Source organism: Strix uralensis, chromosome 4 (assembly GCF_047716275.1).
Source record: "Strix uralensis isolate ZFMK-TIS-50842 chromosome 4, bStrUra1, whole genome shotgun sequence".
Taxonomy (NCBI): domain Eukaryota; kingdom Metazoa; phylum Chordata; class Aves; order Strigiformes; family Strigidae; genus Strix; species Strix uralensis.
The window spans coordinates 126,917,462-126,988,996 of NC_133975.1; the positions used below are offsets into that span (position 1 = coordinate 126,917,462).

Here is a 71,535-nt window from a genome sequence, read left to right on the forward strand (position 1 = left end):
GTGGCTCCCTCCCGGCAGCCGCAGCCAGGCCAAGCCCGGCTCCCCCCGCCCTCCTTCTGGCTGCTTTGGCGACAGCCGGCACGTAGCTGCAAGACCGGGAAAGCGACCGAGAAACGCTCGGCCGGCCTAAGTACTTGCAGATGTGCAGCAGCATCGAGCTGGAAGTCACAGCCGCGTTCAAAGCTCTCGTTTGTGGGTTTTTTTTTCCGCCCAGCAGAGCGGTTGGAGCTTTTGGGACTGCGGCTTCCTGAGGGGTGCGAAGCTTCACCCCCTCCCTTCGCCCCAAGGAAGCGGCTTCCCCGTCCTCTGACTCGGAGCCCTGGGGCTGGGAGGCCAGGCCCAAACAGGAAATGCCACAAGCTTTGCTAATGGAGTCATGAGGCCTGGCACCCCCCGCGGGGCGAGCACCGGGGGCAGGGGGGGAAGCAGCGGCGAGGGCGGGCCGGCAGCGGTTGGCGCCAGTGACTCCCCGGCCCTGAGGGAAGCGGCGCCCGACGGCAGCTAGCAGCCGGGCCCAGCGGGGGTGGCGGCGGCTATCGCCCCCCGCCACTCGCGGCTCCCCGTGCGCCCCGCGGGCTTGCAGCGGGGCCAGGTCTGAACCTGTTCCCGCCGGAGCCCGTGGCCGGGAGCCCAGCCGCGCCGTGGGCCCTTGGCTGCCGTTTGAAATCGGGGCTCCGCCTCGCCCCCCCGCCTCCGCCTCCCGCCAGCCTCTCAGGGCCGAGGGGAAGGGCTCGGTCGCCATGGCAACCGCGCAGCCTCCCGTGGGCGGTGCCTGGGGGCGGGAGAGGCCGGGCGCCACAGCAACGGCGCCACCAATCGCAGTGGCGAGCGGCGCCTGCGCGGTTCGGCGACAGCCAATAGCAGCCGCCGTTCCCTTGTAGGCGTGGCTACCGGGAAAGGCCCGCCCCCAGCGGGAAGGCGGGGGCGGGGGGAGGCAGCGAGTTCCTTTGTGGGCTTTGACAATAAGATGGCGGGCGGGGAGGGGCGGGGCCAACCGTAGAGAGCGGCCCCGCCCCGTCCTCCAAGCGCGGAGCGGTCGGTGAGGCGGGAGCGGGGGCTCCTGCGCTGGCAGGCGGTGGCGACAGCAGCCGCGGCGAGGTGGTGAGTATGGTAGGCTGGGCTGGGCTGGGCTGGGCCGGGCCGGGCGCGGCGCGGGGCCTGGGGCCCGCCCGCCTCCCCCGGGGCTCCGCGTGGGGACGGCGCGGGCGGGGAGCCGGTGCCGGTGGAGCCCGCGGAGGAGGGAGCTGATTCAAAATGGCGGCGGGCCGTTTGCCGGGAGCGCGGGACGATGAGTGACCGCCGCCCGGCGCCGTTCGCGGCCACGAGCGCGCTCCTGGAGTGGTGGAGGGGGGAGGCTAAGGGAGCCCCTTTCCCCGTCGGCGCCGGGCGCTCCTCTCCTCTCCTCCGCTCGGCGCCTTCCCCCATCGCCCGCCCCGCCACCCCCGGGCACCCATCCGGCGCCGCCGCACGCCGTGGCGCCGCTGCCCGCCGCCGTGCCGTGCCGTGCCGGGGGACCTCCCCCGGCTACCCCAGCGCACGCATCGCGGCTCAACCCCGCCTCGGCCCCCGCCGCGCTCCCTCCCCAGCCTGCGTACGCCGGGGCCCCCTCCCCGCCCCGGCCGCGCCCGCCGGTCACGCCTCTCTCCCCCTCCGGCTCTGGCGGGCCGCCCCCCTGCCCGCTCAGCCCCCCCGCTCCGCCCCCAGTCTCCGTCGTCTGCGTTTCCACGAGATTTCTGCTCCTCGGACCGTCTGCCCTGGGCGTGTGGCTGCCCCAGCTTCCCAGCCTGCCCCTCCTCGGAGCTAGAGCCCCTTCCCGAAGCCCTCGTGTCCTGGAGAGGTGCCTGCCCGCCCTCGACGCCCGGGGGGTGGACCAAACCCCAGTGCTTTATAGGTGCCTTTGTCCCAGTCCGAATAGGGATGTTTCTGGCCCTATCAGCCCTTTGCTGTGTCTGCAGCCCACCTTATAACTCAGCACCACCATACGCACACATATGGATGCCTAAAGAGCAGTACCTGGCTTTCCATCTTCTTTTCACATCACACATAGCTTTGATTTCTTCCCACAGTTGTTATAAAGGACAATTTTGGAGTGGGGGCGATTAGAGTGGTAGAGGGGAGATACAGTATCTTCTTACCCTCCCAAGCTAACCATCATCATTATACTTACCTCTGTACAAAAAGAAAAACACCCTGCTTATGTGAACCTCCAGCACTGGCCTGGGTAGTTCTTGTCTGCTTTTTTGTAAAGATGAACAGTGCTAAAATTCCCTATCTTCTGTGTTACCCCAACTCTTAGGAAGTGACTTTTTCCTTTAAGTAATTAAATCTTTGGCAGCATATTACTACATGAATCTGAATTGTTTTGAGTTGATGCTCTAGTAAGAATTAGATCAGATATCAAGCACCTTATTTATAAAGCAGACTGGGAATTTGTCAATCCCAAAAGCAAAACTTTTAATGACTTACATGCTGTGCTCCCTGTGCTACTATTAAAAAAAGAAAACAACACCAGAACCCACAAAAACTCTTTTTTTTTCCCTACTATATTATGCTGCAGATAGCTCATGTCTCCTTGACAGCTTTTTTTTGTACAGCTATTTTGAACGGTGGTTAAGTTTAACACTAAATTTGGGCTCTTGACACTCGGAGAGTAGTGGAAGGGAGATGATATAGCTAGTCTAGATATTGGCTCTAGGACAGAGACAGATGCTGCTTGAAATTATCATGGAATTTTGAACACCTTGACTAAAGCAGCAGCCGTCTTGCTGTCATGTACTAAGAGGTTTTACGCAATAGCTAATACCTTTTTGACTATGTTAATATGCAAATCAATAGAGAAACATACTTACATTTTAGTTAATTAGGTTTTGAATTCAGTATTCTCTTGAGATGAGTGCTTGTTGGAGATAGTGCAGGGAAGTCCAGGGAAGGTTGTTTATTTGCAAGGTTTTAATTACATCTGATAATACCTATGAAGTTATTTTTTTGTTTTTTACTGAGAATTTAGGTTCTGAGGCACTCTCGCATGCCAGTTAATAGAATCTGAAGAAATAATTGCTCTGATGGGCATATTCTTTTAAGTTTATGGTAACAGAGGTCCACATGGTTTGTTTATTGTTCTAGGGAAGAACCTGGAATCACATGCAGCAGGTCTTATGCATTTTATATTGCATCAGAAAACAGTTTCCTTCTTTAGTATGCTAATAGATTATAGACTGGAATGGTCTGCTGAGGTCCCCTATGTCTTTTCATCCGTGGAGGTGATAACTGGAGGTGGCAACGGCTCTTTTACCAAGAACTCCTGCCTTCCCATCAACAGTCCCCTCCTGTCTGCTATTTTGGGAGGCAAACGGCCAAAGCCTCTTTCTCTAAAATTGTCAGATATCCAAAATAGCACCAGAAAATATTTTCATTTGTTCTTCTCGTGACTGCATCATCTTTATCTGTAGTTGCGGGGTTTTTTGTGCATTTTTGTTTGGTTTGTGTTCTTTTTAAACAAAGTTTATGCCCTTGTCACCTACCCTAAACTAAAAGCATATCTAGTAGGAGTTTGGGGATTCAAATAGTTACCATATACAGGCTCTCAAACAGATTGCCCTTCATTTATAGAGTGTTTTGGAAGTATACCTGGGAGGAAAAACTTCTGAACTTTTATAGGACCATAAGGTGTTTGACAGAAATAAGAAATACTTTATTGACTTGATGTTACGGTGTTTCACTGGAGCTGTAGTTGCCTCATGACCCTGTATTGAATGTTTCTGTGAGCTCAGTCTGTAAAAGAGAATGAGACTATGAGTTGGTTGAAATACAGTTTCCATGACATAACAGCATTTTAGTCTGAATATTTTGGGATCAAGTTAAAAGATTTTGGCTTGAGAGTGTTTTAGGTGGGTTTCTTTGTTGTATTTTAACAAGTATGCAGCTTCTTGAGACAAACATGTTTTCTGTCTCCCACTCCCCAAGTCGTTTGTCAACCATCTCCTTCCCCCCCAATTTTGAGAGCAAGCACTCTTCAAAAATTTTTTATTGCCAGTCACAATAGAAAACAAAAATAGATGTCCATATGCATCCTCTTGTTTCTTTTCTAGGTATGTACTTCAGTTGCAGACACTGAACTGTCTTGCATTGTACAGACATGTCTAGAAAAGTATCTGAATTGTTTTCATATTTTATCATAAAAGTTTTTGTAGCTTGTTGAAACGGAGCATTCTTTTAGGTTTCAGTAATTAAAGGCATTGTTGCGTGTGTTTGGTAGTTGTATTTGGTATATCAAATCTTGTTTTGCCTTAAATGTGTTTTAAAAACTCAGCCTTTATAGTTAAAACAATTTAATTACTGTCATTACTTTCGTTATTGTCATCTTGCAAAGTACATCTTAGTCATAAACTTTCTGTGATGGTAAAGGAAAATTCTTCCCGGTTTTGCTGTGTTTCGGTTTTGTATTTGTGCGTGCTTGCTCTCTTTCTCTAGCTGCTGCAGAGATACATGATTTTGTACAACAAAGGTGAAAACTGTATAATTTTGTGATAAAAGTAATGAAGACTTGCTTTCAGCATGCTTTTGTGCGCATTTAAATTTTACAGATGATCACTGAAGGTTTTGTTTGCTCTTTAAATGGCAAAGGTGTGGGGATAAGGGAGAGGCTGGTCCAAAGGTCAGGGCAATAGCCTGAGACTTGGACTTCAATTGGCAGTTTCCTTCTCCTGCTGCAGATTTTGGGTGTATTGTTGGACAAATCACCTTTGTGCTCTAGCTGTAAATTGGGTTTAATAGTACTATTCAAGTTTGTAGGAGTGTTGCAAGGATAGAGATACTGAAGCAACTGACAAAATATTGAGGTGTGTGTCTGAAATGGGAAACTGTTTTGTTCTGCATCTCCCGTACGTGGCTGACATCTTGCTTCCCCGTACTTGGTAGGTGGTGCTCTAACTTTTACTGTATGGACTCTTGCTCAGTAGCATGGGAGAAGAGGAAGGACTACACCAAACACAATTACTGGTATGCAATTTTTTGCTTCTTAAATGAAACCGTACTCTAGTATTTTGTGCAGTTTCAGGAACCAGGTGACAAAGAACTGTTCTTAGATGTAAGCTACTAATTTTAAGTAAATTATAGGAAAAAAAAAATCCAATGAATGCTGTGAATGGTTTACCTTTAAGACACTATTAGAAACGTTTTTTCCTCTGCTTCTACACGCCTAAAGTGTGTGTGATATATTGTGGTTTTCATGTTTTCTGCTGCTTCTGTTCTGTTAGTGTGTCTTAGAATAGTAGATGTATGAAAACCAGGTTAACATTCAATTGAAGTTTTAATTATTCCTCACAAGAACATAAGTTGAAATAAAAGAAATTACAAACTCTGCACAAAGGGCTTAATGTTTGATGACATAATCATACACAGTTGATCAGTAGTCCCAAAAGATGTCTCTAAAGGTCAAATTGCACGTGGGATGTGTGTGTTTAGAAATTACTGTACATGGAACTTTGTAGGAAAAATTAAATGGGATATCCTCCAACAGGAAGTTTGAGGAATATCTAAAAAATCTGGGAAAGGCACTATCAAGCAAAAGCTTGGGTTGTATTTAATGGGAATAATACAAATATGTTAGGTTACAGGAGAAGATTTTAAAAGCAACTTCTAAAGCATTTAATATATTGGTAATCCATGGATAGCTTTTAAGAAGTCTATGAAGAATGACCATAAGACCAAGTTCATATATTCTACGTTGTAGTCTCTGTATATTATGATTTCTAAAGAGTTTTTTACTTTCAGTGGAAAGAAATCTTGTAAGAGTTGGCAAATCCCAAAAAAAGGTTAATTTATGGATATGTACAGCAATGTAAGAAATGTTGTACAGTCAGACCAAATGTTTATCTAGCTATTGTGCTATCCCCAGGTTTTCAGAGTAGATAACTATGTAATGTATTTTGAAAGGAACAACGTTGTTGCACTTCAGTGGATTTTTAGTGACTCTGAAAAAGCTGAGAGAGAGCTCTCTGAAAATATGTGGAATGTACCATAGCAACCAGAAAAGCAAGGCAGAGGTTAGGGCTTACCAGGAGAAACGGAAAATGATAAAGACACTGCAATAGTATTTTGGTTTTATCAACTTTTAGTTGAAAAACTGTTTTGTTTGGGTCACTATGTTAAAAAAATACCCAAATATTGGGCAAACAGGAATTCTAAGGACAGAAGACTTGGAAGGGACATAACCAATGTGCATAAATGTAAAGGTCAGATACTAGCTTTCATTTGCAGCCTAATTTTTGTAAGACTAAAAGAAGTGACATCTACTACATTTAGAAAAGAAAAGTTACTTTGTATTTCAAGAGATCAGCTGCAATATCTGCGTGGGGCACTGTTGTCAAAATTAGTGCAATTCAGAAGAAGATCTGGAGGCCAGTGGTTGAAAGTCAAACCTTGGAAAATTCAGCAAGTGATTTTTAGATGTAAATAATGAGAAGCCTGGATGCACATCATTTATTTTTAGCTGGTGAACCTAAACTAGGAATATGGGAATTCTGCTTTCTTAAAGTCATCTGGGAAAGAAGTACAGAAACCCATACAGAGGATGACTCTGCCTATCTTTATTGAAATTGCACAATTCACGTCGGAATTACACAGTTCATTTACTCACATGAGTAAGGGAACTGCATATGCACCTCAGATGAATGTCTCAAGTTATATGGAACAAATCTAGATCTTACTCTCCCCGTAACCAACATAAGCTAACCTTTTCAAGTATGCTGCCCATGGTGATTTTTCATGTTACTCTGTTAGCCATGTTGATGTTCTGGAGGGGTCAAACCTTTTAAAGATGGTGTGCCAGGTTGTATTTTTATTTCCAAAATTAGAGGTTAAGCATGCCAGTAGAAACTCGGGAGGAGCGAGGAGAAACTGCCTCTCCAATAGGTGAAATACAGCCGTTGAGATGTTTGCTTCTGTGCGAAGCAGCGGCTCCTGACTTCCATCAAGTGTGGAGCTTAATGGGAGCCAGGAGCTGGGAGCCCCTGACTCTCTTCGATGCCATGACTTGTGGACCTGCTCACCCCTGGTTCCCGAGTGCCGTCTTTGGGACCCAGTCCATATGTTCCTGACCCCTGTTGTACCACAATGGCCATTCTATAACCTGGTATGACAATTCTGATGTTTCTATCTTAAAAGAATTTGCTACTTAAGATTAAAGTTTTCTGTTTTGTTTTTTAGTCTTTTTTTTTTTTTACCTCCCTCTTGAGCTGTTTACATTGTACAAGGTTTTTTTTTTTTTTTTTAAACAGGACACAATGTTCGTGCGAGGATTAAAGAGAAAATGTTTTGATGGCGAAGAAGATATTGAAGGAACTCTGGCTGGTATTAAGGCTATTCCTTCATACAATATTCAGCGACAGTCACTTTTAGATATGTCCTTGGTTAAACTTCAGCTGTGTCACATGCTGGTTGAACCTAACCTTTGTCGTTCGGTACTTATAGCCAACACAGTACGGCAGATCCAAGAGGAAATGACTCAAGATGGGACTTGGCAGATGATAAATACACAGAGTACAGGGCAGGCATCCCTGGATCGTCTCGTTTCAACAGATATCCTCTGTCGTTCATCTAGGGAACAAGCTGAGGGAAAGCATGTTCCAGGCTATAGTACTTTCAATAAAGACTTTGAGGGTGACCAGGCACAAGATAGTTCAGAAACTATGTCAACAGCCTCTTCAGTGCAAGCTCCGAGAAACCTGCAGAGCAATGTGTGGGAAATGGAGAATCCACAAGAAAATAAAGGAAACTTTCAAAAATCATTAGATCAAATATTTGAGACACTGGAGAATAAAAGTCCTAATTCTGTTGAAGATCTGTTTTCAGAAGTTGACAATTCTTACTATGATCTTGATACTATGTTAACAGGCATGATGAGCAACACAAAAATGGGACACTGTGACGGGCTTGAAACGTTTTCTTCTCCAACAACTACAGCTTCTAACTCTAATTGTAAATCTGATCTTAATGAGCTTGATCATATTGTGGAAATCCTTGTTGAATCCTGAAACTCCTCGTGTAGGAGATAAAGGTCTGTTAATGGGAAGAAAAGACTCTAGAAGGTTATTTCCACAGTTTGTTCTATCAAATCTGCACGTGTATTTTACAAATATCTATATATTATATAGATATATATTAAAAAGCACTTCATATTGCAAAATAGTGTTAACTCTTAAAGTTAACCTGCAACTTGTAGTGTAATAATCTGATTTATTGTCCATTGAACTGTAAGTACATACGGTAATTGTTTTTAAGTTTGAGGTCCAAGGCTCTTGAAATTGGGTTCCTTTTACCAATTCGGTTTAGCCTTTGATGGAGGATATGCTCAGTGAGAGGGATTCTCTCATCTTTTTCTTATACTTCTCCCAGTAAAAATGGTAATAAACATAGAGAGAAGTTGGATAACTGGTTTCCTATTTTCCTCCGGTTTCCACTTTGTTACACCACAAAACTCACCGTATCTGCTGCTTCTATTCTAAGTCGCTACATGGCTCTTAAAGAGCAGTATGCAATAGTTCCTGTTATCCGAGCTAGCTTGTTCTTTTTTTTTTTGCCTACAATTTTTACTTCAAAAATAGTTTTAAAGTGTTTATTGGTGTTTAGATTTTTCCAGGTATTTTCCTAAAATATATTTTTACTACAGATGTTATGTCAGCTGCTAACTTAGTAACTTTTGATCATATCTGCAGTTGATGTATTTTTTGAAAGATTTTCAAAAAGGGATGTTTTTTTTACCGTGAGCTACCCAATGTAGTTCAGTAAAGTGTATGTAAATGTAAATATACGATTTTATACTTTACATTAAAATGTAAGAGCTGTTTTCATGATTCTGTTTTATAGAGTAGTACTTTACTAAATTGAGAATTGTACAATTATACTTTTCATACCCCGTATACTTGAGTATCATTAGAGGAAGAGCTTTGATCCAGCTAGATACAATTACATTTAATTCATTTCAGACCATACTTTTTGTTAACTACAAACCTAAATTACGTAGGTTTTTATTTATGTGTATTTATATGTAAATGTCATCAAGTGAATTGTTTATCACTGAAGTCTACCATCAAATATTTGTTTATATGGGTTAACTCTCTTGCACTAATTACTACAAAAAGTGTTATTAGCGGCCTTTAAATATCAACTGGTATGTCATGATGTCTTGTCATAATTAATATGCTCCACTCTTACCAAGGGTTTCTTCTTGGCTTTTTTTAATAACAAAAGATAATACAACATGGGATGGTGTTCTTTTCTTCAAGTACTCACATTCGTTTTAGAGTGTATATAATTAAGCTTATTCCTATGAGATTTTTTCAGGGGAAAGGGATAGATCAAGTACAGTGTGGGATTTTGTTATAAAATGACAAATGTTTACCTTCACAAGCTGGTACTGGCAAAGAGCGCTGAACTAGCAGGGAGGTAGAGAAGAGGGAAAAGATTGATTGGTTTCTGGAATGTCTTAGCATGAGTTGTGCCAGGGGAAGACATCTGCCAGTAACTCAGTTGTTTTCTGTAGACCTGAACCAAGCAAGTTGCTAAACATGATGAGAGTACATGTCTGTGTCTGACAGACTCTGCCTTCCCACAAGTGACCTTACCTACTGCACGCTGTCTTTTTCAGATTCTCAAACCCCCAAAAACGGGAGGATGGGGGGGGGGGGGGGGGGGGAGTGTTACAGACATTCCAGTGTCACCTCCACAAAAGGAGACCACGGAGCTTATGATTTCAACAAGTGCTTTAGAAGCATCTAGTTTGGGGAAAAATGCTAAATTTTTCAAACTCAACAGCTGAATGCACATTAGCGCAGTCACATGAAACCATGCAGTTGGTGTGAGTCTTTAGTGAATTTGAAAATGTTTCTTGTATTAAACTTTGCAGGAGATAATCCGTAGTTGCTGTAGTAGTTAAACACTGCTTCCTCAGTTAAAGCTTGATTAATAACTTCATATTAAAGGATGAAGTATCATATAGACACTTGCAAGTTCAGTCCGTATGATATAGCTGGACCAAAGAAACAAGCCAATACTACATGTCTTAGTCAATAGAGAGATCACTTGTAACTGAAAGGTGTTGCAGTAGTACATCCCGCTTCAGGAGGATACAAATATTGATGTGAACTGCCATATCTCGCAGTGAAATAAGTCTGGTTTATTTGGCAGTGTTTGTTGTAGTATCAGAGATTGCTTCAAAATTATAAATCCACAGGAAATTTTCCTTCATGCTTTCCTCTGTGTGAATTGGTCCACTGAATTGCACAGCAGATGCCTTAGGGTAAAGCAGAAAGCCAGACAGTTTCAAAGTGTTATAAAGGGAACCTTAGCGTTGCGTTGAATAACTAAGTATCTTCTGTCCCTCTGGCAAAGTTCCCCAAAACTGCTCTGAACTGTGGTTGAAAACCCACAGGTTTGAACAACTGTAGGTGTTCCCCTCTGCCCCCCCTCACCCTCCATTTTTGTTAAATGGGCAAGTGCATGTTAAGATATTTTAAAAGATGCTCTCCCCCGCCTCCTTAGTGTGCATCAGTCTCTGTGTTACAGGTAGGAATTAATATAATTTGTTCATAACTCTTAAACTGTGTGTCAGATGCACGTGTGTGGTAACTGTGTATCTCACTGTTCAAAGCATCTAGCTGGGTGAGTTCCTTTACTGAGGAAGCTATGCCTCCTGAGAGCAATTTGTAGAGACTACTTGGCTTAACGGGAAAGGTATTCAGTTAGTATGCATGTATGTAGTTAAGCATTTAAACAGAAATATATATCCTGTTCAGATACCCTGTACAGATTTCCCTGTATCAATTCTGTTCTTAAAACATGCCAAATCTTCTGTGCTTTTACATGCCTGATATCTTGGCTTAGGTCTTCAGCAGATACAAGAATTTGTGTGGCTGAAACTTGCACAGTCACTGTACAGAACTGATGTGTGCCTAGAACTGGTCTGACCTTGCAAGGACCAGTCAGTGTAAAATCAGCTCGTCTCCCTACTGCTTTTTGGGGGTGTCTCAGTCTACTTCAGCTGCTCTTGCTGTGTAATGTCACTTTTGTTTAAAAAAAACAAAAGCGCTTTATCTTCTATCTCACATTGTCATTTCCTTGCTACTCCAAAGCATAGTTAAATATGCATCACTTAAAGGTTAATACAGTACATTTCCCCTCTGTGTATTCCTCTTAGTGAGAGACATCAGAAATGATAGGGTGCTTGTAAGACGGCGAATTTTAAATTACTTGTGAACTGTTATTACAAATGGCAAGAGATGATACTTGCTGATGGTGATTTTCTTAATTTCTACATATAAATGGAAAATAATTTAACTTCTGTTAAATTAGGCTTCTGTCAGATTCTGCTACCACTGCTAGCAGCCTTTTTTTTTTTTTTTTATGTACTCCTAGGGAAAAGAGTCCTGAAACTTGCACAGCAGTCGAACTAGGCTGTTGGTCTGAAGGACATAACTCAGCTGTAGACTTGCACGAAAGAAGTACTTTCAAGCAAATAGCTAACATCAAATCTGCTTCCTTCTCAGGTAACCTTGAATATCTGTCCCCTTCTGCCTCTTTGCCTGTGGTTTTATTTCTCCTCCCTTGCCTGAAAATCCAGAACACATGGAGCTTCTGGAGCTCAGGCATTCAGCAAAGGCAGGAAGTATGAGGATCCAAGTTGCATTAACAGTGGCTTGTGCACTTGTCTGCTTATTGCTTCCCTGTTTGTTTGGTGTTTGTTGGGTTTTTTTTTAATCCCCTCTCTCTGTCACAGTTCTGTGAGTTTATCTAGCAAAAGATGTTGCCTGTCTCCATGAATGTAGCCGTACTTGCCTAAAGGACAAATTTGGTAAATGAAGAGGGAATCGTTTTCTTTGGATGAAAAGCACCTTTCCAGACTGCCTCAGAGGCACAGCAGTGAGGGGTTTCAGCCTTGAGCAGGTTAGGGATTCACGTGCAAGTCTTCACACTCACCAGGAATTACCTGTTTTCAGAGCTGTCCTTACACTGTTTGAACTCTCAGGTATGTCTGGACTGCTTTAGTAGGCATTTTAAAAAGCATTATTGTAAATTGACCGATAGTATAGTTTTATATTGTAATTATCAGACCATTATGGATGTCCCGTGCCTCAGAATATTGATTTGAGTGTATGGCTGCTTTACAGTTCTGCAGCTTACTCCATATTCCCATATAACTAAACAAACTGTCAAAAGTTAGATAAAAAATATCCATTTATTTGCTGACATCTAGGATAAGACAAATAAAAATGCTTTCAAAAGTGGCTTTGTTCAAAGTGAAAGTATGTTTACGACTCAGGCCTAGGATGTATCGTCCCTTATGCAAAAAAACCATGACTGATCATGACAAATTCTGATTGCTCATCAATTCTTAAATGAGTGTGATTTCACACACTGACTAATACTAAAAGTACAAGAACACCAAGTTCCAAAGAAAAGAAATATACATCTTAGGAAAATATGTACTTTTGTCAATTTGGCTCGTTCAACTATAAGCTTTCACAAGGATTGTCTAAACCCCTTTTGGTGTCTCTTGCAAAGTTGACAGTTAAGATATATTTTCCTATTTTATCAAGGGAGTTCCACGAAGATATGAAATCCTGCTGAATAATTCAAGTTGTCAGGAAAGAGACTTACTTCAGATGTCTATAGTGACTTTGATTTTTTTTTTCCTTAAAGCCAGTGAAAAATACTGAAATTTTATTATCTGACATGATTTTCTTAAGTTTGTATGGTAGCTTTTTTTAAAAAATAATAACTCCTTTGTTTAACCAAGATTCCACCAAAATGAATGGTTTATGACCTAAAGAATTACTGTGGTAAATGTTGATGCACAACCAACATGTCAACAGGAAAATACAAAGCTAGAGGCAACTTTCCATTGCAGGGAAAACATTCAGTAATTTCAACTGTCATCTTTTTAGGGAAGAATAATTGAAGATACAGGTGATTACATGACTTCTTGCAAAAACAGAATTAAAATGAAATTGTATCCACATGTCTGCTGTATTTGGAAGTCCCCTAGGAGCATGTGGGAAGTGGCAAGTATGTACTGCAATAGTAAAATGCTACAACAAAGGAATAGTATGTCGTATTTTGTACGTGCCAATTACAGACAAGTTTTGGAGATCAAGAAAATGTAATGTAACTTCAACCTCGGGTTGTGCAAGCTTCCAAAACAGGACTTCTAAAGGGAAGAGCAGGTATGTTGCTAAAAACCAAAAGTTTAATACTCGGAGGAGAAAAACAGTACTTGTAGCACATTCACTTTTCTGTGATTGAGATCATTACTGAGAGAAAATGCTAGATATGGAAAGTGCTGGGTGTTGGGATTTTTTTTGTCCAGTGATCTGACTGAAGTTTAAGATAAAACTGTTGAATGGTTATTTATTTTAATTGAAGCCCAGTAATGTGGTTTGCTTTTCTGTGTCTCCTTTGTTTGAAAGGTATAGGGAGAAAGAGCTTTTTCTTGTAAATTGTGATCCTGTTGACAAGATAGAATAATAGCTTATTTAGTACTCTGACAAATATTCAATAATGTAGGGGGGGTTAAAAAAAATTGCCATCTTGAGTCATAGCTTTTTTTTTTTTAAACTTGAGTAAGTGTAGGATTAGTTAGTATTTCACAGAGGCTTTACCACCAAAAAGAGGTGGTAAAACTAACCAGGCTTTAGTGCAGTAGGCACTACCCTTTCTTACTTCCCTATGAAAGTGTGGCATACATGATTCTTCTGTCATTCGGCTTCAGAATAGCTAATTCATTTTAACCAAATCTGGCAGACCTCACAGTCACTACATTTTTAGATTTTTTTTTTTTTTTTTAAGCATGGAGGTGAAAGATCAGAAGAAAACTATGTTCTGTACTGATATCCAGTAATCCAGATAAGGGAGAGACATTTATAAGTTTCCAGGCATGAGACCAGCTTCAATTAGAGCTTGTACCTTAGAGGCAATTAATCACAGGCATAAATCTATAGGAAAGCAGTCTTCATTAGTTCCTGTGTTCCTGGAACTGTGTTTTTGAATAGATGCCTAGTACAAAGGTAAGTAGAAGTAGCAGACCTCCAGTAATCCTTTCAGATGAGTTATATAGAGACCCTGATTGGTTTTGGGGTTGGGGTTTTTTCTGGTTTGTGTGAAATTTGCTGCAAAAGCAAAAATGCTGTTTGTGAGAATGGTATCCTGGCCTGCTGCGGTGAGTATAGTCATACTGAAAGACCATGTTTAAATCATAAAATAATCATGTTGGAAGTCCTCTGTTTGCCTCAAGGGTAGTTTAAGGCAAAATGGGAGAACATTAAAGACTCCTAGAACGTGACCTCATTTGAGAAGGTGAGGGCCTTTCTTTTTAAAGAAAGTTTCTGTCAAGAAAGGCCTTATATGTGAGATCAGACCTCTGAATTCTTAAGCCTGTGGGAGAAGCATGGCTCCTCTAGCTTAAGCTGTGAGTTCCACAGGACATAAACATTGCTAAGCTGAACTAGGTTCCAGCTCTCTTACATGAATCCCACTGTTGACACAAGCGAAAAAGTGACAAAAACCTTTGCAAATAATCAGTGTATTTTGTGTAATTTCTATTAATTTCTCCAAATGTTAGGCTATAACTCCGAAGTTCTGATGTGTGTATTTAAACAACTACATGTTAATTTTTTTTCTGTAGATCTTGTCAGAGCATGTATGCAACAGAACTGACCTTTCTAGAAACGCCTGCTGTAGAAGGCACGCGCACCCTTTTCTGTTAAACAAAACAAAAACTGGTTACAAAACAGCTGACCACATTAGGTTAATAACTTAAGAAAGCGTGGGGAAAGCAGGGCGACCAGGGTTGGTGTCTTTCTGAGAGGTCTTCTGAACAGGAGGAGAATGGTAGGGTGGCTCAGGAATTGCATTAACTCGCTGTAGCTGTAGAGAGGAATGAATTGTCCACTGTACCAGTGCTATAGGATTGCCCGGAGAATATGTAGTTTTGACCAGCGGGGGTCAAGTCTAGAAAGCCTAATTTTTGCTCAAGTTACTAAAACACTTTGGTGGTGGTGCTGGTTAAATTGCCCCTTTATATGCTGCCTTAGACATAATAATTTCAGATCTGTTCCTTCTACACCGGCTACTTTTGTACGGCTATCCTCTATCTATTCCTTGGAGATAATCCCTAGCATATGGCAGGGGTCGGTCCTGGTGCGATACTCAGGGTTGTCCCTGGTTGACTTGAGCAGACAGAAGAATCCTGAACATTTTAAGTTACTCTTCCACTTAAACCACAGTGCGTGGTGGGAAGGGAAGGAATACAGGGGGGATATTTGTTTCACTCCTCCCCCTTAGCGCTGCCATCGGTCCCCTGCTTAGACTCAGTGCAGCAGATGGACCACGGGGGTCAGGGTGTCACCCCTCAGCCATTCGGGGCGGCATCTTCCTCTCCAGCACAGCCCCGGCAGCGTGTCAAAAAGGATTCATTAATGCTTCTCGCAGCAGCACTCGCTCCCCTTCTGTGCTCCCGACCCCCGGCAGCGAGGTCAGAGCACAGCTGTGGCCCAGAAATCGGTGGTGGCGGCACGCTGCGGGAGAAAGGCAGCCGGGGAGCCGGTCCCCTCGCCTCCAGCGATGGATCCTGGGGGGTCAGCCACGGCTTTCTGCCCTCCAGCCCTTCCCTTGGGTCACAGATGCCTGTCGGGAGACACAAGGGTTAAAATCTGTTGGACCCGAGGGGCTTCAGAAAAACATCAGTTTTCTTCAGCTGAATAATCACAAAAAGCAACTGATCTTTCATCAACGTTGTAGCTTATCCCCACCGGGCAACCGCAAGTGTGTCTGTAGTATTTATTAGACCAACAGAATCCGTGTGTGAATTTGGTCTGTGCTCACATTCGACGCAGGAAGAACCTGCCTGTACAAACGTGCCTGATTTTTATTTGCATTTACAGTGCTACGGATTAATCTAAACCCGTCTCTGAGGGAGCTGAGCAGCTTTTTAGGGATTCATCAGGTAACCCACGGCGGGTAGGGTCTGACAAAGGCTCAAAATCAATCTTTACAAATACTTGAATGTCACGATTTTGAAATCTGGTTTGCACAAACACTTGTGCCAATAGAACTCGATTACGCAAATGCCCGTGGAAAGCAAATATAAGAGGTTTGAGCATGGCTAAAACCACCTCATCTTTGAAGGAAAAAAAAAAAAAAAGATCAAGTGAATATTTATGGAAGAATTGTGCAATGTTTGATGTAGCTTTATCACTGGTTCAGAGACGTGTGCGCCTTGTTTCCGAACTGCCCTGGAAACGGGAGTTGTAGGAACGCTTTATGGCGGCCCTTGCGATTCCTCGTACTTAAATTTGGCAATTTCGGTCAGAAACTGACGGCGAGTTTAAACCAAAAAAAAAAAAAAGGAGGGGGCCGGGCTGGGGTCAGGGCTGCCGGGTGCCTCCGCGGGCGGTTTCAAGCCCCAACACGCGGCAGCAGCGCCTGCCCGGGCCGGGGAACGCCGCCGCGGGCCCCCCCCGCGCCGGTCCCGGGGCCTGGGGCGGGGCCGAGCCGTTCCCCGCCGGGCCCGCGGGCGGCGGCGCGTGCGGCCGTGCCGCGTGCCGCCCCGTGCCTGCCTGCCCGCGCGCTCCCGCCCCCGCCCCCGCCCCCGACGCCGTCGTCAGCGGCACCCGCGCCGTGCGGGCGGGGCCGCCTCCCGGAACGCCGCGCCGGGGGGACTCGGCGGCGCCCGTCTGCCGATTGGGCGAAGCCGGCGCGAGGCACCGCCCACCGTGGCTCTCCTGGCTTTCTCATTGGGAGGTGCCGCGGGGCAAGGCGGAGACTAACCCCCCCCCTCAGGCTCGCCGGCCAGTGAGAAAATGGTTGCTGGGCAGGTTGAAAGGGCGTCTGGCCAATGGGGACGCGGCCAGCTGGCGGGTGCGGTGCACGCAGCGCCCTCTCCCTCCCGCCGCTGCTGTGGGCGCTGCGGGCGGAGGGAAGGGCGGAGCGGAGGCTGCCGGGGCCCGGCGGGGGTGGCGCTCGCCTCCGCCTCCTCCCGGTCGGAGTCCCAGCCCCGCCGAAGGGAGCCCGGCCGGCTGGCTAGGGAGGGCACGGCAGGCTGCGAAGGAACGGGGGAACCCCTCCGCTCCCAGGTGGGGCGACGGGCAGGGTCGGGTCGGGCCGGGTGGCGGCTGTGGCGGGGGGACGCGGGGGGTGGGAGGGCAGCCCCCACCTTCCGCGGGCGTGGGGCTGGCGAGCCTGGGGGCAGGGAGATGACACGGCACGGGGAGAGGGAGGGCAGCGGCGGCCGCGGGGAGACGGTTAGGCAGGGGCGGCCGGCAGGGGCGGGGGCGGTCAGAAGCCCCGTGAGGGGGCCGGGGGCCCCGCCGGGGGGGGTGGGGGCAGGGCACGGCGGCCGGGCGAAGGGAGGGCCGGGGCCCGGCGGGGTGGTGGAGACAGGTGGGGGGGGTGGCGGTAGCGGGGAGTGTGGGCACGGCGGGCCCTGAGGAGTTACGGCTGGGTCCGGGGGTGCGGGGAGGGGCGGGGAGCGCGGCCGGGGCTGGGGAGGCTGGCGAGCAGGGCGTCAGGAACGGGGACTGCGGTGGAAGTTGTTAGCGCAGTTATAATTAGCTTGGCCGGGGTCTCTGGTAAGCTGGGGAGGAGGAAGGGGGAGGAGTGTAACTTTTCGCAGCTCGGGAAGCCCAAGGTTGTCTCTGGTTACTGCTGCCCACTGCTGCGGGGGGAGGCGCGGGCGGCCGCCTGCAGGAAGTACCAACTAGTCTCCTTCCACAAAGGCCAAATGGTGGCAGGCTCCCTTGGGCTTTATTAGTACTTGTGCGCTCGCAGGAGTGGCTGCAGGGAGGGTGGCAGGAAAGAGGCTTTCACTGAATCGCAGCTTTTTAATTCTGCCACTCGTGATCGCAGCCTCTTGAGAGTTACGGCTTGGGTATTTGCTGCAGTTACATTTTTAATAGCAGGTTTTGTTTTCCTCAATAAACGTGTGTGTTAGTCTGAACCACAAGTAGGTGGGTAAGGCTGGAGAAGCATGAGCCTGGTCTCTTCTGTGCGTATCGTAAATTCATCTAATCGATGCAGTTAATAATTTCTGCCCTAGATAGGCCTGGAATCTTTCAAACTATGTTGGAACAGTTCATTTCCAAAAACGTAGGTAGGAGCCCTGTACAGTAGTTCTCTACTTCGTTTTTGCTTCAGATAAGATTCTTTAGTTCAGGCAGTTAACTGCAGTATGGAAAATACCATTAACACCGAAATGAATGCTCTAATTTAAAATTTCTAAAGTGGCCTGTAAACAGGTACTAGGAAACTGCGAGGGAAGACAGTGAAAGAAAATTAAAGAAAAAATAATCTGGACATGTAATTCATAGTGATTTACAGCTACTGTGTCTTCTGTAGGTTTTTTTTTTTTCACAGACTGTAAAAACTAAACCTAGTAACCTTACCTCTGTACTTCTTACTGACATTCGTCCCAGTATGAAATCATATAGGGGAAAAATCATAACCTCAACAGTTAATTTTGCAGGAGTCCTTTAAAGTACATAACACAGGAATTAAATTTGATAACTTCTTGGACTTCAGCTTCTTATAGCAAAAGGTTGGACTTCTGAAACACGATTAACAGTATTAATTTTTTACCGAATGCCTTGTAGATTTTTTTTTTTTTTGCTAAGATGCTCAAGTCAAACTTCTCAACGTTTCAGTACACTTGTTAGCTTTTCTAGGATTCTTTAACGCTAAAAAGATGTCACATTCTAAAATACTCTTTTATATTCATTGTATAGAAAATGCAATTAATGTACACCTCCCCCTGTGACCTAACATGTACACTATAATAAACCTCAACAGTGATTTTCTGAAGTCCTGGTGTTTCAAAGCAAATAGGTTATGAATCTTCATTTGTCTGTTTGCTTGCTTTTTATTTATTCACAAGTAGCATGGATCTCCTTATGATTGGAAAGAAGTCAGCTTCTAGAGGAGGAGGGAGATACTAATGTGTTTATTGCTGTGGGTTAGATTTGTCGTTCTTAGGTGACGGGCATTTTACTGCTGTTTTACTGCATCTTTACAGTTCCAAGATTCTGTAAAAGGAGGAGCCCTTTGCTAGCATCAGGCTATGAGTTGCTATGTAAGATGAACTGTATTCATTTACTTGTCCATCTGTCTACATGTAAGACTGCCTTTCACTATGTAATATTTTAAGATTTGTAAAATAGTACATGAACTCTTGATCCTTGATCATGAAGGACTGCATTTATCTGGATAAGTACTGATCCTTGCTCTTGCGCTAAATTTGTGAAGTAATTGGTTTGGTGTAGTAGTCAGGCAGGTGTCTCTGTGTGTATGTATATTGTACACAAACATGTTAAATACAATCCAGATGGTAGGCTGTTAGCCTGTATAAGAGCTTTAACTCTTGGAATTAAAAAACTTTGATTCTTCAGGTGGAGTTGAGATCATGCAGTTCCCTCCACGTCTCCTAGCCTAGTCCATAGTTTACTGTCACTTCAGCCTTTCCATATTTCCCAGAGTTTCCCGTGCCTTGATCTAATCCACAATTTAATCCATGTGGTCTCTTGCCAAATTGCAGATGTTGCTTTATCAGGGTTTTGATAAAAATGGTGCCACACTGAATATTATACGCAGTCACAGGACATCCTGCCAGCTATCTCCTCATACTGGTTTTGTGTATGCTGAAAATGAGGAAAGCTGGGGAATTTAATAAAAATCTAACTCCTTTTGCAGGGGATGATTCTGAAATGTACTTCTTTACAGTTCATGGTATTGTTTCTCCTGGTATGTGATTTGGGAGATGATTACAACTGTAAATCAGTGTTCAGTAACCTGGAGAAGTATCAATGCAAGTTCTTATCCTAAAGCCTAACACTTAGAGGATCAACGTTCTATTCTGTAGTATTCATTTATGAAAGATCACTTCCACGGTTTATGCATTCATAGGTGAAACTAGTAGGTCCTCTTACTTCAGTGTACTCCGAACTTCAGTTTTTCTTACTCAGTTTAACTGTTTTAGTAGGATTTAGTGCAAATCACTTGACGTTACATTGAATTGTGTGCTTAATGCTTCTGTTTAAAGAAAACCCCACATAGTAATGAAATCCTCTGTTGTTTGTTTTGTTTTTCTCCTTAAGTCACATCATCCTACCTCGGTGGATGGCTTGGCCTCTTGAATAGCTCAAGACTCTTGGATGACCACACTTTATGCAAAATCTGGAATCTTCCTGCCTGGACTCCTTTCTGTTTTCTAAGGGTAACTACTTGTATGTTTTTATGAAATCATATCTTATGCGCATAGCGCATGTTCTGATAATCAGCTGTAGGTGTTACTTTTGTGGGTTAGAATGGTAAACTGAAAAATTATTTTTAAAAATGGGCTATATAAAGTGAAGTGATTTAGGTTACTGAATAGTATAAGATCTCTGAATATTCTGAATTGTCATTACTTTTTGATTTTTTCCTTTATAATGAGGAAGTGTTATAATGTAACAAAGAATTTAATATTGCCATAACTCTCATTTCTTGGAAATTTGTTAACTAAGGCCTCGATCTTATAGTGAGGTGCACTGTTCAGCTGCTGAAATTGTGTTACAGTCTTGTCTTGTGAGGAGAAGGCACTTCAGATACTGAAGAAAAGTTATTGTGTGCTACTTTGCTAGAGAAGATTTAAAGTGATTTCTGACTTTGTAATTGAAAATTACTTACCTAAATATCCCATGCAGAGAGCTAGAGTAAAGGCATGATCCTCTATTAGGAAAAGACAACTTTTTCTTGGCTGCTTTTACTGTTAATGGTCTGTTTTTTCTGTTGAAGTATGGGCATGCTGATTTGATATAGTTAATAAGCTATGACTTTTGTTGTTAATGGATCTTTATTTAGATCACTGTAACCCTAAAATACATGTCAGTGTTATGTAGGTGAATACATCCAGTATCTCTGTATTTGAAGTAAATAGATACCGTAAAGAAAATGGATTGAGAACTGTTCAGTTGATAAGAACAAGCTGTGAAGAGGTATGTCATCACGTCTGCAGTTCTAATGATCATTTGTTTCTCCAGTGAGTTACTTTGGTGGAACAGTGGTGGTTTGGTTCTTGTTTGGATTCCTTTATGTTCTCATTTAATTACAGTTTAGTTTTACTATGGGAGTTTCTAGCTTTAGTAACTCTTGACCATGTGTTAGCTTTTGCTAACTACTATTGATCCTTAGTTTAAATGATTCTGGGCCCTTCTGCTAAAAAAAAAAAATAAAATCTGATAAACACACTCTCATTAAAAATACACACCTGTAAGCTTTATTTATATATGTGGAATGAAATACACAAGTGTAGAGGGGGAGAGGAAGGAGAAGAGTGATAGTGGTTTAGTTTGTTTTCTTTTAAGGATGGAAGTTTTTCTCTGTCTAAGACTGGTACTGCCTCAGCAGCTTTCTGTATTAGCCTCTGGTGATAGATGTCAGGTGCTGAGAATATGGTTCATTTACTGTTGTAAACAGCCCAGATCCACTTGTTTTAGCTTGTGTAAGGTACACATCCTAACAGAGATGTTTCTTCTCCAGAGTAAAATGCTCTTAGCTGTGGTAGTTTGTAAAGCAAAGCTCTTACCAGTGCTTTATGAAGTAAAATGGGAGTAAGGATCTTAGGAAAATGTCCTTTAAGAGCAGGAATTTTTTCAGATCCCGTTAGACATAACATAAACAGGTTTTGTGTGGGGAGTTAGAACTAACTTTTAAATCAAGGTGAAACTTCCAAGTGCTTTGTAAACACCATTTCAGCTCCTAAAATACTAGTGTATGATACATATTTATTCTCTACTTCCAGAAATAGTGAAGTGACAGTGGGAACGTTATGAATTCCAGACTAATTCTGTGCTAGACTAAGTCTTCCTCTCATTCCTTTCCTGTACTTAATGAATACTATTCAGCCTAATCTTATTTTCAAAATGCAGGAAAGGATGTTAGGTACATCCATAGGTGAGGGGTTTTTTTCTGTGTGGTTTTGGGGTTTGGTTTGTGGGGGTGGGTGGTGTTTGATATTTTTTTTTTTTTTTTTTTTTCCCCAGTCTGAACAGTAGCATATCTTGGTTCTGTGTTCCAATTGCTTTAGTAGTAACAGACTTAGGTGTATTATAGGTCAGGATTTGGTAACCAAAATGTTGACATTAATTCTGCCTTCTTTGAGCAGCTATTTTTTGGTCATTTCTAACTCCTGTAAAGAAGTTGTTACATAGGAGTTTAGGTATGGGAGTAAGCTGGTAGGACTGTGCTCCTCCCTGTGTGCACACTTTTAGCCACTTGTGCCTTCCCCAGCAGTTACTCATCTTGGCTAAACTGGGACGGGGGTGGGGAGGCAATGGACTTAAATACATTTTTGTTTATTTTAAAGTGTTTTCAGGTCCAAATTACTTTTTACTTTGGTGTTTTCTAAGGTGTTTAATCCTCCTTCCCTCGCTTCCTCTTAATTTTTGCTAACAGCCAAGATGTGGTGTTATGGGGATCTCCAACACTTGCTGAGGACACCAGATCAGATACGCTGTTCTGTGTAGTCTGACAGCTTACTGTGTTACGTAAATCATGTTTAAGTGATCAGTGTTAAGTCCAGATGGGAGAAAGGATTTGCACCATGTCTGTTAACTGTACCTTCAGCCTTACCTTTTTCTTGTGCAGCTTCTTATACATGGAATACTAGTCAAGAGCCAGTCCACCACTTAATTAAAACTACTAATGAAGTTGTGTGGTCTAAACTAAAACATATGTCAGATAGGGGAAGAATTATCATTAAAAATAGTATGCGGCATACATCAAATAATTCTGGGAAATAACCATAACTGTAAGAGTGTTTGTCTTCCTTCACACTTTCTGCAGATAGATGTGTGCTTGTGAGATGTGTGTCCATGGAAGAGAGGAGAGAGGAAATCAGGTTATCAATCGGCTTCAGTCCATCACTAACACAAGTTTACGGTCCAAAGAGACTGCTGTCTGTTTTTACTGTTACATGCTTCCTACAGTTATGAGCCAAAGGAGACTTTGAAAGGGAATTACCCAAATTACAATAGCAAGGAGTCCCTAATTTTTATTTTAATACTTAAGTTGAATTACTGAAAACTAGACAGGCAGCTTTCACTCATGAGGTGCTTATACCTATTCAAATCTGATATTTCTGCCCTATGAGAAAAAGTAACTTTTCACTTTGGGACAGTCTTAGGCTGAAAAATGCAACACTATGCCTGTAGGAAAAGGATAAAGCAAGTATGAATTTAAAAAGAAAAGCCAGAAGGGACCACTGTCAATGAAATTATTTTGATCTGCATAGTGCAGGCCAAGTACTTTATTGGTGGTCTTGCTATTTAAACATATTCTTTAATGGTAAATAACTCTTCTGTAGTTGACTATAGTGCTTGTTTTGTGCATGAGAAGTTCTTGTTCAGACAATACTAACTGTGGCAGTCGTGTTTTATATACTCGTGTTTTTTGAAGTTTTTCTGTGCTGAAAATTAAAGCTCTGTGCAGTTCTGAGTTCTAAACACTGTTTAACTTGCTCTTGAAACCTTTTTTGGAAGGTGAGGAAGAGGAAATTAAGAAGTACTTTGCCCAGATAGAAGTAATTGAGGGTTTTCACATGCTGCATTTTTCTTTGTGACTGTTTCCAGCTGTACGTCCTAACCATGTGTCAGTGGCAGCTGCACTGCACTATCAGACCCTGTGACAGATGGAGCTGTGTTTTTCTTCTGAAATGGTGGCACGAGTCCTGTATTGTCCACAACACATCGCAATGTGAATTTTTCTTGGTAGCCTGGAATGTTTCTTCTGAGTAGCTGCACTCTCTGACCAGGCCTGTTTGTTTAGTATTCTGTGTGGATTTGCCAACCAGGGACGTGCCTCTTCCCTCCAAGTTTTTTCAAACCCTGGTATGGTGTAGGATTACAGTTCATGGATGCTTCTTCCCATGTTAGCAGGGAGGAGTTTCTATGAAATGTCCTCCATGGAGCTGGAAGAAACTGAGGAACAAGCAGTCAGGGACAGAATTTCTACGTACAGACTCCTTTGTAGTTCAGTGACATGAATGGAGAGTTTGGCACGGCAAAACATTGAGTTCACTTTGCTTCCCTTTATCTGCAGAATAATTCTAATTAAAAAAAACATTCTGACATAAATAGCTTGTGTCTCAGTTTGCATGACTATAATGAGAGATGATGAGAAAATGCCAGAAAAAAATTATTGAGATGTGGTGTTGCTCATTGTTCTTGGTTTTTTCATGACAAAAGATTCTAAAATAGAGCATCTGAACTCAAAAAAATTTGGTTGTTGAACTTTTTCTTAGTTCAAGAGAAGGGTGACTTACAGCTTTTCTCTTATTGAACAACTATGTACAGGCCTCAATTGAAGTTGGCATGAACTTTAATTTTTGTTCAGTTTATTTACTTACAAATTACAGAGTTATCAGATTGGCACATTCCAAAATCCTGTTACTTGATCCATTTTTTTGAGATCTGAGTAGGTTCCTGGAACTAGGCTGGAGTAAGGGGAGTGCAGTCTCTAGACACTCTCTGTGTTTTAATATGCCCAACTTGTGCTTCTTCGAACGGGCTGTGCGGTGCTGTCAGCTGATGGAAAGGGCTGACAACTGTGTGGCGGTCACTCCGTAATACGGGAGTGTCTGGGCGTGATTTAGTTTGTGGACTTTTGTTTGTGAACTATTGTTTGTTTTCCTTAGTACCAAAAATTGAAGTGGGGGGAGCACTGCATAATTAAACAACGGGATCAACATCTTATATCGCAAAGTAATACTGTCAAAAGAGAGCATTGGACTGGTGTGAATTCTGGTTCTGGGATGTCTGCATTAATACGCAGTGCTACAAAAGGACGAGTTACTTAGAAACTATGGAGTAGTTTGTTAAGGATATGACCCTGTCAGAAATTCTTGTGCTAGCAAGTAAAGCAAAAGGCCTGATAAAATGTAGATTAGCTAGTAACAAAGGGGCTTTGTATCTTTTGTAGGTCAGCAGCTGAGTGTGTTTGACAAGAACTGAAATTTAATGTCTCCTGTAGCAACCATGACACTAGTCATTTTTAAATCCACTGTACCAGTGGTACTCTGGTTTTCATTATCCTTTTCAAATTTTTATGTAACCTCTGAAGTCATTTAGCTCCTGGAGGGAGACTTAGGGATCCTTGCAATTAGGCAAAAATCACACTAAACAGGCAAAATTTCTAAAACATAAGTTAGGACTATGTTTGTGTGTTTTTAAAAAGAAAAATCTTTGACATCTAGAGAGTCTGTGAAGTAGAAACATTTGAAGTTGGAGCAAATAATGTTTCTTGCACTTCATTTTTATAGTTCGGAGTGCTGTCATGCTCAAGCTTTGTTACGTGTTTTGAGAATGCTCTGGGACAAATTTTATGAAGGAAATTTGAGAATGAAAAGGAGGGTGTCTGCATATATGAGCATGAAATATTTAGTCTGCTTAGACTATATGAATTTAAAAGTTAAATGCTTCGTTTTAAGATCTTGTGAAATTATATATCCTCACATATGATAGTTTGCTCTTTAAGCTTGCTTACAGAATTTAAATACTAGCATGTTTTTGAGGTGTCAGAAATTTAAATTATTTATATAATTCAAATAGATAAGTCTAGTATTTCCTGTGTCTAACAAAGTCTAAACATATATTTTAAAATACATTAAAACCAGCAAATTGTCAAAACCAAGCATTCTGAATGTATAAAATGGTAGAATTACTGTTCCGTCTACAGTCTTAATTTTGTTCCTTTTTGAGTGTGTTTTGATCTGCTTTAATTAGCAGAGAGAAGAAAAAGAAAAAAAACCCAAACTAGTGTGCAGTGTATGGGAAGGGTGGTCCTTAGTGAATAATAACTATTTTGATGTATATTTTTGTTCTTTATAGTAATGGTACGGGTTAATGCCTTAGGTAGTACACAACATTTAAATGCTACTTAAAATTGAGAGTTAATAATTTTATTGTGAGTTTCCTATGGTTTGTAGACAGTAATTGTCTTTATGGTATGTTATGAGTTGGTATATTTAGCAATAGTTTTACTGTAAAGTCCTGTATAACCATTGATTTTTCCATAGATTGTGTTTAAAATTACCAGTTGCTGGCAGTGTTGTTGATAGTTTGACTGAGGATGCCTCACACACACTCAGCCCCCCAAAATAGTTTCTATTATTACCTTTGGTACCTGAACTTTGTATCCAGATTTCTTCTGACTTTGTTTGTAATTGAGTGCTCAGTATTATCTGGTTCTATTTGCTCTAAATGGGATGCTGGAACAGGGGAGTGATACCTGGTAAGTGTGGGATGATCACCTAGGTGAACAGGCACACCACATCCAGACACCTTATGTCTTACAGAGATTCAGCTGGTGCTGTGGCAGTTTAGCAGAAAACTTTGGAGTAAAAGAGACTTCCAAAGTTTAAAAAATAGCAGCACTGGTAAAATTACAAGTAATTAAAGTTTTTTGTTGTTGTCTTAACAGTGAACGTGTTAGTAAACTGAACTATAGGCCAAACTACTACCTGTTACGTAAAAATGCATTCTTATGACAAACTTAATTTCATCCAGGTATGTCCCTAAAAAAAAAAAAAAAAGTGGGTATGATCAAGAAGCCTTAAACCTGAACTCTATAGCAACTGTCTGTTTTTTCTCATGTGTCTTACTGAGAAGTATGCACTGCTTGCTTACTTTCTGTTCCTCCAGAGGAGCTGAATTCTCCGACAGTCTTGTCTAGGCAGATGAATGTAGTCATGGAGCCCTGCAGTGCTTCCTGCAAATCTGGAGAAATCCCAAAAGTAAAAGAGGCTTTATCCTGCTGCCTTCTCCTTGTCCCCAAAAGTCTAGCAACAGGCTAGCAGCTGGCAGCTGCGGCAATCAGCTGAGCTATTGCTGGCAGTATCTAGTGCTCACATGAAAAGGAAGTTGGGAGGCCCTCTGCAGCATGCAGGGCCTGGATCATTGTGTGTGAAGGATCTGCCCTTTATCTGCCACTGGGTGTCTAATTTATGATTGCTTACTTTTTTTTTTTTTAATTGTTTGGGAGTGAGGTGTCTGTATTCCATGGACACATCAAGATGTGTGTAATCAAGATTTTACCAGTGTTTCCTGTGCATGGTGTATTCTTTTCTGTGCTTATACAAGTGATTACATAGTGCTTGTTGTCCCTAATAAAACACTTTATATTTTGAATGGTAATTGCAAAGTATCCAAGCATCTATTTGTTTGGATCATGTGTAGTTTAGGTGTGCGTGCATACTGTTCTTTGTACCACAGTGTTCTAGACCTACCATATTTCAATGGAGAAGCACACAAAGCAGACTGAAAGCAACTAAATTCTGTTTCTTTTCTTTCAGCTATTTACTGAAACTGGTCACTCTTAAAATGCCATTTGATAGCCTCCTGCTGGATGTCCTTAGTGTTAAGTCCGTAGCAGGTTGTGGACCAGCAGCCATGAATACCGATCATCATTTTGTGAGCTCTGTGACCTGGCCAAATTTCCTCCCACCATTTAGCTAAACTACTAAGCTATGGAATGGATTTAAGGGTCCCATGGGAGGCCCTGTTGTTGGTCTTGCTGGGTGGTTCAACTGTAGTAAACCAACTTGTAAGTCATCAAAAAAGAGGGAGAGATACTAGTTCTGTAGAGAGGTCTCAGAGAGACTGGGCAAGGCATTAAGAATACCTTAATGAAATAAAAATGGGTGTTGAAACTAGCTTTAAAATATTACCTACTGTACCTAGGAATAAATGTTAAAATGAAAATGTTGGAATATCCTGTATAGCTATTATAATCCTTAGTATAAGCATCTATTTCTTGTGGACATTCATATTTCTCAATAAATTATTGTATGCTATATAATTTAAATGGATAAGAGGCTAAAAAGCTCACCTATTAAAGATTTAAAATAATTAATATTCTGAGTTGAAAGCAAACCTTCAAAACTTAGAAGTATATAGGCATTTTAAAAAAACAGTTACTACATTTATTTAATGTTTTCTGTTTAAAAATGTTGTGAAACAATAGAGCTGGAAAGTGCATCTTCTCAATGAAAAGTAGTATCCTGTGTAGGATTTTATTCTATCTTTCAGTGTTCTATGGCACTAGAGTTTAAGTTGACCAAAGCCTGCATGCTACAGGCTTTTCAAAAGTGTCTGTTGAGATCTTGCAGCAGAAGTGATAGCCTTGCCCGAGGTTAATTCATCATTTCTCTCTTTCAGGTTCATGTTGGGGAGAGGTCTAAAACGCAAGCTGAGTGACTATGAGGAGAACATGGCTGGTCTCTCGAGTGCCTTTGATTCCAGTCGAAATCTGCCATATCCGCTTAAGAGGCAGTTGGTGCTCAATATGTGCCTCACCAAGTTACAGACATACAAAATGCTGGTGGAACCGAACTTGCACCGCTCTGTCCTCATAGCCAACACGGTTCGGCAAATCCAAGAGGAAATGAGACAAGAGAGTAATCAGCAGCCAATTAATGTCTGCCCTGGCATTACTCCTAGTTCTCACAGCTACACAGGGATGGAGTCATCTGGGATTTCTCTTCAGTTGCCTTCAGGTATTAGTCAGCAAGAGTCTAACTGTTGCGACTTGCGGTCTGTAGAAGACCCAATTGAAAATAGCCTGCTGATAGTTTCAGATGATGATATGTCATCTGCTATTTCATCTATTCTGAAGGATTTAGACTTTGTAGAAGATATAAGCCCACCTACTTGTCTGGTTCCAACTGGAGATGACCAGCCAAAGTTTCCAGAAAATACCGGTCTAAAACTAGAAGATGATAGACAGGATTTGAAGGGAGCTGAATGTGTGTTCGGTTCCTTTGAGATTTCAAATTCAACTAGTTACTTGAAGGATTTGGCAATAGATGACATTTTTGAAGATATCGACACGTCAATGTACGATTCGGACTTTTGTTGCCCTCCGCTAATGCCGCCCAGACCACCGTCTCTTGCTACAGAAGAACCGTTGAAGACCTTTCCATCTTGTAATTCTTCTTCAGCGAGCAACATTCAGATATGTAGAACAGATCTGAGTGAGTTGGACCACATCATGGAAATTCTCGTTGGATCCTGATACTTGTTTTACCCAAAGATACTTTTTAACTGCCACTTCCATTTGGTTTCAGGATAAAAGCCACTGGAAAAGTTGTAAAGAATTCTTTAAAACACAAACTAAAAATAATTTGTCAGTAGTGGGATTTTCTAAATAATTCCAAAACCTATAAACCAAAAAAGTGGCAGATTTTTTTTAAAAAAAGAAATATTTATTTATCAGAACTGTGCAATCATCTTTTTCCTTCCAGGGTGTATGTGGAACAATAGGCACATACCCTTATCACCCCTCATGCCTCTTTCAATAAACTTTTTTATGTGCAATTTTTAATTTGTCAGAAGAATTTACATGCAAAACAAATTTCATATAAGATGATCTTTTACAAAGCCTCCACTTTATTTTTAATATCAGAGTCTATGCCAGGTTGGCATACGTCAAGTTGCGTAGTTGGATTGCGTGGATTGCAGACACATTACTAGAGATGGGTATATTTTAAAAATGAGACACACTTTGCTTTCTTTTGATCAGAAAAGCAGATTAAGACACTTATCAACGAAGTCTCTTGCATTTTCTAAAGCATTCAGAACTATTTATTTTTGTAAATTTTATAGTCTTTCTACATTTTACTACGTTACTTCATCATAGTTCAAATATAATGGACTTCTAGTTGGATGTGTTTAGCACTACCTCTGAGCTGAAATGCTTTAACTCTTTCCAGTGCTTCGTCTAAGACTGCAGATCTTTTTGTTTCTATTTTTTTCCTGGGGGAAAGTACTTCTAACTCATTAAGCTGATCCTTTGACAGTGACCTAGCTGATTTGTGAAATCAAGGGTATTCAATGTTTAAAAACTTTTAAGTATTTACAAATGTAATTTATATGTAGATTGTGCAATTTAACATTTTTCTGTCAGTATTACGTGCTTAGATTTTGAGTAATCTTGGCGTTCTTTAAATTAAAACTTACTATGTACAGGTAGCTTTTTAATCTGTTTTGGAAAACACTGTCCCTCAACCCTGCTTTCACTACAAAGTTTAAGATGATTTTTATGTGCAATATTATTTAAAAAGATACACATTTGTATACCTGGCATTGTGGAAAGAAACGCTTCAAACTTAAAACTTCTAGCACCTTTGGAGGATACTCAAGAGAGTCAACATTTCTGTATCCTTTAAGAAACAAAGTTGAGAACACTTCTTACTACACCAGTGCTTACTGCTTTGAATACTCCTGAAATACTCACTGCTCTGTGGTGCCTCAGTGCTGCTGACGGAGCGCCATGCTGCAGCTCTGCCCCGAGGGCTCGGGGTCTGTCTGACCGCTCAGCTGCAGCACCTGAGCTGGGGCCTGCGGGGGCTTTGGAAGCTTCGTGGTGGTCGCTGCTGCTGCCGCAGATTGTGCTGGGGAAGGAGGGGTGCGTGCGTATGGCAGGTGTGTATATAAGTATATATAAGCGCACTCATTAACTGAAGATGAGATTTGCAGTGAGAGCTATTTTTCCGTGAGACAGTTTGGATACTGTGTTTCAGCTTGAACTGAGGTCTGTATTGATCCTTGCTATTGTCTTCTGAACTACACACTTGCACATTAGTTTTTGGGTTGTGTTTTTTACTTTTTAATTATAAAACTTTTACTTTGTTCTTGAAAGCTGCAGCACCTGTCTTGTAAGAAAATTTGCAGTTGTAAAAGCTTTGCTTTGGTTTGTTGTTTTTTTGGGGTTTTTTTTTTTTTTTTTTGTTCTGCTGAGACTTTTCATGAACGGGACATCGGCAGAGGAAAAAAACATTGCCTGTGTGTTGCATCTCACAAATGTTGAAATCTTGGCCCTATCGCAGGGGCCAGGGTGTCACCTAATATTTCTAGTCTTAACTGATGCTGTGGCACACCTACCTTGTGCAAAGATCTCCTTTTTTTTTTTTCTTTTTTTTTTTTTTTTACTGTGACTATTTTGGTTAACAGTTAGCTGCCGATACAATTTGGTATCCCAAACCAATGGAGAACCAGTTCAGGTCACATCCTCGCAGCCATCTGGGTTGTTTAGCAACCGAAGGGTATAAATGTATTTATATGCATATAATGTATTGATTCTAATATAAAACTTCTGATCTAAAGTATTTTGAATTGCTGGATAAAGGGATTTGTTTGAAGAGTGTATAAATAGTTCTTGAAGAGGTACAGCTTCAGAATGTACACAGATTGTGCATTGTGTATAGACTACTCTGGCTTTTCCTCAGCCTCTACTTTTGTATTAAAGATATGACTGAATAAATCATTGAAATATTAAGGGCCTTCTGCACTGTGATGAAGCAGAGTTGTGGTTAAAAATGTCTTTAAATTCAGTGATGAGGGATAAAATAAAAAGCCTGCATCTGATTTCTTTTTGCATTTGAAAATATGGAATGTTACTATGCAGTAAAGATATTTTGGTATGAAAATTGTATCATGTAGCAAATAGTGAACACTTAATAAATCCACTTACCTTGCAGCCCCTACAGGAACGTAAGAGTAGACAACTTGCTTTTCAGCGTTTACATGCTAAAGTTTTTTGTATACTTCAGAAAAATACTAAATTGTTGGTAGATATTTTATCAACAATTCAAAATGCAATTTTTGCTCGAGTGCTTGCTACAAAGCTCTGTTTCTAATTGGTTGCTTGCATCACAGTGCCAAGACCGTAAGCTGGTATGTAATGCAGTTCAGTTATGTATGGAATTATGTGCAAAGGGAAGTTTAATTTTTAAATATGCACAAACTAATTTTAAAATCCTTCCATGTAAAATGAAGTTAGAGGCTAGTTGTGGTGGACCTATTTATTGTATGTTTGGAAATAAAGCCACAGTTTTGCAGTTTAACCATTTATATTTTGAAGCCTTCGGTATTTGACTGTTTTGAAAGCAAAACAAACAAACATGGTACCTTGCCACCCTTCATTTAGTCTTTTACTCACAAAGTTGTAACATTTTCCTTAGGTGGTTGCTTTTTTTACCCTCTTTTTTTCTTTTCCTTTTCCCCTTACCTTCTCCCCAGAAATACTAAATGCCTTAACAGCTTTGCTGTTATGGAAATTACGGGCACCAGCTGCCGTAGCAGGGTTCAACTCTAGATTTCCACATAATCTGAAAGATGGGTTTTGTTTATGAAAGTACTTTTTATTAATAGTGCTACAGCTTGAGCTGGGTGCCTCCAAAGAGAGACCACGAACAAAGAAATCCCTGGGCCATTACACCCTTACAGTCTAAGTTCCCTACCCCTCATGTGGTACTTTGGACCAAAAATAGTATTAAGGTCTGGGGTCTTGCTTTTTATTGGTTTTACTTGTTTGCTGTTTTGTCACTAAGCGGTCGCTAAGTGGTCGTTGTCTTATACAATATCACATCCTCCTAGGTTGGTTTCAGCCGATGCTGTAGCTAGCTGTGTTGTAACATGGTTGTTACAGTTCATACACCACGATCTGTAGGCTTGGGTCTACTTCAGCTATTAATATTTAAGCTGCTAGCTTTGTCTGCTCTAGCTATTATTAATGTTTAAGCTGTTAGCTCTAAGTTTTGACTTTTTCTACAACACGGCATCCCCTTTGTGCGTCCCGTCCCCACAGAACATGGCATGGCCCACAGAGCAGTTTTTTTCTGGCCAGTGGTGTGGGGGATTCCTGTTGTGAATAGGTGATGTGTGTGTTAGCACTGAGCTGTCCTCTGGTTTTTGTCCCAGCTGCCCTATGTAGCCTCCCCGGCCCACGCAGCTCTTAGTGTTGCTTCAGGGGTTGCCATGCTTGGAAGCAAGTGTCAGGGACAAGTGTCCTTGATGCACATACCATTGACAGGTCAGACTTGTATACTCGTCAGTCTGGGGCAAAAATACTGCCACTCTGTGCTAGTGGAAGGTTGTTTGCTAGTCTGTGCTGATACAAACTACACCAGTGACTTCAGGTTTAAAGGTTTCCGTCCTTCCTGCTGGGAACCTCTAAAATGAGATCCTGACTCCTGCGATGAACTTCATTTTATTAATGAGACAGCACTGGCTGCTACTTACAGACCAGGAATTCCTCCTGCCTTTTGTCTTGGAACCTGCTGACCACAGCATAAAAAGCACAGATCTAGAAATAACTTTTTTGGCTGTGAGGTGGTTCCCATCGTGACGTTAGCCCTGCGACTGCGCCGCTGAGCGGGACAGCACCAATACTGTGACCCAGGCCTCCTCTTGTACTGATGGGTCCTGAAGTTTGGCAAGAGAAAATGCTGCCCTGTGAAGGTATGCTGCAGTTTAGTCTTTTAAAAAAATACTTTTGAAGTATTAATTTCAGGTCATGTTGAGATCTTTTAAAGGTGGTGTAGGTTTTCATATACTTTCATCAATTTTTGTCACACTGAAAGATCGGAACTTAAAGTATGCTGAGCAGCACAGCTCAGTGCAGTGCTGGCTTAAAACGTGGGGAGGTGCAGGTACTACCCAGAGTGCTGTCTAGCTCAGCATCCTGTATACTGGAACTGAGACTTAAAAAGATGTAACTTCCCAGCTCAGGCAAGAGTAAAATATACAAAAGAAAATGTACAAAAGAAAAGAACACTAGTTCTGTCAGGAAGATGAGTTATAATTAGTTGCAAAACTGATTTTGAGCTATTAAAAACCAATATAAGAAGTGAAGAGTTAAGCTATTAAGATGCAGAAATCTGTCTGTACAGTATGTATTATTAAAGCAGAGGTTCAGGGAGCCTGGAAGATTTTTGGCATATAGGTATTTGCCCAGAATTCACAGGAATCTTGCCTTGACTGAAAAAGAAAAGTGTTGCAACTTCCTTCCATACATTTTTCCCTCATTAGGACCTCTCTCTCCCAGCAGAGCGCTGGGCCAGGCTGGCTCTGTGCTGGCACCCAGGCTGTGTGGTGGGATGGCAGTTTTGGGGACTCTCACCCCTATTTCGGTAGAAGGGAGAACTTCTGCCAGATGTGACTGAAGGGTGCCTCTTGCATCTGCTGGCTGCATGGGTTGGTTTTGTTTTCTTTGAATCCTCCAGAGTGGATCTGGCAAGTTAAACTCAGATCTACAGTGGAGTTTGGGGGTTTAACAATTAATTTGAACGCAGCTCATTTTTAGCCAAATTCCCTCTGCCAACCTAACTGGAGTAGGAGTACTCCAGAAAGTCCTTCCATTAAAAAAATGGGATTTTAAGTTAAATCCAATTAAAAAATGGGGGAATTATTAAAACTGATTTTCACTATTAAAAAGATCAGAGTGCTTTTAAATGACCCTGCACTTTGAAAAGAACTTTTAAGCTTTCACAAGATTTTTTTATTTTACTCCAAGTCTTCTGCATATGTTTAACCAATGGTGGGTTTATGGTATACGTAGAAGTCATGCTAGGGTCTAGAATGCTTTTTTTGGTTGGTTGGGGTTTTTTTGGTTAATCAAATTCTACATGTTCTTTGGACTTTTAAAAATAAGTCTACAAATCCTAGGAATATGCCTTTTCTAAAAAAAAACTTCACAAAACTTTGCCTTCCTACTCTGTTCAGTTTTAAGCATTGTTGAAATAAGTTCCCTAAAATCTTACTTCTGTTGTAGCTTTGAACAGAATATGCACTGAAATGTTTTCAGTCTTTCACAATGTAGTTCTTTTTTTTGCAAAACTATTTACAGTGTTCCCTCCACAAAGGAAACATTTCAGTAATTATACTTCTGGTTTGAACTTTTAAAAATGGGTATATTTTCCCTCTAATCTCAGTGGAAGAAAAAGGCATTTCTGCCTAGCTCTGCTGTCTAAAACTCTTGCCTTGCTTTAGTTTTCACCTTTTCAAAATCCTAAGCAAATGTCAGAAGTCTATTTGCTTTCCACAGAGTACAGTAACATGTTTAGTTCATCAAAACTCAGTATTTCACAGCTGAGATTAGACCTAAGATTAGAAGTTATTAAATCTGTATCTTAAAACATACCAAGATACAAAGTTTTATTTCCTCTGTGCCCCCTTTTCACAGAAGGAGCACCTGCTGCTCCCCAGTGCAGTGGAGCGGGTAGGCAGTGGTTGTTGGGGCAGGCAGGAGCCAGGAAATGACTAAAGGAAATGAACAGCCACTATTTGTGCAGAACACACCAGAGGGGTTTCCGGCACCCCTTGTTTCCCAGGATAACAACAGAAGGCAAGGCTACTTTCTACTATTGCAATACGCCTGAAAACAGTCAACTAAAATTTAGTTTGTCTGCCTGAGCATGCTCTCTTGTCAGTTAATAGTGCAGCTTTCCCTTTGTGAGTACCCCCAAATACACAGATTGTCTCCAGATTCTGATGAGGGCTGGAGGACTGCACAACCTTGAAGCTGAATTGAATTTGTAGTTTTAAAGCTGATAGTCTTTCTCTCTGAAGAGATGGAACTTGTTCATCTGACTGGAGACAGGAGTCGAAAGGTCTCTTGGTTGTGTTGTGCAGCCTGTGGTTAGAGGCAGTAAGGGCTCAGGTGGCCCTTCAGAACAATCTGAAATGTGGAGCCCATCACCTTTGGAACCCCGATAGTTTTTTCCCCACTGAATCATAAAGGGCTGAAACCTTTTTTTTTTTTTCCCCAATCTGTACCTTGGACAGGGCTGTAAAAACCTGCTACTAAGAGGGAAAGATGATGGATTCACCCTTCTCCTGAGGTAACAGTGCAAAACATTCTTAGATACATTAATCTGATGTTAGCAAAAGCAAACTGGAAAGTCCAGAAGAGGGCCTCTGGGGGCTGGTGCTGTATATGCTACAGATTGCCCCCTCGAGCACCTCTGCAGGGCCCTGCTTGTCCAAAAGCATAAAAATGGGGTTTTATAATTGATTTCAATAATGTTTATTACCAACCTCAGCTATCCCTTCATCATTTATTGGCATTTTTTTGTGAGTGTATGACTTCAATCTATGTAATACATGTTTGAATGTTCTGAAGGACTTATAAGGGAAACTGAAAATTAATTCAAATCCAGTGTTAAGTGAAAAAGTTAACCTGCTCTTGCATCCATGTGGCGTTCCCCTGCAAGGCCAGGGAAGCTGCTGAGCCACTTCCAAACAGCACTTGTCCAAATGGCCTGTTCCCATTTACTGACTAACCAACACACAGTCATTCTATGCTAATAGTACTGAGGTACCATAAACACTGCTGAAGTTATAAATTATTATAATTGTAATTTCACTGCTGAACAGTTTACTAGATGAAGGGTTGGAGTCTGACAGTGCTTTTTAATATTCTTAATTCTAAGAACAGAAAAGGCACATCATTAAATAATGAACTGATTTAGTTTTGGAATATCCAAGTTTCTTCCCTGCTTTTAACACATATCAGTTGCAGTGCTTAGAAACTCTTTAAAATAAAAAGCCATATCAAATTCTCATATTCAGAATGGCTAAAGCAGTAAATGGTTTAGTAACTTGCATAAAAGTTATTACCAATGAATAAACGAAGCTGTTGCAGTTGGCAGGGAAGCACCATGGATTATATGAATGATAGTGAAGTGCATCCCCTCTGGCACTCAAGTATGCAGGAAGAAGGGCAACATAGTCAATAGTTACTATAAAATTTTAGGAGGGCAGCTATTTACAGCATTGTGCAGTGCAAGTCCTGAACTACACCCCTGTTAATCCTTAACAAGCACAGTTATGTACGGTATAAGTGTTCAGTAGCTTGAATGAATCCAAGTAGTCCTGTTAAAATCAGCTTCAGAGAGGTGATTTATTTCAGTTAGAAACTAATGCCAGAACAAAACATTTCACTGACTCTACCCCTACCACCACAGTGGGCTTTGTCAGAAGTTAAAACAGTTTTATTTTCCTAAACTGCAGTGAAAGCCACCAGATGTAGAAGGCTCCTCTCATTATGTTCAGCAGTGGCAAAGTAACAGATCTCAGCTGATCCAAACTGGACCAAATATGAGGAGAGATGGTGACAAGGCACACTTTACAACACACCTGAGGTGTGTTTAGATTTTGGCAGGGAAAGAAGGTTTTTGATCAAAGAGGCATTAAAGGCCTGAAAGGTCAGTAGTTCAGGAGAGTAGTCCACCAGAGTATCTTTAAGGTGCAACTGCAGCTGGATTTACTGTAAGAGACATGACCCTGCAGCAAAACTTAGCAGGACAAAATTACACCTTTGACTTCATAACTAATTAGGATAAATATCTTCTAGTAGCATGGCTTTAGGTACCTCATATACAGCAATATGTCACTTTCCTAAAGAACATTATGTAGTCTATAGTACCAAGCCAGTAACAAAATGAAGGTAAACTGCAGTCAGTTAAAAAAAAAAAGATTAAAAAGTGCATTTCATTCAACATATATCACTACTGAAAATTTTCATTTTTAGGTTGTGTGCAGCAAAAATGTGCTTCTTCCTTGGGATTGTTATGTATTGCATGTTTCCATTTGGTGATGTGGTTTTCAAAAAGAGGTTACAGGTGAAAAGATGACCATGTCCGGAATCCGGTGATACAGAAAGCTGAGTGAAAAAGAAAAACTAAGTTAACTTGCAGTAGGATGGAAAAAAAATTAATCACTTTGTATATTTTATCTAATTTTTATACAGTTTTCTTAAAAATAAAATTATCATAAGAAGAAAAAAGGACATAACTGGGAAGATAAATGGAAAACATCCCACTATACGATTTAACTTACTTAAAATTAAAAGTGCCAACATACATTTCCTAATGAGCTTTACTTTGAGACACCAAGCTGCAGAGCTTGTTTTTTCCCTTCAGAGTCTACTCCAGAAAAATACTGTCCATTTACCTTAACTTTGTACCTTTGTATCTAACATGATTCTTTTTACTTTTACTCCTCCTTCGTCTACCTTGAACCACTTCTTTGCCTAAACCCTGTCTCTGTATTTTATACATTTCCAAGTACGTGTCAGCTACTGTGATCCCACCCCCATGTACTCATTGACAAAAGCAGAACTGAATTATGAAGGAGTAAGCTGGACAGTCTCTTCTGGTTTTCTTTCTGAATTCTCCAGCCTAACATATCTTATGCACAAGGTTCCTGGAATGGTTATACATTTTCATTGTCCAGTGCAGTAAATAGACCAAACCAGAGCAATGAAAGCATGCCTCAAACTACGCATCTCCACAGCAACAACAGTTGCTCAAAGTTTATTCTTCACTGAGGAAGGGACTTTGGGTTAAGAATATTCATCCAAAATACTTTATTAAAAACAGAACGCAACTGATTTTTTTTTAAAGCAATGAGGAATTTTCATTCCAACTTCCACTACTTTAGCAAGAAACAAACAGAGCTTATTAAGGCCCGTTTGACCAAAGATACAAGCACACTAACAACAAAGTATTTATCTGTATATTTTGTAACAGAGCCTAAAAACAGTGATGTTCTCAAATCCTTGTAATTTTAACATCAATTCTGCCTTCCTCCTTAAGTAGCCCATTTTCTCCTCGAGTGAACAAACCAAATCTGAATCTTTCTAAATATCTGAAATACAAGTTCAAATGCAGTTTCTGCTCTACCAGCTTTGCTTCTAATCTTTCCCTTACCATATATTTTAGGAGTGAGTTACAATCATCAGTGATGGATGTGCCGATCCTTCTATAGACACGCTAATCTTCCTCTGTCATCAGAGCATCCTGACTACATTTTATATATCGCTGCTCTCTCTCAACCATTAAGTAATTTGGCCTAAAATCCAGCCTACGTAATGAATAACCTTGTATTTCAGTGTCCCCCCTGTTATGTTGCTTTGCATTTGGTACATTATATTGTACCTTTTCTAAAGCCATCAGATAGGTTTCAAAGAGAAAAAAACAACTCCACATCCAATTACGTTAGGAGACGTGCTGGAACAGCTGGCTACAGCACAGAAGAACATGTAGAATATACTCTGTGGTTCTCTGAAGTGCTTACTTTCAGAACAATTCTTACCTTAGTCTGGATCAGTGCTTTGCAGTCATGAATACTGAATCCATCAAATCCAAAGTCCTCATTATCTTTAACATTTGATTCCTCAAAAATATCATCCTGGCTCTCCAGAAAGTCCTAATAAAACATAATTTACATTTTCTTTACGAATTTCTATCTGATCTCACAGTATGTAACCTAAAGAGACGTTTCCCTCAAATAACAATAACCACCAAATCTCACTTCCTGATTTATCATGTGCCCCCCCTGCATTAAAACAATTTTATGCCAAAACAAGTTCTACACACATGAATCTAACTGTGCCTTAAATTAATTAAAAAAGCCATTTCCAATTAAAATTAGCCTTAACCTACACCAGAAAATAGCTGAGAAATACATTTTCATCAGTATTGTTAAAAGCAATACAGTTTTCCAGTCACAGATGTAATGACATAACTTTAAGCTGCCTGGGCACTGATTTAATGCCAGTATATCTATGGGCAAGAAAGGAACAGAAGAGGAGTTCAGCTATTTTGGAGAAATGTCTCCCATTCTCTCCTGTTAAGTGTTAAGTGACTTTCAAGTGCAGAACAGGTCCTATACCTTCAACACTGTTGTTCTGTTTGTATGTAACTTGCATGAAAGGTCAAATATGTCCATAAAATCAAAATTGAACACTGTACCACCCCCACCATACTTAAGCAATCAAATTATCAATTGAAACAGTTACTTCTGAAAACCATATGTGAGTCATTCATCCCAACTAAATAACCAGGTTGAATACTAAACGACCTCTGATACCTTTATCTTCTCAAAACAAGAGATTAAACAGAGACGTTTGAGATCTTTCAATACTGTTGGTTTGGTCTCAATTCAATTTAAAACATACTCTCCCTCAAGCCTTGCAAAAACAGACTGAATAATCTGAGGAAAAGAGAAGTGGAACACACTTTCAGTTCCTATACAGTAAAAACATCCAGTAATTACTTTAACAGCCTGTGATTCAAATCTGATTTTCACTTAATGGAAAGATATTAGAGGCTAACAATTTTCTCATACTCTTAGCAAAAAAGTAAATCATCTTACTGCACACACATCTGAAAGCTAATTCCACATTTATACGGGAGCTGAACGAACCACCTAACAACAGGGCACTACATAGTGGAGACTTTTAATGTAAAGCCAATCAAAATTTAATCCTGCACAATTTCACAGTTACTTACACATAACGATGGAAAAACACTAGACTATCATTTTTAAAGGCTGTCTCTAAAAAAAAAAAAAACTTATGACTCACCCAGACCTAGTTCCTCATGCATCTGCACATATAGCTTACAGAAAATCAGATTGGTAACCAAGTGTTTATGCTGGCATACCAGCAAACCATTGTTCAATTACCTTCTGATTTGCATCTATTCCAAGAACACTCAAGAGGTTTTCTTGGCAATGAGATTTACTCCAGGGATGTCTTAAACTGGGGGTATTATCAAAGTCTCTAAGTGTTCTCCATATGTTTCCAGAATCAATGCTAGGAAAGAAAACATAATTTGAGGTTATAAGGTGTACAAAGTCTCCAGTGAACATCTATAACTTATTGTCGCTACACACACTCATGTACTAGCCTCCCTTGATCTAAAAAGCAACTTATCTTAAAACTCTTTCTACATTAATTCAAACTATCAACCCAATGTACTAATAAGCTTGCAAGACAATGGAAACAGTAAGTCAACAGAACTGTATGTTTGAGCTTCTCAGATAAGAAGTGCATTAGAAGCATATTTCAGAGATTGTTATATGCCAACAGCTTGCACTATTCAATTGCTTCTGTGAAATATGGGTAGAGTTCAGCCCTATTAATTCCATGCTTTGCATTTTCTGTCTCTCAAACCTTTCTCCTTCCTATCAGCCATGCTTCGCCACTGCAGCAGCAGCCTGCTGCTCAGATGGGTGACCTGCACCTGCTCTGGACACGTACGTACTACATAACAAGCCAAAGGCACGCTCTACTGAAACAGCGAGAATTAAAGAGTTCCCTCTACATAGCACTTTGGGTTCTTACATTGTATTCATCCTTATAAATCCAGTTGCTTTTTGCTTGGTACAGGATGCAATTATCATTGATTTTAGTTATTTACCACAGCAGCTTAGGGGTTTTTTGTCTGTAGTTGGTACTCTGCTATAATATTGCAGTCCCTTTTACATATATATCACAGTTCTCCACAAGTCTGAGGCTGATCAAAATATAATGCACTTATAAGGAACCTGATGAAAGGATGCCTGCATTAAATGTTTTAACTACATTTCTTGTGATTCTTATGACATTTCCAAAGCATGGTCTGACCCAGCTTTCTAGATACAAAGCCTCAGATATATGCAAAAATAACTACAATACTGTTCAGTAACTACAATACTGCTCAGAAGCTGCTGATCCTTCAAAAACATGTAACAAATCTAAAAGCATTCCAGCTGTCAAAAGAAAGCTAAGTTAGTGATACTAATTGCTATTAACATAACCCCAGGAAAGAAGCCAGATGCACCACAGATTCTGAAGCACATCTGGTTAGACATAAGAAGTAGTTACCACCTGGGAAAATGGAGGGAGGAAAAAAATAAGCAGGTGGGTTGTCAGCAGAAGCAGCAGCAGCAATGCTCCTGCCTCAGATGATGGAGAAATAAGTCGGATGTGTTGTGAAGAGAGGACAAGCGAACAGGAAGAGCAGGCTGCCTGTTGGGTGTTCTGGCATTCCAGAGGCTTAGTCATAAGAAAGCACACCAACAGCAGGAAAAACCCTGAGCAGGAATTTGTAATTTTGATGTATTCCCTTCCTTGTTTTCCAATGGCTAAACCACAGTCCATTTCCTTTAACAACACAATACAAAATTGGTAAGATCTATATGCTGAAGAGCATAGTGATTAAAAAGATTTTTAAGTTTACCTGCAAGTACCACTGATTTTTAAATTATGAAATAAACAGAGTAATTAACTGCTGAGGAACTTTTAATTATTTTTTTTTTAAACTGTTGATCTAAACTCATTACCAAAGTTGATTCTTCATAAATTCAGGAATCCCAACATCTTCATTATTTGTATCAAGTACTTGATCTAAGCTTCTTACGCTCTCTCTGGACTGTGATACAAAGACTTCTGGAAAGCCCAACTTAAATATATCCTCATAGCTGTGGTTTGCCTAGAAAAAACAGAGTTTTATTACACATAGAATCACAGAATCACAGAATTGTCTAGGTTGGAAAAGACCTAGAAGATCATCCAGTCCAACCACTGACCTAACACTAACAGTTCCCAACTACAGCATATCTCTAAGCGCTAAGTCAACTTTACTCTTAAACCCCTCCAGGGATGGGGACTCCACCACCTCCCTGGGCAGCCCATTCCAATGCCCAACAACCCGTTCTGTAAAGAAATGCTTCCTAATAACTAGTCTAAACCTTCCCTGGCGCAACTTGAGGCCATTCCCTCTTGTTCTATCACTTGTTACTTGGTTAAAGAGACTCATCCCCAGCTCTCTGCAGCCTCCTTTCAGGTAGCTGTAGAGGGCAATGAGGTCTCCCCTCAGCCTCCTCTTCTATAGACTAAACAACCCCAGTTCCCTCAGCCGCTCCTCCTATGACATGTGCTCGTACGACATGTTACACAGGCCATCCCCACGGTTCATGAAGGCCCTAGTCCAAAGACTACAATGTTTCTAGAGACTGTATTATTGTTTTTAAAATTTGTATTAATATTTATGGCACTGAGGGACTAAGCCCATAGTTCAGTGTTGTGAGTATTTACCTAGAATTAGAGGAGGAGAAGCAAGAGTCCAAGAGTTTCTGATGAACTCTAGCTCCCCAGCTACTAAGTTATAGACTGGTTTGCCTATTAGCACTCAAAACTCCTTCTGCTCAGCTAATTCAGTTCAGGTCAAAACTGATGTATATATCAACTCAAAAGTTTGTTTTGCTAACTTTGTATTCGAACACACCTAATTCAGCCAAATGCTACTAAATGCTATAGTTAGCAATAAATACTTGCACTGTGTAAGTCTGCATAAAAGCTGGGGTGATTATGTCTCTGTCTCCTTGCATTTGCACCAAACTTTTTCCAGCCTATGTTAAAAATCTGAGCCAGATTTACATACTTCTTCCTCCTCCAGCAGGAACAAGAAGGAGGTTTGGAGGACTGAACATAGCCACAGGAGTGACCCAAACAGGCCTACTGGAAGTAACAGGGTTATCTGAAGACTAAGAAATACATATACAAGGAAAAAAGTGCATAATTTACATGCTATCCTAAAGGGATGTTATCATGCCATCTGGTCCAGAAGCTTTGTCCTTTTATTCCTTCAAAGAAGGAATTACTGCAATTTTCTAAATCAAAGCAATTAATTGACTTCAATACCCTCCAGAAGGACTGCAATCCAGGAGCAGCAATGTTGTGTGAAAACTAGAGAACGAAACCAGGCAGTTTGTTTTCTTTGCCTAGCAATCAACAATTTAATCTGAAAAACATTAAGTATGGATACTCCGTATTTTGACAGCTTCATTTAATTGTAATTCAAACAGCTGAAATAAATGGAGAATATTTCCACAGTTTCATCATACTGAACTCAGACAAGTGCAGTGAATACTGAGAGTACAGATTTAATCTAATGATGAGTGGGCAAAATCAACAGAGCTGGTAGAAGGCTTCTGTACTTCTGAGCGTGCTTCTAGAAATAGAATTTCTGCCCCACGCTGCTCCCTCCTGAAGTCCTTGTTAAACTGCCTATCCTGAAGGGCGACTGCTGGGATATTCAAAGTCTCCTGGGTAAAATCCTTTGAATCTTGCCCAAAGTGTCATAATACTTTAAATCAATTTGTAAATTATTTCAGTAGACTTAACTTACAACAGGGATACTGTATGGGGCAGAAAGATGCCTGAGAAGCATAATTCTATGAAAACACACTTGCTGAAGCATACATGGAGAATCACAGCCAAGGAAAAAAAATAATTTCCAAGTAGGTACCAAAATCTAAATGGGACAGGAGCCAAGGAAAAGTCAGGCAGCTGCTCTTGGCTTTAGGGTGGGGGGGAAATTACAGGCACAGAAATGTGAATGGAGGGAAACACAGGTCTGCCTCATTTGCAGTATTGCCTTGTGACATTACTCCAACATGCATACAAGTCACTGGCTTACAGTTTAGACAACCCAGATGAAAATGCAAGATTTTTTAAAATTACCTTTATTACTGTCTGCTTCAGTAGGCATTTCTAAAACAAAATTTGGGTATATTTCCATTTACCTCGTGGCTTTGTACTAATTACAAAAACACAAAGGCATAAATTTCACATCCATGCTTTTTGACTAAATCCTCTATATCCTGTTATATCAGAATACTCTAGTGCTTAAGTGCACTAGTTCCTCTCACAAAGGTCAGTATTTAAAGAACACAGGAAAAATCCCTAAAGTTATTCAATCATGTCGGCAAAATACCCAGCTGCTGCAAGAAAATTACTATTGTTTTAATCTTAAAATATGTGATTCTGCTCCAGACTGACATCATCTAATTAACCGAAGCATTAGATATTGAAGGTCAGACCTCTGACCTCAGATGATCTTTAGAGGTCCCTTCCAACCTACCTGGACTTTTTTCTATTGACCATACAGAAGAGAGAACCCCAACCTGAAGGGTTTATGATCTCGACCAAACAATATAAAAAGCACAGGGATGAATGAAAAGCTACATGTATATTCTACACCCACATAAATCTCCAGCAGCTCTGCAGCTGTTTCTGTACCCTGAGATAAGAAAATACAACTTGAAACTCTAGGCATGGTTAACTTATTTAGCTCATACTGGACACTTCCTTTCGCCTTTAATAAATGCAAAAATAAAGCAAAGGCTTCAGTAAGACTAAGATCTACTGCTTTTGGAAAGAAACCAAACAATCTGCTATATTCTATTTCAGCTTCAGTCATTATATACTTTTTTTTTTTGAACATAAGACTTCTTGTCCCCGATTTCTAGCATTATGAACAATTTAAATTCTCTGTTTATGCAATGACCAAATATCCTTGATCTCCACTCTAGCTAGACAGCTTATCCTACATGCATCTTTGTCCTTTCCCTAGTAGTACCTCTGCAACAGGTGAAGTTCCCAGGCAAGGGCAAGAAAGCCTGTCTCCAGAAAACCCTCAGTCCCCTACGCATACTAAAACTTACCTAACAGACTACAAGCAGTAAGCTATTACTGCCGCTTATTAACCCCGTGGAAGTCTTAGCTGATTGCTCTCTTTTTTCAAACGTTTTAACTTAGGATAAAAGTAGTAAGGATGAGGGTGGTTTGTTATTTGTACATTCTTATTTTCTTTTTGTTACTTTGCTTCACTTTGGTGATGCATGTTTGGTAAACATAGAAACACATTAATTGCAACTAGGTATAACCCTTTAACCTGAACCTCTTTTTGTGCTGATAAGGACACATTATTTATTCAGATTATTAGTTATAACATTGTATTAGAGAATGTAACATCCTATGCTAAAAAATGAATTATATTAAATTATTTCCATTAATCTTTTTGTGTCATTAACTTCCATCCACAATCAGGCTAAAATTCCAAACAGACTGCTGTATTATTCAGGCAGTATATTAGTAAAACAAAAATTATTGTTTTTGCCAACTTCTAACTCAATGTAATATTGGTATACTTCAATAAGCTTGCTCATAATTTTTGTCCACCCTGGTTTTGTTACCCACCTTCACCATTTTTTGTTTCCTATGCTCATTCTGGTCTAGCTTTTAAATTGCCTGTGCTTCAGGGCAAGGTTCATGGTTTCACTTGCTTACTTATTCCTAGTCTCTAGAAGCAAAGTAGAGCATTAGGTTCTTTAAAGCTCTCCAGCAGGATAACTTAAGTATTTGTCAAACACTGTAAAGAAGTTGCTTTTGTTCCACTTGAGTTAGCTGCAAAGTAGTTTGACAGTTTCTCTCCCTGTACAACATTACCCTCTATTGAGAAGACATTCAGATACAAATCTTGGGATGTAGGAAGCAGTAACACAAACATTTCTGGTCTTTGGTTTACTATTACCACATACCTCATTTAGAGAGCTGGAAGCCTCCTGTATTCCACTGTGTAGAGATGGCTCAGAACAAAAGTGACCAGCAGAAGTGCTACAATGTCCGCTGCTTAAGTCCTTACCAACTCTGTAAATTTTTGTTGACTTCACTTCAAGATTATGACTGAATCTCTCTGATTTGTCTAAGGACTCCTCAAAGCCTTCAAAATCACCCCAGGAACTGCTGGGCTCTGAGGTACTGTAACTGCTCTCAGAAAACCCCTCAAAACTTCTCTCTTTGCTATTCACCACAGAGAGGCTTTCCTGCATTACTTCAAGATTAATAATTTCGTTATTTGTCCTTTCATTCAAATTACAGTCACTTTCATCTAGAGACATACCACCTACTTCAACTGCTAGGTCTTTTAGAGACATCTGGTGTGGTGTGTCTGTATTAGTAAGACTTTCTACTAGTGACAGGTTCTGCATCTTTTTCATTTGCTGAAATCTGTACTGCAAAAAAGGCTACTGAAGTTCAGTTGTGTTAGAAACCTGAATATGTCCAAAACAGAATTAAATTCTTCATTTCACCCCAAAGAATAAACAACACTGCTAAATCAAAACAGGATGTCCTTCAGCCTCTCCTCCAGTAATCAGCACGTGCATGTTATTCAGTCTCACTTTCTGCGTAGGATATTAGCCTGCAAAGAAAGAATTATAAATAAATACTTCTGTGATAAGGGCTGTGTAGGAATAAAGACAGATAGCTGATGAAGTAGGAGAAAGAATGCTCAGGTTAAAATAAACACATTCCAGTATTATACAACTGAAAAATCACTGTAGGCAAAATTCTAAAAATTCACCCTTAACTATCTGCCCACACCACAAGCCAGTCATTAAATTAGTGAACAATGTTCAGAAAACAATTAACAGACACTGTTGGATGTTAACCAAGTACTGACTGAGTATACAGGAGACAAACCGAAATAGTTATAGACAATATCCAACACTTATTAACTATTTTCTATAACTATTTCATCCACCTCACACATGCCCTTTTTGTTTTCCACGGGCTTTCCCTGTCCCCGCAGGGACTGAAGAGGCGAACGTGACTTGCAGCAACATGGGAACTGGCCGCTTAATCCTGTGCCAAATACAGCGCTTCCAACTATTTAAGCAATTAAGACAGATCTAGCAAGTTCAGCTTGGCATCTGTAAATTATAGAGGCAACACTGCATTTATCATTTCAGATTAATCCCATCTCCTCAAGCATTTTTCCGACTGGGGGGCAGGTTAGGAGCTACACCAAGCCCGCTCCTGTAGGACTGGCCGCTCCTGGCTATTTTCTGTGCTTAACGGGCAGAACAAACCTGGGGGGTTCTTCCCCCCAGTTCACCTCGAAGGTGGCCCAGGACCAGCGGGGCAGGGACCACTGGAGCGGCGGGACCCTCGCCCGCCCCGCAGCGCTGGGCCTCAGCGGGGCCGGCCGCCCCCTGGCGGAGCGGGGCAGGGGAAGCCCCGGCGGGCGGAGGCCGAGCGCCCGGCCCCGACCCACCCGCCCCGCAGCCGCCAGCGCTTCGCCCGGGGAAGAGCCTCCCCCACCCGCGCTTCCCCCCAGCGGCGACCGGGCACCCCGGGCTGAGCGCCGGTACCTGCCCGCCGCGGGGAGCCGCGCTCCGGCCGGGAGGAGGCGGCGGCGGCAGGCGGCGGGGGGGGGGGAGGGTGGCCAGCCGCCTCGCTCCACAGCCCCCGGGAGCGGCGGGCCGCGGCCGGGCCTCAGCTCCCCGCGCTGCGGGTGCGAGGGGAGGCGACCGCGGGGCCTGAGCGGTGCCGGCCAGTTACGGCCGTGGGGGCGGCTCGGGGCCCCAGCCCCGCGAGGAGCCAGCCTTACCGCCATCCGCGACCCGCCGCCGCCCGGCCCGCGCCCGCGGCCCAGACAAGCCGGCAGGTCGCCGGGGGCGGGGTTAGGTGTGCCGGGGCGGGGCCTCGGGCCGGTGGGGGGGCCGCTACCGGGCGGGGCGGGGCCGCGGAGGGGCGCAGCGGAGCCCTCGGCCGGGCCCTCGGCCGCGGCGGGCGGGAGCGGCCGGGCAGCGTCCAGGCCTGACGGCGGGAGCGGCCCCCCGGGCCTCCCCGCCTCCACCTGCGCCTCCGGCCAGGCCCACCCCGCCCGGGGGAGCAGCAAGGGGCCGCGGAGCCTCAGCCCCTCCTCAACCTTCTCGCCCCGTCCCGCGTCCCCTTCTCTCCCCTTCCTCGGTTTTGACGAGCGCTTCCCTGGTTCTCCAACGTTGGCCCTGGGCCGCGGTCGTTGTTGTCTTCACCTGCATCTCCCTTGGGTTAAAACCGCCCGTCCCAGCTTCCAGCCAGAAGTCAGCTGCCTGCTGCCTTTGAAAATCATGATGTGAAAATGAAAAGTATTCACATTTTTCCAGCTTCTTTCTGCAGCCTGGCAGGCTAAGGGGACGGGGTTTGATGGTGGTGGTTCATGTTTGCTTTTAATTTGGGAAGCGCTAAAATCCTCACATAATTACAAAACTCCAGGATACAGACTTAAAAAAAGTAACAATCAATCCACCCAGTAATACAATGTCACGATAAAATGGTTGGAATCGGCCAGCCACAGCCTCTCAGGATCCCCTCTTCCTCTCTCCCTCCTTTGGCCCCCCGAGGTATTTGGTTGTCCCCCCTCTCTGCTGAGGCCAGGACTTGATCCACTTGTCGTATCAGGTAAAGCCAGAAGCTGTGGGTCCGGTCGCTGTGGACAGGTCACCGCAGCCGGGGGTGACCTCCTCTTCTCCCCCCATCCCGAGGAGCAGAGGAGGCAGCGTGCCGGAGGTGGCTGCTCCCACACCGGGGTGGCAGCGGGAAGGACACGAAGAAAACTGCTCAGTCTCCCTGTCCTCGGCGCTGGGTTAAACATCTGGGCAGTCCCAAGCGACAGGGAACAGTTGTAAAAGCAAGGAAAAAGGTTTTCTGGAGCAAGGCCCAAAGTAAAAAGCTTTTTGAGGCAGTACAGTGCATATGTTTTCCAGCCCAGGCACAGATAGATGCACTCCCCTCCCACACATCTGACGCCATTCCAGGCTGCAGCGCTTTATCTGAGGGCGAGAGGCTGAACTTGGGAGTGATGCCCAGACGCAGAGCCAAAGAAACTTTACTGGCAAGTCTCTGAAAGTTTTTTTAATTTGTTTTCTTTCTGCGTTGGAGCAGTTTCTTACCCTGGGTGGCCATCCCGTGGCAGTCGGCAGCTCAGGATATCCGACCAGCTCAGCGAGACAGTGATTCAGCCCCAAAGCATCCTGCACTTGTTGGGATAGCATCGCCATCCGACCTGCAGTAAATTTGTGCTGCAGGGACCTCAGGGGTTCCAGCTCTCTTTTCGGGTTTGAAGGGAGCTCAGCATTTTTTCCCGCTACTGAGATTGTTTTGCATAGCTTTACATTTTCACCCTTGTCTTATCAGAGGAAAAGGCTATAAACGGTCTGCGCAAAGGCCGAGAAGCTCTTCTCCATACCACAGTTTGCATCTGGAGGGGAAGGGGTGCGTGGGTTCTGCAGACCTGCCTCTGCCCCACCACGTCCAAGCTGTCTTGGCGGTAGCGCGGGTGGAGTGGTGGGAGAGCTGGTGAGCACCAGAACATGCCACAAACCTTAGAAACCTCAGTGTAGGAACAGAAGAAACTGTAGTGCCTTCTGCCCAGAGTACCATCAGTAAGTTTATTAAGGACTTGTCACATAACAGTGTTGTTTCTTTCTCTTTCCAGCACACCCTGTAACCCACCTTGGGAAAACCAGTTGCTAACCCTGAGTCCCTGCAGAGGAAGCAATCGGCTGCCCCATCTGCTGGATGTACCTACCGCTGCCTCCGTTCTCAGGCAAACACAGCTGAAAAGCCATAGAATCACCCCAAGAAAAGTCTGCACTGGTGTGTTTTGGGCAGGTTTTCAAATCAGGAGTCAGCGTGAGGCACAGCCACCCTGCAAAGTGCATTTCACCTGCCCTCGTCTGAATTCACTTCTCTTGACTCAGCCCAGCTGAGTGTGAGTGTGACAGCTGCTGATGAGATCCCTAATTCTTGTTTTAAATTACACCCTCTCATGGACTGACTAGTTTAAATTAAAAGCATTATCACAGGTGGATTAAGAGTTTTCCCCTCAGAAGTCTATTGGAGACAAAGTTCATGTTATCTGTTTGGGGGATGTCTTACGATTTTGTCTGACATGTACCAGGTCTTGGGATTTACCCCATGATTACTACATTAAATCAGTAATTTCTTTTTGAACTATCACTTTTATTTTTTAAAATAGCCTAGTCTTTATTTAAAAGATAAATATGCTAAGACCTTCAAATATAGCCTATAAGCTTATATTTAGGCACTTAAATGTATGTATCTCTAAAGCAGAATCTCACTACTCAAAAATTCACTAGTGCAAACAACTGAATTGACTGAACACTCATCTGCAGCTGCTGGTTTTGCTCCTGCCACCATTCCTACTGGAAGATTATTTGAGGTTAGTACAGATACTCTAGAATTATGTTTTTCATTTTTTCCTTTGGAAAAATAACAACTTGTGATAAAAAAAATCAACAGAGTAACTGAAAAGTATTTACTTTCAGAGCAAATCAGCACCACACTGTTGTAATATGAATTTTTATTTGTTTGTGAAAAATTTGATCCTGAATTATTGAATTGTGTGACTCCCTTATAAATGATTAGGGCGTTATGGATGGCTTTCTTCTTCATTCATTTTCTTTCCTGGAAAAAAAATACAAACAAGCAGTACCTTTATATGCAGAAATTTCAGTGCTGGTTTTTTTTTTTTTTTAATTGAAGCATTAAACAAGATTAACTTGCTATTTAAATGACTGAAATATTTTCTTTAATTCATATTAAAGATTTGAATGTCTTTTCTTGTAAAAAATAATAGGTTACGTGTAGCTAAACTGTCTTAAAATATCATTTAGAAAGTAAGAGTAAACATGTTTTCAGAAATTGATAAATAATTTTGATTGACTCAAAATGACTTTTCATTAAATGACCTGTCTTTTCAGCAGATGATTAATTTTTTTTTCACCATAAGTATCCTGATTTTAGAAGCATAGGATATCAGCAATTCTTTCATTTCCATAGTAATAGTGAGTTCTCAGCTTTTCGAAAAAACACTGTAGATATCAGGCCTGATTTAATCGACTAGCTATGGCTTAAATTTGTAAATGTGGTCGATTATGCCATTAAATTCCCTCCTGGAGGTACAGTGTTTTTTTGCCATACCTTCCAGCTTTGCTTAGCTGTTGGTATGGGTGGTTCGGAAGGTCAGTAATACCCATCACCTTTTTCCTGAGTTAGAAATGAGAACAGCAGCACTTCAGGGCAAACTTTACTTCTTCCCAGTACGTGATGGGTGCGGATTTCCTGGATGCCCTGCAAAATATTGCTGAGTGTGCTAAAGCATTGGGACGGGAGTCACTGGCATTCAGGAGTCACCTGCAGCAGCTAGCAGTGCCTGGGCTAAAAAATGAACCAGAATCTTTCCAACAGCAGATGGCAGCTCTCCCTTGTCTCTCTTTCGTGCACACAGCAATACTGTTCGTTTTCTTGAGCAGGGGAAGTAATTCATCCCCTCTACGCACTACATTTAAAAGGTATTACACCACCTGCTTTATGTGCTGACCACTGAAAAGCCATTTCACAGGACCCCTGCATTGATGGGCTGTCAGTGTAGAAAGACTTACCCATAAAAAAAGCAACATCCTTTGCCAGGAGGTGTAAAATATACTTTAGGTCTCTCTTGTCTTCTCTCAGGTGTGGAACATAAGGGAGCTGTAATCCACCCCTCAAAAAAGCTACATGTGCAAGAGACGTACGTGTCCTGGGTTCAGTGGCTGCCTTGAGTGCTTTTGTCTAGCCCAGTAGTGCGGTTTTGAAGCCCAGCTTGCATTTGCCTCAATGGCTAGTCTGGTTCTCAGAGTGATTTTGAGGACCACAAACTAGGTGTCTTCTGAAGAAAGACAGCGAAATGCCATTCCACTCTGGCACTTCATGGAAACATTGTCTTCCAAATCCGTGTGTGGGCTGCACTACTTTTAAGATCCTCCAGCATGTTACGTAGCACATGTGCCAGAAGAAGACTCTCAAACCAGTCAGAGCTCCTACAAGATCCTGACATGGTTCTTCTGCTATATGTAAAGGGCCAAGTGCCACAGGCACCTTCCTATTTGCCACCATCTGCGAGCCTTCAACTCTTTGCCACCACTCCATTATCCACTGACACTTCTAGTTTGAAATCCTTTCCTGTCTTCAGCTGCTTTCCCTTCTGTTGTCAGTCCCACTTCCTGAACCCCTTATTTCTTTTATCAGATCTTTTTCTTACTATCCATTTGACAACTGTTCTCTCTTCTGCCTTTAGCCTTCTGAAAACTCAGAGAGTTGTGGCTTGGGCCCCTTATGGAAATGGAAGTGGTTGTTATTCCATGAGAGGGATGTGAGAGGGACAAAGGTTTCCTGGGTAGCAGAATAATTTGCTGGCAGAAGCAGAAGGTTGCAAACGTTGCTCTTGGTATGAGAGCACTGGCAAGTAATAGTCTGCAGATTTCAGGAGAATAAAGGTGATCCTCTTGAAGTTCCATTACACTTAATTGAGAGCATGGCAGACATGCACCTACTACTTGAGTGCAACACAGCAGCAGCTGCTCATGTGGACTCTGACACCATGGCGGAGAACCTGGAGAAATGACAATGCTTTGACATGAATCCAGAGTTCTTATTCTTGGATCCCACAGAAGATCCCTTTGAGGTCATACTCTAAGATACCTTTTTTACCTCCTCCCCGCCATAGCTGGCATCAGCACCCCTGTATGCACATTCCTGTTTCCAACACAGTAAGTGTACTGTTTTTCTAGACATGTTGCTTGTCAGACGGGACAAAGCTTCTGATGGAATTACAGCTTTGGGCTCAGATCTGCAGGGAAGTGATAAATATCACCAGGCTGCGCAGGAGAGCTGGCACACCTCTAAAAGCAATTTCACAGGGGCTGTGAGCTGCAGGAGGAATAATTCACACAGCAGCTATGTGAAACTATCAACAACGGTCGGAACTGCCTGCCCAGTCCTGACCCAGTATGGATGACTTTGCCTCAAAGCCGTGCAACAAACATTGCAATGTGTGTGTAAAACAAATGGTAGAACAGCTCCTTCATTCATTCAGCAGGGCTGACAGCTATTCCAGACTGACTACCCAGCAACAAGGTTCTGGAGAGGTGACACGGCCCCACAACAGTGTCTCCCTCCAGAGCCACCAAGCTGCTACACACCCGGCCTGCAGGCAGGCCTGTGGCAGGAGCCAGAGGAAGAGGGAGTTCAGCACCTCCCAGTGACTGATGTTCCAGTCCAGTCCTCAGAGAGACAGTTTTATTGCACTTAATTATTTGCTACTGAAGGCATAGCCAGTGTCCATCTAAAGATCTTGCTTCTCGTGATCCACCTGGCCAAGGAAAGGATCCTCAAGGCAGACAGTTACATATCTCTTGAGCTCTGAAACCTCCAACTTCTGCTTCTCTTACTGCTGTTTCCTTCTACTTAAATCTCTCCTTGCCCTGAGTATAATCAAAGCAGAAAAAACAGGAGCATATCTTCTCCTTACAGTGCCCCTTCTGAACACAGGTGAAAGCAGGCCCTACACTCCCTGGACCTGCTAGAGCTTGTAGAAGGATGCTACATATTCCACATCTTCAAAAAGGTGGTTGTTTAAATGTATGGCAGTAGTGTGCAGTACCACAGTTGAATTGTATGTGGTGCTTCAGGCACCTACCCATACCTGCTCCTTGCTCTGTCATCACTTCCCATTAAACTCCTGTGTTGCTTTTCTGTTGATCGTTCAAAATCGTCATATAGGTATCTTTAGTATAAGTTCAACAGTCTCTGCTGCCCACATGGGTTTTTCAGATACGTAGACATTAATTTACTGAAAGCATGCCTTGTAATTTTTGCCAGTCCCCTGCATGCACTGTAAACTGACTCGCGATCGCTGCAGTTTGCAGCTCACTAATCCTCTGCTTTAATGCCTGATTAGGTCCCAAATCCATTATTGTTAGTGAGATGTGGGTGTGGGGAGGGTAAGAGGATTTAATCCTCTTGGCTGAGAGTTAAACTGCTAGAGGTACACCCGACTGGTGCTGTACCAGTGTATTAATTAGCTTGCCTGGAAATTTCGTCAGTGCTGTTCAGTGAGGTTGTTGAAAGGTCAGACCCTCCATTAGAAGTGTTGTGCTTCAACTTTAAGTCATAGCACTTGACACTTAACAAATCTCTAGGAAAATAAAATCAAATAAAGCATTAGCATAAAAATATTTTAAAAAACTCAAGTCCCCACTTCAAGCAGCCTTTGAAAGAACACTGAATCATAATAATTAGCATCTTTGTAGCTCCTTAATCACAAGTATCTCATTTCTTCATTCTCCAAGTGAGCTTCACCAGGGCTCCAAGATAGATGGAGTAGTGGTCACCACCGCACTTTGCAGAGGGGGAAACATCACCACTCCGCCTTGCACAGTGGGAAGCAGAATTAAAGATAGTTTAAGTTATCTGCCCACAAAAGAAGACACCAAGTCCCAGGTGGATGTCTTCATGTCCCAAACCCTGTGAAATGAAATTTATTATCAGTAAAGATGTCATTTTATTGCTTAAAGTGTTACACTACAGTATGAATGAAAAATACATGCCATCCTTGCAAGAAAGTAAAAACATGGACTTAAATGGCAAAAAGACAGAATTTGCGTGAGTTTTGTGTGTGTGTAAGGGAGTCATCTGCCTTTCCTGCCAGACGGTGCCACCACTCTGGTAAAGCAGTATGACTGTGGTACAGAAAACAGACAAGGGCTTAGCTATCAAATAAAATAGGTGACTATTTCTGAAGCTGAAGTAAACTGTCAGCTGAATTTTCAAACCCTTGCTGTGCCTGCTCTTGCCCCAGGGAGGTGGGAAGATGCCATCTCGGGCCTCTCACTCAGCTTTAAGTTAGGACATGTGTGTCCCACAGCCAGGTGAGCTGACACGGGGGGCAGATGGTGAAGCTGCAGTAACTCGATCGCGCTGGGCTGCGGGCGAGCCCGAAGCGGCCGGGCAGGCTGTCTGCCGGAGGATCTGCAGGAGCAAGCCCTTCTCTCCCACCTTTGCTGAGAGCATCCTACGTGCCCTCTCGGCTTGTCTCTCCCTTCCCATCACAGCTAAAAATACAGTGTGTACCACGCCCAGACAAACGCTTTAGAAGTGTGCATATGGCAGATGGACTGCATTTAAGCCTTATTCAACCATCTCCTTGAGCCATATTCCCAGATGCTCTTTGCAGCGTGCAGTTCATAAGGCAGGCTTTAAGCTCATTTTGTCTGTATTGCAAGTGGTAAACTAAATACAGCTAAATGGATTGCAGTGTAGCCGTTTTTGAAAAGAGAAAACTGTTTAAACCCACAAGGGTAGAGCTAAGAGTCTGGAGCTGGATGGGGAAAGGAGGCTGCTCTCCAGCTCCGTGGGTCTAACACCATAAACATAAGGCCAGACAATTTACAGAAAAGATCAAAAGAGGGCAGGCGAGAGTACACAACCAATTCTTCCTGCGCTAACGACGCTATCACAGCTAAAGCTGGAAGAGGGCAGCATGTGTTTTATTTAATGGTTTATATTGCTCCATCGCTTGAGGTCACATTTCTGAGAGCAAAACAAATCAGCCGTAAAAGCAGGGAACCTCTGCTGCGGCAGCTGGGTCTGGCCTGGAAATTCAAAGTTTGGGTCGAGATCCAAACTCTCCCCAAATGCCCAAGGACTTGTATTTTAAGATTTAGATTGTGTTCACTTCTATTTATGGTAAAAAAAACAGAAAAAGCTTAGCATGCATCTATTAGCAGCTGGCCTAGGCTTCTTACGCTGTTGTAAATGAGGTTAGCAGGACTCTGCAGAATATTATCATAAGGTTGCAATTAGCAATGAGAATCATGCCACACATTTTACATTAAAGGAAACAGTTACAGTAAATGGCTGTTCAATTCAGACAACATCAAAGTATGCAGTTCATGTAAATTAATGACACAGCAAAAGAGAAGCTTTACATGCACAGACACACCAATAGTTTATTTTTTAAAAAAGTTCTTGTTGAGAAGTTTGGTCACACTTTATATTAATTTTCCATTTTTTAATATTTTATAAAAGGTCACTAATTTATTATTAGCGTGAATGCTCATGAATTATATGGGTATGAATGTATCAGGGAAAAACATGAGTTACATGGATATGAACAAGGAAAGGGATTTCTTTAACTAGATCTCTCTTTAAAATTAAATTTGCTGAGCTATTTAATTTTATAAAATACTTAACCATCTACTAGCTTGTCTGTCTGCTCACCAGGTGCTCTCTACTTATAAGCTACTGATGCTTTATATGCTGTTTAGGAGTAGAACCTTGCGGAATAAGGTGATTTGAAAACTTCAGATTTTTGAGCTTATAGCTAACACCTGGATGTCATTCTCCCTGCAGTCAGTGAGATTGGTTCATTAGGTATAATTGGAAAAAAGATTGCATCCTCTCTTCTGAAATAATGACATCAAGCTTTCTATAATTAAATTAATTTATATGGAAAGGCTGGTTGACAAAAATATTCTGAATACAGAGAAGACTGAACTGAATGTAGTGGGGTAACTTTAGTGTTTTAGATCTTTGCCTTGTTTAATTTTTACTCTGTTAATTTTACATTTCTAACCAGCATCTTTCAACACAAAAGTACTGAGCTAAATTTAGTTAGAGTTAATGCAAATTCCACTAAGTAAGGGCCATGAATGCATTTTGACAACATCTTCATGAAGGGCTGTAACAGCACAAAGCACCTTGTTGCAGGGAATCCCAAACGGAGGCCTGGAAGTCAATGACATCAGATGGCAAATGCACGCAGTCAGCGCATCAGGATCAGCACATCACAACAGCATTTACTGCAAGGGGTCCTTCCGAGCCACAATCAGGTTCAAGCTGCTGTTTTCCAGGCACAAGCCTCGTGGAGGACAGCAGTGTAAATTTCCTAGGCCCTCAGTTGAGGCTGCTGGTGTATTGTGTGTGTGTTAACAGCATCCTGTTTCCCATACTCCCGCAATGGGGCAAATGATGTCTAGAAAATCGCATTGCAGGACTGCTGAGTATTTGCAAGGCCATTAGTGACGTGGGAAGAGAAAAGCAGCAAAGCAGAGCCTGTCATATAGGAAAAAGCAGCCAAGGTGGTTCCACAGGTTGAAAATGATCTTCAGGCACAGTGCTGGCAAGGGAAACATCAGCTTAGGCAGAGAGCCACTGCAGTGGGACCTCTCTGACCGGCAGCAGCTGAGCTCCGGCACCTCTCGGGCTGCACTGCGACTTTGCTGTGAACACTTTGTGCCATGGCCATGGAAGCAGGTGGCAAGGCTGACTGCTGCTCCTCTTGCAGCAGATATGAGGAACAGGCCCTCCTGACACCACAGTCTACACCCAAATGGTCGATTGGGCTCCTACTTGTCCACTCCATAAGTCTCAGGAAGTTTGCTGGCAAAGGTGACATTCACAGAATCACAGAATCATTCAGGTTGGAAAAGACCCTTGGGATCATAGAGTCCAACCATCAGGCCTACTCTAAAAAGTTCTCCCCTACACCATATCCCCCAACACCTCATCCAAATGACCTTTAAACACATCCAGGGATGGGGACTCCACCCCTTCCCTGGGCAGCCTATTCCACTGTCTCACCACTCTTTCTGTGAAAAATTTTTCCCTAATGTCCAGTCTGAACCTCTCCTGTTGCAGTTTAAAGCCGTTCCCTCTTGTTCTGTCACTAATCACCTGTGAGAAGAGACCAGCACCAACCTCTCCACAATGTCCTTTCAGGGAGCTGTAGAGAGTGATGAGGTCTCCCCTCAGCCTTCTCCTTCTCAAACTAAACAGTCCCAGCTCCCTCAGTCTCTCCTCACAGGATTTGTTCTCCAGGCCCTTCACCAGCTTCGTTGCCCTCCTCTGCACTCGCTCCAGCACCTCAATATCCCGCTTGTATTGAGGTGCCCAAAACTGGACCCAATACTCCAGGTGTGGCCTCACCAGTGCAGAGCACAGGGGGACTATCACCTCCCTGCTTCTGCTGGTCACACTATTTCTAATACAAGCCAGGATGCTGTTGGCTTTCTTGGCCACCTGGGCACACTGCTGGCTCATGTTCAGCTGCTTGTCAATTAGAACCCCCAGATCCTTTTCTTCCAGACAGCTCTCCAGCCACATTCATGTTGTCCACTCTTGGTAGCAGTTGGGCGTGATAAGAATTGCAGGCTCAGGTCTGTTTTCATCTGGCAGTGCAGGCGAGAGGGACTTGTCCCCTGAGACGCATGCCAAGATTTGCCGGTTTTATGTCACAGGCATCCAGAGAGCTGGGGGAACTCCATCAGCCATCCCCCCATCCTACTGGTAAACTGAACAAGGCTTGGGTTGGTACTGGGCAGCCTGGTTAGTTTGATTTGAGCATGCATATTTGATTTGCCCCCACAAGCTGGGGCTTTTGTTAACCCAGCAGAAGATGAGCTATAGGTCTGGAGAGGATCTGTGCTTCATCTACTTGGAAGTAGCGTGTAGCTGCTGGTTGATCCCCCCTTGTGCAGAGAGCTGCAATCTGCTGCCCAGGTTTCACCTACCTCTGTGCGAGGACACCACGTGCCTCAGCTGTGCCCTGTGTTGCTCACGTGTTGGTATACACTGCGGGTGGGCTTCTAGAGGTTCTTTCCTTTCTCACCTGTGGGCGTGAGGATAAAAATATGATTACCCGTCACTTGCTCCCCTTCTCAAGCTTAACTGTGAGATGGTGGTTCAGCCAAGGGACTAAATGGATGATTTGCACCTCATTCCCCAGACAGCCACGCCAGCAGTCTGCAATTCAGAGCAGTCTATGTAAGAGAGTTGTCTGTTCTATCATGGTTTTGCTGTTATTTTTATCCTTTTCTTTTGCTACATCTCCAAAAAAAAATCTGCAGAGTCTTAGCTAATTTGGCTTCATTTCTGCAAGGATTTCAACATTCAGTGAACCAGACCAAATGACTGATTTCAAATGTCTGATCTATAGCATGAACAGAGTCTTGAATCAATTACAACTAGCAGAAATGATGTGTGTGCAGAAGTGCAGACTGGTTCTAGCACCATACCCCTTTCCGTTTAGGCTTTTCCCAGGAACTGAAGAGACTTTTTCAACAAGATACAGAGCCTGTGATTTTACAACAGTGCTTTCGAGAGATAAGTTTGCTGTCTATGCCCTGAAGTCCCTGACACTCTAAGAAACAAGGCTCAGCAAGAAACTTGAGAACAGCGTGTCTGACTGAAGCATACTTGTTGTATGAGGAGACACCTGGGGATACAATTTACTAAATTTTCTTTGTGAATGGGCAGTTACCTTCCCAGCTGTTGTATACTCTAGAACCACTATGAATAAAACCACACAAAGTGTAACTGGCCACTGCTACTGTAATTTAAAGCAGCTTCAGCACTGGTTTTCTTAGAGCTCTTCCATGAGCTCCTCCTGTATGCATTTCATACGGAGTTAACAAATGTCTTTTGTTCCTTGGGTGAAGCAGATGAGAGGCACAAGAGAGACTGTCACCAGGGTTGTGGCACCTTAATAGCTTCTGATGTTTGTCCACACCTTTCCCATACCTGTGAGTTGCCAGAGCTGACCTGCTCATCCCAGTCACAAGCACTGTGTTTATAACAAATATGTTTTGTGGCTACAGAGCTCTTCCCTAAGGTCTCAGCTGCTGGTGCAGAGGAATAAGGCTGTCCGCGTGTTTCACTAACAACTCTTCCTTCATTTACTGAAATTTTCTACCAACTTTATCACAATTTTGTCACAACTAAGCTCAGGAAACAGATTTCCAAAGTCCAAATTAAAAGATTCTTCCCTCTTCTTAAACAGCAACTTACCCTAACATCATATATGAAATAATTGTATGATAGGATAAATTGACACCAAGCTTTGGTTGATCCAAGAGTTTTCCCCAATTAATGACAAGAATTTTTCTGTAATATAAAAATGAATCAGGTCATTTTATAGACTTGCAAGCTGAGCTTTTGAATGAATTAATCCAGAATTTTGCATTTCTGAGGTGGATTCATAGTGTTAAAAGAGTAGGTGTATACGCAGCAGTTTAAATAATCAGAGTAAATGATTCACAGTGTATATATAAAGTTGCAAAATAGTCATTTTAAGGAAAACACATGTTTAAAGAACACTTAATGTTTATTTTCCTATTATTTGAGTAATTTTGAAAGGCATTTTTCATGGATACAGAGCGTTAAGTTAGAAATATGACAATATTTTGCCTTAGGGGGATTGTGTTCTTATCTTCTGACTTGCGAGAGGCATGGGGTGAAATGTCCAAGCTGTTCTAGCTGTCACAGCTACAGAATACCACTCTGAAGTATGTTAATATTCTTTCTGAGCTGTTCCACTGCTCTCCACTGAAGCCCTCCCATTACAAGTTGTCTTCAAATAACAGAAACAGCTCAAAGAACCCTTAATCTTCAGGGCTGTGTGATGCTGCTTTAGACATGTTGTAAAAGGGGACAAGAAAAGACAAGAAATTAAAACTAACTGATGTTGTTAAACTGTGGAAATTCACGCGTCTTGAATTCCATGGACTTACTTTAATCAGTTCTGTGATCTGTTTAGTTAAGCTGTTGTAAATCCTAGTGTAAGCACTATGAGGGATATTTAGTAAGGCTAAGACAAGGAAGACTTGTTTCCCTAGACTCTTTCCACAGTCACGGGAGAGAGGAAAAGGCTTTTCTAGGAGAATAGCTGCGGCCACGGATCTACTGAACTGATCTAATGAAAAGATGCTGAAAGAGCAGTGTCCCTTCTTCCAGTTTGTCTGCTCCCTCCAGCTAGCCTTGTACTCCCCGGCCTTTCCCATCAGCCAGATCCGCTTTCTAACGGAGAAGAAAACGATGCCATATTTTTCTGCTGGGTTAGTCTGTTGCCAGGCTGGTGGCTGAAACGGCACACGGGTGATCTGGCCTTCTGTAGGTAGGGACTGCCCTCACAGGGTGATGAGCAGTGCTTTGAGTCATCGTGCATCTTCACTGGACTCTGTGCCTTAAAGGGCATCACCATTATTCTGCACTACATATAGGTACATATCTATATACACACATATATACATACACAGATTTATATCAATATGTATATATGCCTGTTTAAATACTAACTATAGAGACAGACATACCCCTACATTTGCCTAAGAAGGGGTTACATAAATATATAAAAACTATGTTGAAGAGCAGTTTGTTTAAAAAACTGTTGCTATGGCTGCAGTGGCTTTTGTGTATGGTTATTTGAAAGTAGGCTTATGCAGAACGAAGTGACAGACTGATGTGTATCTTCCTATGGTCAAACTGCCACTGGCTGTTGGTTCAGCTCTGCTTGCTAGTTATGACAAAGGACAGCATCTCTCTGGTGTCTTGAGTGAGCAAGTCTGGAGCTCACTACTCAGCCATCTTTAGGCAGCTGTGACTCAAAAAACCTCTCTGAAACTGTTTGCTTGAGAAAGGAGGTGGATGTGTGTCATTTCCTTGCATAGACACATAAGTATCACTTTCCTTTCTTGTTTGTTGGTTGTTGGTTTGTTTTGTTTTGTTTTGTTTTTTTTTTAACGAGATGGCAAATCACTTGGGACCTACAGTACAGTACAAACTTCATGGGAAGGCCAAGACTTCTGAGCATGAAAAGACTGAAAGATCTGAACTCTTTAATGGGCCTTCATTTGAATTTATAGAAAATCCAAGGGGTACCTGAAATGAAAAGGCACTTAAAAATGTTGTCCTTGGATTACACAGGGAGAAAGCAGTCAGTGAGCCTATCAAACAAGTCATGAAATTTGAGAGGCATGGGAAGGCAATGTGGCATGGAGTCTGGGGCTGAAGGGGCCACAGGAGACATGATCTTAAGGAAGAGCAAGTGAGTGCTTAGCAGAGATGAAAGGAATACTTGTTCATCTTTATGGGATGGACCAGCTTCCCAGAAATAAATATTTCGATGGTCTGATATTGGGGACTATTTTTGTCTTTCTTCTTTGTTGTCTTCTGGGGAATTACATCAGTTAGTGGCATAATCACAGATTTGAACAGTATGATCCATATCTGATGGGCTGTAACAGTATTTCCAGTGCTCTGTTCATTGCTCTGTTGCTTTCCATTTTAATTTACCTTTTTAAAAAAGCACATGCAAGAAAAAGGCAAGAATATAACAATGAGAAAAGAGAGGGAAAGGAGGGCAGACATTCAGACTTCAAAGATCTTAACACAACTGATAAAGCCCTGAGTGTAAATAGAGAAATTAATATAATTTCTTTCTTCCCCCAGTCTTGAAAATGTTTATGAACAGTGCACTGTTTTTCACTTGCTTGGAAAGCCAAAGTTCAAGAACTGTGCCATTAGTGAGGTGCGCACAGCGCAGATCCCCGTAGCATGTTAGCAGAAGTCTGCACTCTTGCTCATTTGTAGGTCAGAGTCCGGGTTTTGCCCATAGAAAGGGCAGGTGAAATTCTGAGGCTCATGGTCTGCATAGGATGCCAAAAGGTTTAATCCATTTGGAAGAGGAAGACTAAATAACAGGTCAGTTCCAAGCCACCCATCTTTGTGGGCCAGCAGTGATCTTGTGATCCATACAGACCTTCAGCTTCCCCAGGGCAAACGTGTGTAGCAGACAGATCCAGATCCCATGAGACCCTTTCTGCTATTTTGGATCAACTCTGCCGAAAAAGCTTGCCAAAGATCAATTTGCAATTGTTTCCATAGCTGTGTCTTTATAATGGGGTCATTATTTATCCTCCATGTTATTTACAAAACAGTTCTAGTGATTTTCAGACTCGGCCTTTCCATGCTGACATCTGTGCTCTAGAGGTGTATTGACCAGGGCCCTGATGCCCCATGAGCTCCACCTGAGTAGACTCTTGCTCAGGTGACCTCTGGAGATGCAGACCCTCCACTGAGCAATCACAGTGGATCAGGGCCCAAAGGTTTTGCTTCCAGGAATTTCAGAGGTGAAATATGCTGGAGTTGGGCAGAGAGGAATGCCAGGAGACCTGCTCCCGGCCTGCAAAATTAGGAGAAAATGAGTGGTCTTAATTTTATGGATTAAATTCTTGGATGTAACTTGTATGGTACATGCCTAGTGCTTACTATGTAAGTACATATGCCACCATATGCATGGAATATATCATGCTATGATATGTTTAAATGCTGACATTGAAATACTTGCACTAGTAGAAGGTGGTGTATTTTTTGTAGAGTTGCTCATTTTCATAATTAAAATCAGTAGTTGTATTTCCCATTCAAAACTTTGGAAGAATGTTGATTCTTCTCACTTCCATGCCATGACATTATCTGTTGGACTTACCTGGTTTTTCCTCTTTGAGATCGTACCTCAGCACGATTTCGAGTAGCAAGGATTTGTTCAAACCGCCCACTTCTTGGCAATGGAGGTAGAAGCACAAGTATGAATAAATTCCCTAGCAACCCCTAAATTAAAAGACAAGGATAGAGAGATCAGAAAGATAGTACTTAGTTGGTGAGAGTTCAGACTGGTTTGGCTAGAAGGTACCTTTCTATCCACACGAAAGATACTGTCTGTCATCAAAGACTTTATAACCTGATATACTGATTACATTTGTGTGGGTGATAGTCTGTGCTCACAGCTGCGCCAGCACTGGTATACCTGTTATTCACCATCAGGTGTAAATACTAAAAAGAAAAAAAAAACCTCTGTCAATCCTTATCTGGGAGGAAGTGTAGCAGAAACAGAACATCTTCCAATGGATACTGGTACACTGTAAAGTAAGCCTGGCACCTTCGTAAATAGAAGTATGGGCCTCCGTAGTCTGAGCTAAAAGTTCATTCTTTGTGAGTAAATAGGGCAAGACATAGGTCTGAGCACTACACATGATCATCTTTATCACTAAGCTGCTGGTGGGCACCATGGCATGTTTTTTACCTCATGTTCAGAGTTAGTGGGGTCAACATTGCTCCTGCAGGCCTCTCGGTCATAGCCACCACGTCCTGGGCAGTAAGAGAGGTAAGCTCTGTCGATACAAACTGTAGAATGCCATGACCAGGAAACAGCCTGTGCACCATTTTATCTTCTAGCTTGGAGGCAGCCAAAAATCTAGTGCTCACGCTGAGCTGTGGCCAGCCCTTGGCCTCTGTGTATTGGGTATCACCTGGGAGATGGAGCAGACACTGGCGTCCATCACACACTCAACATATTGGGCCAAGTACACGAGTGAAACTGTGGAGACTACATAAGGATTAGGTACCTAAAATCCTCATTGGATGTGGGTTTTAGTCACCCAATAAGGTACTGATTAGGCATTTAAATGGATAACAGTGGCTCTGACAATCCTCCTTCAGTAGACACCAACGTCCAGAGTATCTAAACATCAAAGACCCTTCATTTCCTCGTGTTAAATATTCTCTGAGTTTTGACCATCGTGCTCTGGACCTGCAGATCTACAAACAGGGCACTTGTCCATGTACATCTCATGAGCTTCATACAAGAGGCTATCACAGTACACTGAGGAGACTCCAACACAAAGGGACTCCCACCAAGTGAAGACAGCTGCAGCTGCCTGAGAATAGCAAACCCAGTGTTGTCCTCCTAGAAAGGAAGACCCCATCAGCAAAGCACTCGCTCAGATTGTAGGAAATCCAGGTTCATTACTTACCTATGCCTACAGGGATGCAAATTCCTAGGACACCACTCTAACCACCGAGTCTCAAAGAGAAAGCCTCTTCTGGCTTCCTCTTGAAAGGTAGTGAAGATACATTTTGTCCAAAAGAGAGCAAATACAAATGTTAATAATAAGGTAATCTCTTGAGGGCCAGGAATCCTGTGGCATAAACTTTCTTCCTGGATCTACTCATGCAGATGGTTTTCACTTGTAGTGCATGGATAGTCCCAGGAAGAGAGGTTGAAAGTTTAAGTGATTGTCCCAACCACTAGTCAGAGACTGATACTGGGTGTCCCATGTCTTAAATGCTCTGAATGCCCCTCATGGAAGAATGTGTTCCTCAGCATGGTGCTGTCTTCCATGTTTTGAAAGAAAAGAGTGTGTTCTGTTCCTCTAAAAGAAAGTGCTGATGTCCCTTTTTTGGTGGGGTGCAGAATATGGATCTCAAGTGGATGGGGGCCCAGGCTGGCAGCTGTAGGAAGGAGCCTCATCACTGCATATGGGTGGGGTTTATACAGTTCCTTCTGCTCTTCTCCCAGCAACCTGGTGATCCTGGGTTACACATCGAGGGGAGCCCAAGTACCCAGCACTGATGATGGTTTTGTCTGTGAGCTATGGGCACACTTTGCTGTGATAATGAGACACTTTCATCAGCTCCTGAGCTTGTAGTGCTGCAGGAATGCTGAAGTGGGTTGGCTCAATGCAGCCAACGCAAACCACAAGTCTACATCCCAAACAAATTGTGTTGTGCAACCTTAATAGGGAATTATATAATTTATTCATAAAGCACTGTATGAGGAGTTGTTAGTCATTGGATTGAGCAAACTATTGACTTGTGTCTTTGGCCAATCAGTTCTTCTGTTGGTTATTGAAATGATAAATGCCCAGTAGAACCAGTTGAGGTTCCTGAATATTACCTTTGTTCCCCTGAAGTCAGGGTAAGGACTGATGGCTGGTCCATATGCAGCACTTGCTCTGTATAAGTTTATGTCTATATGTGTGCATACATGCTTGGACTGACAAATACAGACAATGTTCTGGTTTATATTACAAGTACACATTGCAATACTGTACCACTTAAAGAGTGAAATTACAGTATTCCAAGTAGGCAGTGTTCTACAAGGATCAATAACCACGTTAATTAATAATGGCTAAAACCTCTACAGCCTTGTTTTCCAAGGATATCAAAGTACTTGGCAAGCATGGGACTAATTCATGCTCCTATATCATCGTATTGGCTTTATTAGAAATGTTTATGTAGAAAAGGTATAGGAACATTTGCCTATTTCATACCAGTGAAAGCAGAAAAGGTGAGTGAATCTTGTGTGGTTTCTTTTTGGAAAGGACCTGGCGTCCCAGGCTTGACTGGATGCATTATTGGCAGTCCATTTTATTCTCTTCTTTGGTCTAACTTCTGTGAGACAAGGCTCCTCCTCAGATCTATCTTTCAGTGCTTTTGATATTCTGCTGGATTAGACCACTGGTTTTACTAAATCAAGAGAGATGATTCAAGATGCCTATCTTTACATTTGGCAGTGTGGTGGAGTAATAGGAAGGAAGAACTATACTACCATAGAAGGAAGTCCCTGTATGAAGGTATAACTAATGAAACTTCTCCAGGAATCTTCTACTGGTGTGTGTCATTGTCTTCTTTCCTCTTACCAACCTGTGTAACACCCATGCTAAGAAATTTTTTTGCTGCTGTTGTATCAAAACAGTCCTTAGAGACTGGAAGGTCAATGAAACAAGCAAGCCATGATTTATAAATGAGACATTTGTGAAGGTGAAAGAATGACCACTTTTCCTGGATCCCAAAATTGTCATTCAGTAGATCCTCAAATCTGGGCCAGCCAAAATTGTTTTTCATGCTGTTTTCAGAGCTAAAGACTAGGCACAACCACACAAAGCCACTAGCATAGAAGAAAATGAAAAGGAATAACACATGAGAAATCATAGAAACATTGAAAAAATCAGGTTGGAAAGGACCTCTACCTGTCACCTAATCCAGCTTTTCACTCAAACCAGGGCCAACTACATGGGTTGCTCTGGACCTCATCAAGGTTTTTAGTGTCTTCCAGGATAGAGATTTCTCATCCTTCGGGCAGTCTGCTTGTCCAGTGTTTTCCCATCCTTATAGTAAAAGTTCTTTTCCTTAGTAGGACAGTTTCTCACTCTCCTACCTGTGTCCATTGTTTTTCGTCCTATTGCTGTGCACCTCCAAGAGGAGTCTGGATTCATCTTCCAATACCCTCCCATAAAGTAGTTGAAGATAGCAGTAAAATTGCCCTCAGCTTTCTCTTTTTAAGGCTGAGCAAGCCCAGTTCTCTCAGTTCCTCCCTGTACATGTGCTCCAGACCCCATCTATCCTATCTGCTAGATCCTCTCTCTCTCAGACCTTTCTGAATCAAGGATAAATCAGGGCAGTTGAGAGGGACACTGACCCACTCTCCAAATCATGCCCTACTAGAGTGAGGAGCAACTGCATTGAGGTTATTGGGGCATTGTCAGAGCTATCTGGTCTCCAAAACATTCCTAAACCAACAATTTTTAAAATGCAGCAGTCTCTGGATCAAAAGAGCTCATGAGTGTTGCTGCCAAGGTAGTTCTAAATTTCTGCTCATTGCAGTTATTGCTACGGGAACATTGCTGGCGTAACATTTTCTCCTGGAGTCTTTCTAGAGCACCTGCTTCATTCACCACGTGTGCAGACATAAGCCAGGACAGATGCTCAGGGAAAGAGCTGAAACCCCAAAGCTCACAAAGGGCTGACGCCCTTTATCAAAAAAGAGGCCACCCAAGTTCTTGAATTAAGGAGGGATGCAGAAAAAAGTCTTTGGAGAAGAAGCAGCTTCCTTAAAGTGTTTAAGGAAACCCTTTCCAGAGACAATATTAAAACTGCATGGGTGGGGTGAGAGAGAAAGAATTCTTATTTATGTATAAAGTTACACATGGAGACAATGTCCAAAATCACTGAAAAAAAGAGTCTGTGTGTCTGTTTTCCAGAGTTATGATAGCATGTGTTTAGTATTATGGCTAATCCCTTCTAGGAGCCAAAGTTAACATCTTCCAAAGCATAACGTTTTTTTTTTTCTTAAAGCTCAGTTACATTCTAGTGCTTCAAACATATTGAAACCATAGCAAAAAAAAATTATCTAGAAACTCTTTATTTAGTTTTCTGCAGTTGAAACAATTATGTAATTGGATAAGCAATCAGGCCAGTTCAAATTGGTGAAATTTTAAATTATGAAGAAGAACAAATTACATTTGAACCTGGAGAAAATAGTAATGTAAGAAATGTAGTGTTTTATTCCATTAAGAAAGGACAGCCACATACATCTAGTCTAAACGGGTCTTATCATAGCTTAAGGAAACAAACCTAAAGACTTCATGGGATGTGCACACCCCACAGTGCCGAGCTGTCACAGGACAGTTGGATGCAATGAAAGGTGGCTAAAGAGGGCGTCTCTGGAGGCTTTGCACAGTTCTCACATCCCAGTGTATGACATTATAGTTGCTGAGGTTGTTGGCTGTGGTTTTTCTGTGCTCAGCGTGTTGAAGTGAGCCACTCTGGAGTTAGCAAGTCACAAGGGGAAGATAGGAGCAGTTCATGCCTCCCCATCCTGTCTTTTCAAGTAGTGCAGCCATCAGATCAACAAGATGGTAAGGCACATATGTGTTTCCCAAATGGTTTAAATCACTTGCCTTTAACTCAAACTCTGTTTGTAGAATAGGGGATTTCACTTTTAACAAGATCACTTCAAACAAAACTGCTGGGAGCTGTGAGTGTGTATATTTTGTTAGGGACTTTCTGTGGAGTTGCTGGTAGGAACAGTATAAAAAGGAAAGTTGTAGAAGTGGTGCATTAGGAGGTTTTCTCATGTAGGAGAGGGCATAAAGCTAAAAGGGATGTTACTTTCCCCAAAATCAGTTCTTCCACATCCTCTCCCCTCTGATGGCCTTCAACTCTGAGCTGGCTGGTAGGGACAGTGTCATTGCTGTGGTGCCATGCTGTCAGGAGCTCTATGTGAAAAACTGTGGGAGCAGCAGCACTTGGGCAGGACAGGCTCATTCTCCCTGGTCGGTTCTGCCAGGACCACGTCTTCTGCCATGGTCTTCGGTTCAGGACTAACAGAGTGGGATTCTTTTTTCAGATATTAATTGCCTAAGAAAATATAGTACTTCTATTTATTGTTGACACAGGAGTTTTCTTTAATGATTTTCTTGTCTTAGAGACTTAAAGACAGAGGTTAGGACTCAATGCAGCACTGCATAATGCCTGGAGAAGGGGACAGCTGACAGCAAGAGCCATGATCTCTCTCAGGAGTCAGCTGTAGCAGGACAAGGAAAGCACAAACCTGGTGGAGTTTCTGCACCTCATCCCTCCCTCATCCAAGGACAGTTAATTCCATATGGTTTAAAGCAGGGAAATTGAACAAGAAACAAAAAGGCCTCTTAATTAAAGCCTGAGGGATTCAGTACGGACTCAGTGTCACCCAGTGTCAGCCAGAGTTCCCACCCATCGAAGCTTGATTTCCTGCAGTTTGTTTCATCTCACCAAAATACTGTGTAACAAATCACCTTCTCAGCTAGGACAGGGAGATAAGCCATAATTCCACAACACAGCACTTAGAAACAAAACATTATCAAGGTCTCCTGGAGCAAAGAGCAACCCAAGTAGTGAGAAGATGACTTCTGGTGGTTTTCTTCATGAGCAGAGCAATTTGTTTTTTTCATTAATCTAGCAGAATGAGCAAAACACTGAACTGTTAACTTGATTGATACTAGCACTGTCCAGGCTGCCAAACATTTAGCAGCTGATAGCTAATTTATGCAGCTGCTTTGATCTGACTGATCCAGTAACATTTCCAGCGTTTTAGGGGGGAACATGACCAGATCCAATTTCTATAATATTTTCAGAGAATTGGCAGGAGAAACAAGCCAGATCAAACATGGGCATATCCTTTTTCTACACATAAGGCCAGGAGAGAGCGAGCCACAGGAAAAAACATGAATTTTTAATGTTTTTAGAACTGGATGATTCAGCTCATCTCCATCCAGTAAACCAAGGCAAAGAGAGAGGAGAAAATGTTTTACTACAGATCACCACTACCATGGCAAAGACTCACTTCTGTGGGAGAAGAGCCACCTTGCTGTGGTATTTGCTTGTCTTCTCAAGCTTGGCCCCTGGGTTTTACCTGTTCACATCTTCCTTGTCATTCAGGTCTCTCCACCTCACTCTATCTGAAATTCAGAAAGGATATATTTTTCACAGCTGAAGGCCCGCCTGCTCTGCAGTGATGTTTGTGTTTTGTGCAATATTAGAGGCTTGCTCTCTTCTGTAGTTATAATATTATTTGCCCTGCGCTTACCTGGCCACCATTCCTTGGTGTTATGCGCTCATACTTTTCAGCGGGGACTTGGATACACTCAGACAAGTTGCTTTAGGAGAATAAAAGCAGCAGTTTTGTAATTCTCACTGTTTCTCAAGATCCGTTGTGAATCTCCCCATTCCTCCCACACAGGCAGAGACATCTTCAGACATAAAAGCTTTAGAAGGACTTGTGAATTTGATTAGGTAGATTAAATAGACACAAAAATGAAATTTGCAGTGATCTTCCTGAGAAGCTGGGCAATGGATGGGAACAAGAACCTCCTTACTAATTTGAGGTTTAATCACTTTAACCCCTGTTTTAGAGTGTTTTAGAGGCCCAGCCAGCAGACAGAGATGCTAGAGGAAAACCAGGCCATTCAAAACTGTTATGAGGGTCCGGTGAGTGCTGTGCCCAGTCTTCAGACATTTCTGAGATCAGTGGTGGGATGTAGACTGGTAGGAGTCACAGCAAGGATTAGCCATGGTGTGAGGAACCCATATGAGTTGCTACAAGCTAGAGAGCAGAAACTTTCAAGGTCACATCCAGACTTCTTGCTGCCCTGCAAGGGATGGATGCAGGCATGGGAGCTATTCACACCACCTACTGCTGGGACTGTCAGACCATAACTCTCCAGCAGTGAAGTGTCAACCCTGTATTTAGGTAGCCTATTATAAATGACTTATTTAAGTGCCAAAATAGCGATTCTTTTCTTCACTTGTCTCTTAGAAGAACACCAAGCAGCAAAAGTAGCTGGACCCTGGTCCTCGGCTATGCCCTTCACCTTCACAGTAAAACCCCGAGTATGTGACAAAAGCAGCACTCATCAGTTGTGATTTTGCTCACAACCACCTATCACACAGCCTGGAAGCAAAGCAATTGAGTAATGGCACTCCCACACTCAGATGCATAATTGACCATCGATTTATTCCATACAAGAGCCATGTGCACACATCCCACGCACAGAGCAGTCCCCCTCAAAGCAATCCTCCCCATAGGCGTGTCATCGATACAACCACAATTTGTTTCACAAGTAAGCTTGTGTTGCAAAACATAAATGCTAAATCAGAAAGTCCATCTAGCATGGTCTTCTCTCTGTCACCAAAAAGGAGCAGATTCCTGGGGGAAGAGGTAGGAAACACAGCAAGTATCAAGTCACCTATTCCCTGCTTATGCCATCCCAGCCTGCAACCACTGCTTTAGGGACTGTGAGGTAGCATCTGAACTATCTTATTTAACTGCTTTCAATGGACTTCTTTTCCCTGAGTTTGTCTAAACCTGTGTAGGCTTTTGGCCTCCACAACATCCTGCAGCAATGAGTCATGATTCAATTATGCATTGTGTGAACAAGTACTTCCCTTTGTTTATTTTAAAATAAATCTGCTACTTGCTCTTTTCACGGGACACCCTTTGGTTCTCATGTATAACAAATAATG

The 71,535-nt window shown here is 42.3% G+C and overlaps 3 protein-coding genes across 3 annotated transcripts; 2 read left to right on the top strand and 1 right to left on the bottom strand.

The window, feature by feature from the left end:
• The first annotated feature begins 933 nt into the window (after nucleotides 1–933).
• Nucleotides 934–9,260, top strand: CDCA4 (cell division cycle associated 4). Its single transcript, XM_074869060.1, is given in 5 exon segments — nucleotides 934–1,101; nucleotides 4,918–4,998; nucleotides 6,855–7,011; nucleotides 7,014–7,132; nucleotides 7,278–9,260. Coding segments are annotated over 4 exon segments (1,071 nt in total). The 5' UTR covers nucleotides 934–1,101; nucleotides 4,918–4,959; the 3' UTR covers nucleotides 8,034–9,260.
• Nucleotides 9,261–16,993: 7,733 nt separating this feature from the next.
• LOC141943543 (SERTA domain-containing protein 2-like) lies at nucleotides 16,994–31,928 on the top strand. The gene is made up of 3 exons (XM_074869061.1): nucleotides 16,994–17,126; nucleotides 20,139–20,257; nucleotides 28,236–31,928. Exon 3 carries the CDS (start codon nucleotides 28,240–28,242, stop codon nucleotides 29,089–29,091), a length of 852 nt encoding a protein of 283 aa, XP_074725162.1. The 5' UTR covers nucleotides 16,994–17,126; nucleotides 20,139–20,257; nucleotides 28,236–28,239; the 3' UTR covers nucleotides 29,092–31,928.
• Nucleotides 31,929–36,740: 4,812 nt separating this feature from the next.
• CLBA1 (clathrin binding box of aftiphilin containing 1) lies at nucleotides 36,741–47,928 on the bottom strand. The gene is made up of 6 exons (XM_074869062.1): nucleotides 47,864–47,928; nucleotides 46,011–46,672; nucleotides 41,970–42,118; nucleotides 40,329–40,458; nucleotides 38,955–39,068; nucleotides 36,741–37,521 (listed from the first exon to the last, which is right to left on the bottom strand). Exons 2-6 carry the CDS (start codon nucleotides 46,467–46,469, stop codon nucleotides 37,354–37,356), a joined length of 1,020 nt encoding a protein of 339 aa, XP_074725163.1. The 5' UTR covers nucleotides 46,470–46,672; nucleotides 47,864–47,928; the 3' UTR covers nucleotides 36,741–37,353.
• Nucleotides 47,929–71,535: the final 23,607 nt, after the last annotated feature.

Bases quoted from the DNA above. Each gene is read 5' to 3' on its own strand.
- LOC141943543 (XM_074869061.1), top strand. From the start codon at position 28,240: ATGTTGGGGAGAGGTCTAAAACGCAAGCTGAGTGACTATGAGGAGAAC.
- CLBA1 (XM_074869062.1), bottom strand. From the start codon at position 46,469: ATGAAAAAGATGCAGAACCTGTCACTAGTAGAAAGTCTTACTAATACA. The intron at 42,119-46,010 runs GTATGTGGTAAT...TGTTTTTTCTAG, and splicing joins CTTCCAGCTCTCTAAATGAG to GCAAACCACAGCTATGAGGA. The intron at 39,069-40,328 runs GTAATTGAACAA...ATGTTTTATTAG, and splicing joins GAATAGATGCAAATCAGAAG to GACTTTCTGGAGAGCCAGGA.